Raw genomic sequence first — 69,826 nt, 5'->3', positions numbered from 1 at the left:
GTACTTCTGGAGTCTCCCCAGGGGAGTCAGTCCTCGTCTCGAATGCGGGCATGCACTTGCGCTTTCCTCCAGAGCGGTAGCAGCAGTGTCACGCAGTCCGCCGCGTGGATCAAAGGATCTATGTTTTCCCTCGAGTCTTTCCCACGAGGCTTTCCCACGAGGCTTTCCCACAGGGCTGTCCCACGTGCACACGTGGTGGGAGTCGATCCTCGGTTGAACGTCAAGGCAGTGCAGGGAAAACAGGTTCCTCTGGAATGGACTGACACATCTGGGGGACTCTTGGAATGGTGGCACGACCCTGGAGTTCCTCTCGCCTTTCCTATGGAGAGCGCCACCTCTTGAGATGCGACGGGAACGCCGGGAATTCTTTCCCTACGAAACAGGGAAAGGATCCCTCATCTCGAGCTAGGAGGCGGAAACGGGGCTCCCCTGGATGTCTGCGGGACCCCACGTGCTTCCTCTCGAGTGGAGACGGGTATGTCGGGGAACTTCTTGAGTTGCAGCAAGGGTGTGAAGGACCCTTTGGAAGTTCCAGTGGTTAGACGTGATTAGCCTCGAGAAGCCTCAGCGGAAATGGGCCTCATCTCGCCTGGAGGGCAAAACCTCCTGGATTTTCTCGAGTTGCGGCAGGTGCTCTCGACTTACGACGGGGACCTCAGGGACCCGCTCTGGTGGCCTCAGGAAAGGCCAGTCCCCATGCGAGTTCCTCGGGGGCCTCTCGGCATTCCTCTCCCGTCGATGCCGGGGCCTAAGACCTTGTGTGGAGTCGGGGCCGGAACCTGAGGATTCCTCTCCAGTGCTGACATGGATCTTGGGGTACTTCTGGAGTCTCCCCAGGGGAGTCAGTCCTCGTCTCGAATGCGGGCATGCACTTGCGCTTTCCTCCAGAGCGGTAGCTAGAGTGTCACGCAGTCCGCCGCGTGGATCAAAGGATCTATGGTTTTCCCTCGAGTCTTTCCCACGAGGCTTTCCCACGAGGCTTTCCCACAGGGCTGTCCCACGTGCACACGTGTTGGGAGTCGATTCTCGGCTTGAACGTCAAGGCAGTGCAGGGAAAACAGGTTCCTCTGGAATGGACTGACACATCTGGGGGTCTCTTGGAATGGTGCCACGACCCTGGAGTTCCTCTCGCCTTTCCTGTGGAGAGCGCCACCTCTTGAGATGCGACGGGAACGCCGGGAATTCTTTCCCTACGAAACAGGGAAAGGATCCCTCATCTCGAGCTAGGAGGCGGAAACGGGGCTCCCCTGGATGTGTGCGGGACCCCACGTGCTTCCTCTCGAGTGGAGACGGGTATGTCGGGGAACTTCTTGAGTTGCAGCAAGGGTGTGAAGGACCCTTTGGAAGTTCCAGTGGTTAGACGTGATTAGCCTCGAGAAGCCTCAGCGGAAATGGGCCTCATCTCGCCTGGAGGGCAAAACCTCCTGGATTTTCTCGAGTTGCGGCAGGTGCTATCGACTTACGACGGGGACCTCAGGGACCCACTCTGGTGGCCTCAGGAAAGGCCAGTCCACATGCGAGTTCCTCGGGGGCCTCTCGGCATTCCTCTACCGTCGATGCCGGGGCCTAAGACCTTGTGTGGAGTCGGGGCCGGAACCTGAGGATTCCTCTCCACTGCTGACATGGATCTTGGGGTACTTCTGGAGTCTCCCCAGGGGAGTCAGTCCTCGTCTCGAATGCGGGCATGCACTTGCGCTTTCCTCCAGAGCGGTAGCTGCAGTGTCACGCAGTCCGCCGCGTGGATAAAATGATCTATGGTTTTCCCTCGAGTCTTTCCCACGAGGCTTTCCCACGAGGCTTTCCCACAGGGCTGTCCCACGTGCACACGTGGTGGGAGTCGATCCTCGGCTTGAACGTCAAGGCAGTGCAGGGAAAACAGGTTCCTCTGGAAGGGACTGACACATCTGGGGGTCTCTTGAAATGGTGCCACGACCCTGGAGTTCCTCTCGCTTTTCCTGTGGAGAGCGCCACCTCTTGAGATGCGACGGGAACGCCGGGAATTCTTTCCCTACGAAACAGGGAAAGGATCCCTCATCTCGAGCTAGGAGGCGGAAACGGGGCTCCCATTGATGTGTGCGGGACCCCACGTGCTTCCTCTCGAGTGGAGACGGGTATGTCGCGGAACTGCTTCAGTTGCAGCAAGGGTGTGAAGGACCCTTTGGAAGTTCCAGTGGTTAGATGTGATTAGCCTCGAGAAGCCTCAGCGGAAATGGGCCTCATCTCGCCTGGAGGGCAAAACCTCTTGGATTTTCTCGAGTTGCGGCAGGTGCTCTCGACTTATGACGGGGACCTCAGGGACCCGCTCTGGTGGCCTCAGGAAAGGCCAGTCCCCATGCGAGTTCCTCGGGGGCCTCTCGGGATTCCTCTCCCGTCGATGCCGGGGCCTAAGACCTTGTATGGAGTCGGGGCCGGAACCTGAGGATTCCTCTCCAGTGCTGACATGGATCTTGGGGTACTTCTGGAGTCTCCCCAGGGGAGTCAGTCCTCGTCTCGAATGCGGGCATGCACTTGCGCTTTCCTCCAGAGCGGTAGCTGCAGTGTCACGCAGTCCGCCGCGTGGATAAAAGGATCTATGGTTTTCCCTCGAGTCTTTCCCACGAGGCTTTCCCACGAGGCTTTCCCACAGGGCTGTCCCACGTGCACACGTGGTGGGAGTCGATCCTCGGCTTGAACGTCAAGGCAATGCAGGGAAAACAGGTTCCTCTGGAATGGACTGACACATCTGGGGGTCTCTTGGAATGGTGCCATGACCCTGGAGTTCCTCTCGCCTTTCCTGTGGAGAGCGCCTCCTCTTGAGATGCGACGGGAACGCCGGGAATTCTTTCCCTACGAAACAGGGAAAGGATCCCTCATCTCGAGCTAGGAGGCGGAAACGGGGCTCCCCTGGATGTGTGCGGGACCCCACGTGCTTCCTCTCGAGTGGAGACGGGTATGTCGGGGAACTTCTTGAGTTGCAGCAAGGGTGTGAAGGACCCTTTGGAAGTTCCAGTGGTTAGACGTGATTAGCCTCGAGAAGCCTCAGCGGAAATGGGCCTCATCTCGCCTGGAGGGCAAAACCTCCTGGATTTTCTCGAGTTGCGGCAGGTGCTCTCGACTTACGACGCGGACCTCAGGGACCCGCTCTGGTGGTCTCAGGAAAGGCCAGTCCCCATGCGAGTTCCTCGGGGGCCTCTCGGGATTCCTCTCCCGTCGATGCCGGGGCCTAAGACCTTGTGTGGAGTCGGGGCCGGAACCTGAGGATTCCTCTCCAGTGCTGACATGGATCTTGGGGTACTTCTGGAGTCTCCCCAGGGGAGTCAGTCCTCGTCTCGAATGCGGGCATGCACTTGCGCTTTCCTCCAGAGCGGTAGCAGCAGTGTCACGCAGTCCGCCGCGTGAAACAAAGGATCTATGGTTTTCCCTCGAGTCTTTCCCACCAGGCTTTCCCACGAGGCTTTCCCACAGGGCTGTCCCACGTGCACACGTGGTGGGAGTCGATCCTCGGCTTGAACGTCAAGGCAGTGCAGGGAAAACAGGTTCCTCTGGAATGGACTGACACATCTGGGGGACTCTTGGAATGGTGGCACGACCCTGGAGTTCCTCTCGCCTTTCCTGTGGAGAGCGCCTCCTCTTGAGATGCGACGGGAACGCCGGGAATTCTTTCCCTACGAAACAGGGAAAGGATCCCTCATCTCGAGCTAGGAGGCGGAAACGGGGCTCCCCTGGATGTGTGCGGGACCCCACGTGCTTCCTCTCGAGTGGAGACGGGTATGTCGGGAAACTTCTTGAGTTGCAGCAAGGGTGTGAAGGACCCTTTGGAAGTTCCAGTGGTTAGACGTGATTAGCCTTGAGAAGCCTCAGCGGAAATGGGCCTCATCTCGCCTGGAGGGCAAAACCTCCTGGATTTTCTCGAGTTGCGGCAGGTGCTCTCGACTTACGACGGGGACCTCAGGGACCCGCTCTGGTGGCCTCAGGAAAGGCCAGTCCCCATGCGAGTTCCTCGGGGGCCTCTCGGCATTCCTCTCCCGTCGATGCCGGGGCCTAAGACCTTGTGTGGAGTCGGGGCCGGAACCTGAGGATTCCTCTCCAGTGCTGACATGGATCTTGGGGTACTTCTGGAGTCTCCCCAGGGGAGTCAGTCCTCGTCTCGAATGCGGGCATGCACTTGCGCTTTCCTCCAGAGCGGTAGCAGCAGTGTCACGCAGTCCGCCGCGTGGATCAAAGGATCTATGGTTTTCCCTCGAGTCTTTCCCATGAGGCTTTCCCACGAGGCTTTCCCACAGGGCTGTCCCACGTGCACACGTGGTGGGAGTCGATCCTCGGGTTGAACGTCAAGGCAGTGCAGGGAAAACAGGTTCCTCTGGAATGGACTGACACATCTGGGGGTCTCTTGGAATGGTGGCACTACCCTGGAGTTCCTCTCGCCTTTCCTGTGGAGAGCGCCTCCTCTTGAGATGCGACGGGAACGCCGGGAATTCTTTCCCTACGAAACAGGGAAAGGATCCCTCATCTCGAGCTAGGAGGCGGAAACGGGGCTGCCCTGGATGTGTGCGGGACCCCACGTGCTTCCTCTCGAGTGGAGACGGGTATGTCGCGGAACTGCTTCAGTTGCAGCAAGGGTGTGAAGGACCCTTTATAAGTTCCAGTGGTTAGATGTGATTAGCCTCGAGAAGCCTCAGCGGAAATGGGCCTCATCTCGCCTGGAGGGCAAAACCTCCTGGATTTTCTCGAGTTGCGGCAGGTGCTCTCGACTTACGACGGGGACCTCAGGGACCCGATCTGGTGGCCTCAGGAAAGGCCAGTCCCCATGCGAGTTCCTCGGGGGCCTCTCGGCATTCCTCTCCCGTCGATGCCGGGGCCTAAGACCTTGTGTGGAGTCGGGGCCGGAACCTGAGGATTCCTCTCCAGTGCTGACATGGATCTTGGGGTACTTCTGGAGTCTCCCCAGGGGAGTCAGTCCTCGTCTCGAATGCGGGCATGCACTTGCGCTTTCCTCCAGAGCGGTAGCAGCAGTGTCACGCAGTCCGCCGCGTGGATCAAAGGATCTATGGTTTTCCCTCGAGTCTTTCCCATGAGGCTTTCCCACGAGGCTTTCCCACAGGGCTGTCCCACGTGCACACGTGGTGGGAGTCGATCCTCGGCTTGAACGTCAAGGCAGTGCAGGGAAAACAGGTTCCTCTGGAATGGACTGACACATCTGGGGGACTCTTGGAATGGTGGCACGACCCAGGAGTTCCTCTCGCCTTTCCTGTGGAGAGCGCCTCCTCTTGAGATGCGACGGGAACGCCGGGAATTCTTTCCCTACGAAACAGGGAAAGGATCCCTCATCTCGAGCTAGGAGGCGGAAACGAGGCTCCCCTGGATGTGTGCGGGACCCCACGTGCTTCCTCTCGAGTGGAGACGGGTATGTCGGGGAACTTCTTGAGTTGCAGCAAGGGTGTGAAGGACCCTTTGGAAGTTCCAGTGGTTAGACGTGATTAGCCTCGAGAAGCCTCAGCGGAAATGGGCCTCATCTCGCCTGGAGGGCAAAACCTCCTGGATTTTCTCGAGTTGCGGCAGGTGCTCTCGACTTATGACGCGGACCTCAGGGACCCGCTCTGGTGGCCTCAGGAAAGGCCAGTCCCCATGCGAGTTCCTCGGGGGCCTCTCGGCATTCCTCTCCCGTCGATGCCGGGGCCTAAGACCTTGTGTGGAGTCGGGGCCGGAACCTGAGGATTCCTCTCCAGTGCTGACATGGATCTTGGGGTACTTCTGGAGTCTCCCCAGGGGAGTCAGTCCTCGTCTCGAATGCGGGCATGCACTTGCGCTTTCCTCCAGAGCGGTAGCAGCAGTGTCACGCAGTCCGCCGCGTGGATCAAAGGATCTATGGTTTTCCCTCGAGTCTTTCCCACGAGGCTTTCCCACGAGGCTTTCCCACAGGGCTGTCCCACGTGCACACGTGGTGGGAGTCGATCCTCGGGTTGAACGTCAAGGCAGTACAGGGAAAACAGGTTCCTCAGGAATGGACTGATACATCTGGGGGTCTCTTGGAATGGTGGCACGACCCTGGAGTTCCTCTCGCCTTTCCTGTGGAGAGCGCCTCCTCTTGAGATGCGACGGGAACGCCGGGAATTCTTTCCCTACGAAACAGGGAAAGGATCCCTCATCTCGAGCTAGGAGGCGGAAACGGGGCTGCCCTGGATGTGTGCGGGACCCCACGTGCTTCCTCTCGAGTGGAGACGGGTATGTCGCGGAACTGCTTCAGTTGCAGCAAGGGTGTGAAGGACCCTTTGGAAGTTCCAGTGGTTAGACGTGATTAGCCTCGAGAAGCCTCAGCGGAAATGGGCCTCATCTCGCCTGGAGGGCAAAACCTCCTGGATTTTCTCGAGTTGCGGCAGGTGCTCTCGACTTACGACGGGGACCTCAGGGACCCGATCTGGTGGCCTCAGGAAAGGCCAGTCCCCATGCGAGTTCCTCGGGGGCCTCTCGGCATTCCTCTCCCGTCGATGCCGGGGCCTAAGACCTTGTGTGGAGTCGGGGCCGGAACCTGAGGATTCCTCTCCAGAGCTGACATGGATCTTGGGGTACTTCTGGAGTCTCCCCAGGGGAGTCAGTCCTCGTCTCGAATGTGGGCATGCACTTGCGCTTTCCTCCAGAACGGTAGCAGCAGTGTCACGCAGTCCAGCGCGTGGATCAAAGGATCTATGGTTTTCCCTCGAGTCTTTCCCACGAGGCTTTCCCACGAGGCTTTCCCACAGGGCTGTCCCACGTACACACGTGGTGGGAGTCGATCCTCGGCTTGAACGTCAAGGCAGTGCAGGGAAAACAGGTTCCTCTGGAATGGACTGACACCTCTGGGGGACTCTTGGAATGGTGGCACGACCCTGGAGTTCCTCTCGCCTTTCCTGTGGAGAGCGCCTCCTCTTGAGATGCGACGGGAACGCCGGGAATTCTTTCCCTACGAAACAGGGAAAGGATCCCTCATCTCGAGCTAGGAGGCGGAAACGGGGCTGCCCTGGATGTGTGCGGGACCCCACGTGCTTCCTCTCGAGTGGAGACGGGTATGTCGCGGAACTGCTTCAGTTGCAGCAAGGGTGGGAAGGACCCTTTGGAAGTTCCAGTGGTTAGACGTGATTAGCCTCGAGAAGCCTCAGCGGAAATGGGCCTCATCTCGCCTGGAGGGCAAAACCTCCTGGATTTTCTCGAGTTGCGGCAGGTGCTCTCGACTTATGACGCGGACCTCATGGACCCGCTCTGGTGGCCTCAGGAAAGGCCAGTACCCATGCGAGTTACTCGGGGGCCTCTCGGGATTCCTCTCCCGTCGATGCCGGGGCCTAAGACCTTGTGTGGATTCGGGGCCGGAACCTGAGGATTCCTCTCCAGTGCTGACATGGATCTTGGGGTACTTCTGGAGTCTCCCCAGGGGAGTCAGTCCTCGTCTCGAATGCGGGCATGCACTTGCGCTTTCCTCCAGAGCGGTAGCAGCAGTGTCACGCAGTCCGCCGCGTGGATCAAAGGATCTATGGTTTTCCCTCGAGTCTTTCCCACGAGGCTTTCCCACGAGGCTTTCCCACAGGGCTGTCCCACGTGCACACGTGGTGGGAGTCGATCCTCGGGTTGAACGTCAAGGCAGTGCAGGGAAAACAGGTTCCTCTGGAATGGACTGACACATCTGGGGGTCTCTTGGAATGGTGGCACGACCCTGGAGTTCCTCTCGCCTTTCCTGTGGAGAGCGCCTCCTCTTGAGATGCGACGGGAACGCCGGGAATTCTTTCCCTACGAAACAGGGAAAGGATCCCTCATCTCGAGCTAGGAGGCGGAAACGGGGCTGCCCTGGATGTGTGCGGGACCCCACGTGCTTCCTCTCGAGTGGAGAAGGGTATGTCGCGGAACTGCTTCAGTTGCAGCAAGGGTGTGAAGGACCCTTTGGAAGTTCCAGTGTTTAGACGTGATTAGCCTCGAGAAGCCTCAGCGGAAATGGGCCTCATCTCGCCTGGAGGGCAAAACCTCCTGGATTTTCTCGAGTTGCGGCAGGTGCTCTCGACTTACGACGGGGACCTCAGGGACCCGCTCTGGTGGCCTCAGGAAAGGCCAGTCCCCATGCGAGTTCCTCGGGGGCCTCTCGGCATTCCTCTCCCGTCGATGCCGGGGCCTAAGACCTTGTGTGGAGTCGGGGCCGGAACCTGAGGATTCCTCTCCAGAGCTGACATGGATCTTGGGGTACTTCTGGAGTCTCCCCAGGAGAGTCAGTCCTCGTCTCGAATGTGGGCATGCACTTGCGCTTTCCTCCAGAGCGGTAGCAGCAGTGTCACACAGTCCGCCGCGTGGATCAAAGGATCTATGGTTTTCCCTCGAGTCTTTCCCACGAGGCTTTCCCACGAGGCTTTCCCACAGGGCTGTCCCACGTGCACACGTGGTGGGAGTCGATCCTCGGCTTGAACGTCAAGGCAGTGCAGGGAAAACAGGTTCCTCTGGAATGGACTGACACATCTGGGGGACTCTTGGAATGGTGGCACGACCCTGGAGTTCCTCTCGCCTTTCCTGTGGAGAGCGCCACCTCTTGAGATGCGACGGGAACGCCGGAATTCTTTCCCTATGAAACAGGGAAAGGATCCCTCATATCGAGCTAGGAGGCGGAAACGGGGCTCCCCTGGATGTGTGCGGGACCCCACGTGCTTCCTCTCGAGTATAGACGGGTATGTCGCGGAACTGCTTCCGTTGCAGCAAGGGTGTGAAGGACCCTTTGGAAGTTCCAGTGGTTAGACGTGATTAGGCTCGAGAAGCCTCAGCGGAAATGGGCCTCATCTCGCCTGGAGGGCAAAACCTCCTGGATTTTCTCGAGTTGCGGCAGGTGCTCTCGACTTACGACGGGGACCTCAGGGACCCGCTCTGGTGGCCTCAGGAAAGGCCAGTCCCCATGCGAGTTCCTCGGGGGCCTCTCGGGATTCCTCTCCCGTCGATGCTGGGGCCTAAGACCTTGTGTGGAGTCGGGGCCGGAACCTGAGGATTCCTCTCCAGTGCTGACATGGATCTTGGGGTACTTCTGGAGTCTCCCCAAGGGAGTCAGTCCTCGTCTCGAATGCGGGCATGCACTTGCGCTTTTCTCCAGAGCGGTAGCAGCAGTGTCACCCAGTCCGTCGCGTGGATCAAAGGATCTATGGTTTTCCCTCGAGTCTTTCCCACGAGGCTTTCCCACGAGGCTTTCCCACAGGGCTGTCCCACGTGCACACGTGGTGGGAGTGGATCCTCGGCTTGAACGTCAAGGCAGTGCAGGGAAAACAGGTTCCTCTGGAATGGACTGACACATCTGGGGGACTCTTGGAATGGTGGCACGACCCTGGAGTTCCTCTCGCCTTTCCTGTGGAGAGCGCCTCCTCTTGAGATGCGACGGGAATGCCGGGAATTCTTTCCCTACGAATCAGGGAAAGGATCCCTCATCTCGAGCTAGGAGGCGGAAACGGGGCTCCCCTGGATGTGTGCGGGACCCCATGTGCTTCCTCTCGAGTGGAGACGGGTATGTCGGGGAACTTCTTGAGTTGCAGCAAGGGTGTGAAGGACCCTTTGGAAGTTCCAGTGGTTAGACGTGATTAGCCTCGAGAAGCCTCAGCGGAAATGGGCCTCATCTCGCCTGGAGGGCAAAACCTCCTGGATTTTCTCGAGTTGCGGCAGGTGCTCTCGACTTACGACGGGGACCTCAGGGGCCCGCTCCGGTGGCTTCAGGAAAGGCCAGTCCCCATGCGAGTTCCTCGGGGGCCTCTCGGCATTCCTCTCCCGTCGATGCCGGGGCCTAAGACCTTGTGTGGAGTCGGGGCCGGAACCTGAGGATTCCTCTCCAGTGCTGACATGGATCTTGGGGTACTTCTGGAGTCTCCCCAGGGGAGTCAGTCCTCGTCTCGAATGCGGGCATGCACTTGCGCTTTCCTCCAGAGCGGTAGCAGCAGTGTCACGCAGTCCGCCGCGTGGAACAAAGGATCTTTGGTTTTCCCTCGAGTCTTTCCCACGAGGCTTTCCCACGAGGCTTTCCCACAGGGCTGTCCCACGTGCACACGTGGTGGGAGTCGATCCTCGGCTTGAACGTCAAGGCAGTGCAGGGAAAACATGTTCCTCTGGAATGGACTGACACATCTGGGGGACTCTTGGAATGGTGTCACGACCCTGGAGTTCCTCTCGCCTTTCCTGTGGAGAGCGCCTCCTCTGGAGATGCGACGGGAACGCCGGGATTTCTTTCCCTACGAAACAGGGAAAGGATCCCTCATCTCGAGCTAGGAGGCGGAAACGGGGCTCCCCTGGATGTGTGCGGGACCCCACGTGCTTCCACTCGAGTGGAGACGGGTATGTCGGGGAACTTCTTGAGTTGCAGCAAGGGTGTGAAGGACCCTTTGGAAGTTCCAGTGGTTAGACGTGATTAGCCTCGAGAAGCCTCAGCGGAAATGGGCCTCATCTCGCCTGGAGGGCAAAACCTCCTGGATTTTCTCGAGTTGCGGCAGGTGCTCTCGACTTACGACGGGCACCTCAGGGACCCGCTCTGGTGGCCTCAGGAAATGCTAGTCCCCATGCAAGTTCCTCGGGGGCGTCTCGGGATTCCTCTCCCGTCGATGCCGGGGCCTAAGACCTTGTGTGGAGTCGGGGCCGGAACCTGAGGATTCCTCTCCAGTGCTGACATGGATCTTGGGGTACTTCTGGAGTCTCCCCAGGGGAGTCAGTCCTCGTCTCGAATGCGGGCATGCACTTGCACTTTCCTCCAGAGCGGTAGCAGCAGTGTCACGCAGTCCGCCGCGTGGATCAAAGGATCTATGGTTTTCCCTCGAGTCTTTCCCACGAGGCTTTCCCACGAGGCTTTCCCAAAGGGCTGTCCCACGTGCACACGTGGTGGGAGTCGATCCTCGGCTTGAACGTCAAGGCAGTGCAGGGAAAACAGGTTCCTCTGGAATGGACTGACACATCTGGGGGACACTTGGAATGGTGCCACGACCCTGGAGTTTCTCTCGCCTTTCCTGTTGAGAGCGCCTCCTCTTGAGATGCGACGGGAACGCCGGGAATTCTTTCCCTACGAAACAGGGAAAGGATCCCTCATCTCGAGCTAGGAGGCGGAAACGGGGCTCCCCTGGATGTGTGCGGGACCCCACGTGCTTCCTCTCGAGTGGAGACGGGTATGTCGGGGAACTTCTTGAGTTGCAGCAATGGTGTGAAGGACCCTTTGGAAGTTCCAGTGGTTAGACGTGATTAGCCTCGAGAAGCCTCAGCGGAAATGGGCCTCATCTCGCCTGGAGGGCAAAACCTCCTGGATTTTCTCGAGTTGCGGCAGGTGCTCTCGACTTACGACGGGGACCTCAGGGACCCGCTCTGGTGGCCTCAGGAAAGGCCAGTCCCCATGCGAGTTCCTCGGGGGCCTCTCGGCATTCCTCTCCCGTCGATGCCGGGGCCTAAGACCTTGTGTGGAGTCGGGGCCGGAACCTGAGGATTCCTCTCCAGTGCTGACATGGATCTTGGGGTACTTCTGGAGTCTCCCCAGGGGAGTCAGTCCTCGTCTCGAATGCGGGCATGCACTTGCGCTTTCCTCCAGAGCGGTAGCAGCAGTGTCACGCAGTCCGCCGCGTGGAACAAAGGATCTATGGTTTTCCCTCGAGTCTTTCCCACGAGGCTTTCCCACGAGGCTTTCCCACAGGGCTGTCCCACGTGCACACGTGGTGGGAGTCGATCCTCGGCTTGAACGTCAAGGCAGTGCAGGGAAAACAGGTTCCTCTGGAATGGACTGACACATCTGAGGGACTCTTGGAATGGTGGCACGACCCTGGAGTTCCGCTCGCCTTTCCTGTGGAGAGCGCCTCCTCTTGAGATGCGACGGGAACGCCGGGAATTCTTTCCCTACGAAACAGGGAAAGGATCCCTCATCTCGAGCTAGGAGGCGGAAACGGGGCTCCCCTGGATGTGTGCGCGACACCACGTGCTTCCTCTCGAGTGGAGACGGGTATGTCGGGGAGCTTCTTGAGTTGCAGCAAGGGTGTGAAGGACCCTTTGGAAGTTCCAGTGGTTAGACGTGATTAGCCTCGAGAAGCCTCAGCGGAAATGGGCCTCATCTCGCCTGGAGGGCAAAACCTCCTGGATTTTCTCGAGTTGCGGCAGGTGCTCTCGACTTACGACGGGCACCTCAGGGACCCGCTCTGGTGGCCTCAGGAAAGGCCATTCCCCATGCGAGTTCCTCGGGGGCCTCTCGGCATTCCTCTCCCGTCGATGCCGGGGCCTAAGACCTTGTGTGGAGTCGGGGCCGGAACCTGAGGATTCCTCTCCAGTGCTGACATGGATCTTGGGGTTCTTCTGGAGTCTTCCCAGGGGAGTCAGTCCTCGTCTCGAATGCGGGCATGCACTTGCGCTTTCCTCCAGAGCGGTAGCAGCAGTGTCACGCAGTCCGCCGCGTGGATCAAAGGATCTATGGTTTTCCCTCGAGTCTTTCCCACGAGGCTTTCCCACGAGGCTTTCCCACAGGGCTGTCCCACGTGCACATGTGGTGGGAGTCGATCCTCGGCTTGAACGTCAAGGCAGTGCAGGGAAAACAGGTTCCTCTGGAATGGACTGACACATCTGGGGGACTCTTGGAATGGTGCCACGACCCTGGAGTTCCTCTCGCCTTTCCTGTGGAGAGCGCCTCCTCTTGAGATGCGACGGAAACGCCGGGAATTCTTTCCCTACGAAACAGGGAAAGGATCCCTCATCTCGAGCTAGGAGGCGGAAACGGGGCTCCCCTGGATGTGTGCGGGACCCCACGTGCTTCCTCTCGAGTGGAGACGGGTATGTCGGGGAACTTCTTGAGTTGCAGCAAGGGTGTGAAGGACCCTTTGGAAGTTCCAGTGGTTAGACGTGATTAGCCTCGAGAAGCCTCAGCGGAAATGGGCCTCATCTCGCCTGGAGGGCAAAACCTCCTGGATTTTCTCGAGTTGCGGCAGGTGCTCTCGACTTACGACGGGCACCTCAGGGACCCGCTCTGGTGGCCTCAGGAAAGGCCAGTCCCCATGCGAGTTCCTCGGGGGCCTCTCGGCATTCCTCTCCCGTCGATGCCGGGGCCTAAGACCTTGTGTGGAGTCGGGGCCGGAACCTGAGGATTCCTCTCCAGTGCTGACATGGATCTTCGGGTACTTCTGGAGTCTCCCCAGGGGAGTCAGTCCTCGTCTCGAATGCGGGCATGCACTTGCGCTTTCCTCCAGAGCGGTAGCAGCAGTGTCACGCAGTCCGCCGCGTGGATCAAAGGATCTATGGTTTTCCCTCGAATCTTTCCCACGAGGCTTTCCCAAGAGGCTTTCCCACAGGGCTGTCCCACGTGCACACGTGGTGGGAGTCGATCCTCGGCTTGAACGTCAAGGCAGTGCAGGGAAAACAGGTTCCTTTGGAATGGACTGACACATCTGGGGGACTCTTGGAATGGTGGCACGACCCTGGAGTTCCTCTCGCCTTTCCTGTGGAGAGCGCCTCCTCTGGAGATGCAACGGGAACGCCGGGAATTCTTTCCCTACGAAACAGGGAAAGGATCCCTCATGTCGAGCTAGGAGGCGGAAACGGGGCTCCCCTGGATGTGTGCGGGACCCCACGTGCTTCCTCTCGAGTGGAGACGGGTATGTCGGGGAACTTCTTGAGTTGCAGCAAGGGTGTGAAGGACCCTTTGGAAGTTCCAGTGGTTAGACGTGATTAGCCTCGAGAAGCCTCAGCGGAAATGGGCCTCATCTCGCCTGGAGGGCAAAACCTCCTGGATTTTCTCGAGTTGCGGCAGGTGCTCTCGACTTACGACGGGCACCTCAGGGATCCGCTCTGGTGGCCTCAGGAAAGGCCAGTCCCCATGAGAGTTCCTCGGGGGCCTCTCGGCATTCCCCTCCCGTCGAAGCCGGGGCCTAAGACCTTGTGTGGAGTCGGGGCCGGAACCTGAGGATTCCTCTCCAGTGCTGACATGGATCTTGGGGTACTTCTGGAGTCTCCCCAGGGGAGTCAGTCCTCGTCTCGAATGCGGGCATGCACTTGTGCTTTCCTCCAGAGCGGTAGCAGCAGTGTCACGCAGTCCGCCGCGTGGATCAAAGGATCTATGGTTTTCCCTCGAGTCTTTCCCACGAGGCTTTCCCACGAGGCTTTCCCACAGGGCTGTCCCACATGCACACGTGGTGGGAGTCGATCCTCGGCTTGAACGTCAAGGCAGTGCAGGGAAAACAGGTTCCTCTGGAATGGACTGACACATCTGGGGGTCTCTTGGAATGGTGCCACGACCCTGGAGTTCCTCTCGCCTTTCCTGTGGAGAGCGCCACCTCTTGAGATGCGACGGGAACGCCGGGAATTCTTTCCCTACGAAACAGGGATAGGATCCCTAATCTCGAGCTAGGAGGCGGAAACGGGGCTCCCCTGGATGTGTGCGGGACCCCACGTGCTTCCTCTGGAGTGGAGACGGGTATGTCGCGAAACTGCTTCAGTTGCAGCAAGGGTGTGAAGGACCCTTTGGAAGTTCCAGTGGTTAGACGTGATTAGCCTCGAGAAGCCTCAGCGGAAATGGGCCTCATCTCGCCTGGAGGGCAAAACCTCCTGGATTTTCTCGAGTTGCGGCAGGTGCTCTCGACTTACGACGGGGACCTCAGGGACCCGCTCTGGTGGCCTCAGGAAAGGCCAGTTCCCATGCGAGTTCCTCGGGGGCCTCTCGGCATTCCTCTCCCGTCGATGCCGGGGCCTAAGACCTTGTGTGGAGTCGGGGCCGGAACCTGAGGATTCCTCTCCAGTGCTGACATGGATCTTGGGGTACTTCTGGAGTCTCCCCAGGGGAGTCAGTCCTCGTCTCGAATGCGGGCATGCACTTGCGCTTTCCTCCAGAGCGGTAGCAGCAGTGTCACGCATTCCGCCGCGTGGATCAAAGGATCTATGGTTTTCCCTCGAGTCTTTCCCACGAGGTTTTCCCACGAGGCTTTCCCACAGGGCTGTCCCACGTGCACACGTGTTGGGAGTCGATCCTCGGCTTGAACGTCAAGGCAGTGCAGGGAAAACAGGTTCCTCTGGAATGGACTGACACATCTGGGGGACTCTTGGAATGGTGGCACGACCCTGGAGTTCCTCTCGCCTTTCCTGTGGAGAGCGCCTCCTCTTGAGATGCGACGGGAACGCCGGGAATTCTTTCCCTACGAAACAGGGAAAGGATCCCTCATCTCGAGCTAGGAGGCGGAAACGGGGCTCCCCTGGATGTGTGCGGGACCCCACGTGCTTCCTCTCGAGTGGAGACGGGTATGTCGGGGAACTTCTTGAGTTGCAGAAAGGGTGTGAAGGACCCTTTGGAAGTTCCAGTGGTTAGACGTGATTAGCCTCGAGAAGCCTCAGCGGAAATGGGCCTCATCTCGCCTGGAGGGCAAAACCTCCTGGATTTTCTCGAGTTGCGGCAGGTGCTCTCGACTTACGACGGGGACCTCAGGGACCCGCTCTGGTGGCCTCAGGAAAGGCCAGTCCCCATGCGAGTTCCTCGGGGGCCTCTCGGGATTCCTCTCCCGTCGATGCCGGGGCCTAAGACCTTGTGTGGAGTCGGGGCCGGAACCTGAGGATTCCTCTCCAGTGCTGACATGGATCTTGGGGTACTTCTGGAGTCTCCCCAGGGGAGTCAGTCCTCGTCTCGAATGCGGGCATGCACTTGCGCTTTCCTCCAGAGCGGTAGCAGCAGTGTCACGCAGTCCGCCTCGTGGATCAAAGGATCTATGGTTTTCCCTCGAGTCTTTCCCAGGAGGCTTTCCCACGAGGCTTTCCCACAGGGCTGTCCCACGTGCATACGTGGTGGGAGTCGATCCTCGGGTTGAACGTCAAGGCTGTGCAGGGAAAACAGTTTCCTCTGGAATGGACTGACACATCTGGGGGACTCTTGGAATGGTGGCACGACCCTGGAGTTCCTCTCGCCTTTCCTGTGGAGAGCACCTCCTCTTGAGATGCGACGGGAACGCCGGGAATTCTTTCCCTACGAAACAGGGAAAGGATCCCTCATCTCGAGCTAGGAGGCGGAAACGGGGCTCCCCTGGATGTGTGCGGGACCCCACGTGCTTCCTCTCGAGTGGAGACGGGTATGTCGGGGAACTTCTTGAGTTGCAGCAAGGGTGTGAAAGACCCTTTGGAAGTTCCAGTGGTTAGACGTGATTAGCCTCGAGAAGCCTCAGCGGAAATGGGCCTCATCTCGCCTGGAGGGCAAAACCTCCTGGATTTTCTCGAGTTGCGGCAGGTGCTCTCGACTTACGACGGGCACCTCAGGGACCCGCTCTGGTGGCCTCAGGAAAGGCCAGTCCCCATGCGAGTTCCTCGGGGGCCTCTCGGCATTCCTCTCCCGTCGATGCCGGGGCCTAAGACCTTGTGTGGAGTCGGGGCCGGAACCTGAGGATTCCTCTCCAGTGCTGACATGGATCTTCGGGTACTTCTGGAGTCTCCCCAGGGGAGTCAGTCCTCGTCTCGAATGCGGGCATGCACTTGCGCTTTCCTCCAGAGCGGTAGCAGCAGTGTCACGCAGTCCGCCGCGTGGATCAAAGGATCTATGGTTTTCCCTCGAATCTTTCCCACGAGGCTTTCCCAAGAGGCTTTCCCACAGGGCTGTCCCACGTGCACACGTGGTGGGAGTCGATCCTCGGCTTGAACGTCAAGGCAGTGCAGGGAAAACAGGTTCCTTTGGAATGGACTGACACATCTGGGGGACTCTTGGAATGGTGGCACGACCCTGGAGTTCCTCTCGCCTTTCCTGTGGAGAGCGCCTCCTCTGGAGATGCAACGGGAACGCCGGGAATTCTTTCCCTACGAAACAGGGAAAGGATCCCTCATCTCGAGCTAGGAGGCGGAAACGGGGCTCCCCTGGATGTGTGCGGGACCCCACGTGCTTCCTCTCGAGTGGAGATGGGTATGTCGGGGAACTTCTTGAGTTGCAGCAAGGGTGTGAAGGACCCTTTGGAAGTTCCAGTGGTTAGACGTGATTAGCCTCGAGAAGCCTCAGCGGAAATGGGCCTCATCTCGCCTGGAGGGCAAAACCTCCTGGATTTTAGCGAGTTGCGGCAGGTGCTCTCGACTTACGATGGGGACCTCAGGGATCCGCTCTGGTGGCCTCAGGAAAGGCCAGTCCCCATGAGAGTTCCTCGGGGGCCTCTCGGCATTCCTCTCCCGTCGATGCCGGTGCCTAAGACCTTGTGTGGAGTCGGGGCCGGAACCTGAGGATTCCTCTCCAGTGCTGACATGGATCTTGGGGTACTTCTGGAGTCTCCCCAGGGGAGTCAGTCCTCGTCTCGAATGCGGGCATGCACTTGCGCTTTCCTCCAGAGCGGTAGCAGCAGTGTCATGCAGTCCGCCGCGTGGAACAAAGAATCTATGGTTTTCCCTCGAGTCTTTCCCACGAGGCTTTCCCAGGAGGCTTTCCCACAGGGCTGTCCCACGTGCACACGTGTTGGGAGTCGATCCTCGGCTTGAACGTCAAGGCAGTGCAGGGAAAACAGGTTCCTCTGGAATGGACTGACACATCTGGGGGACTCTTGGAATGGTGTCACGACCCTGGAGTTCCTCTCGCCTTTCCTGTGGAGAGCGCCTCCTCTTGAGATGCGACGGGAACGCCGGGAATTCTTTCCCTACGAAACAGGGAAAGGATCTCTCATCTCGAGCTAGGAGGCGGAAACGGGGCTCCCCTGGATGTGTGCGGGACCCCACGTGCTTCCTCTCGAGTGGAGACGGGTATGTCGGGAAACTTCTTGAGTTGCAACAAGGGTGTGAAGGACCCTTTGGAAGTTCCAGTGGTTAGACGTGATTAGCCTCGAGAAGCCTCAGCGGAAATGGGCCTCATCTCGCCTGGAGGGCAAAACCTCCTGGATTTTCTCGAGTTGCGGCAGGTGCTCTCGACTTATGACGGGGACCTCAGGGACCCGCTCTGGTGGCCTCAGGAAAGGCCAGTCCCCATGCGAGTTCCTCGGGGGCCTCTCGGGATTCCTCTCCCGTCGATGTCGGGGCCTAAGACCTTGTGTGGAGTCGGGGCCGGAACCTGAGGATTCCTCTCCAGTGCTGACATGGATCTTGGGGTACTTCTGGAGTCTCCCCAGGGGAGTCAGTCCTCGTCTCGAATGCTGGCATGCACTTGCGCTTTCCTCCAGAGCGGTAGCAGCAGTGTCACGCAGTCTGCCGCGTGGAACAAAGGATCTATGGTTTTCCCTCGAGTCTTTCCCACGAGGCTTTCCCACGAGGCTTTCCCACAGGGCTGTCCCACGTGCACACGTGGTGTGAGTCGATCCTCGGCTTGAACGTCAAGGCAGTGCAGGGAAAACAGGTTCCTCTGGAATGGACTGACACATCTGGGGTACTCTTGGAATGGTGGCACGACCCTGGAGTTCCTCTCGCCTTTCCTGTGGAGAGCGCCTCCTCTTGAGATGCGACGGGAACGGCGGGAATTCTTTCCTTAAGAAACAGGGAAAGGATCCCTCATCTCGAGCTAGGAGGCGGAAACGGGGCTCCCCTGGATGTGTGCGGGACCCCACGTGCTTCCTCTCGAGTGGAGACGGGTATGTCGGGGAACTTCTTGAGTTGCAGCAAGGGTGTGAAGGACCCTTTGGAAGTTCCAGTGGTTAGACGTGATTAGCCTCGAGAAGCCTCAGCGGAAATGGGCCTCATCTCGCCTGGAGGGCAAAACCTCCTGGATTTTCTCGAGTTGCGGCAGGTGCTCTCGACTTACGACGGGCACCTCAGGGACCCGCTCTGGTGGCCTCAGGAAAGGCCAGTCCCCCTGCGAGTTCCTCGGGGGCCTCTCGGCATTCCTCTCCCGTCGATGCCGGGGCCTAAGACCTTGTGGGGAGTCCGGGCCTTAACCTGAGGATTCCTCTCGAGTACTGACATGGATCTTTGGGTACTTCTGGAGTCTCCCCAGGGGAGTCAGTCCTCGTCGAATGCGGGCATGCACTTGTGCTTTCCTCCAGAGCGGTAGCAGCAGTGTCACGCAGTCCGCCGCGTGGATCAAAGGATCTATGGTTTTCCCTCGAGTCTTTCCCACGAGGCTTTCCCACGAGGCTTTCCCACAGGGCTGTCCCACATGCACACGTGGTGGGAGTCGATCCTCGGCTTGAACGTCAAGGCAGTGCAGGGAAAACAGGTTCCTCTGGAATGGACTGACACATCTGGGGGTCTCTTGGAATGGTGCCACGACCCTGGAGTTCCTCTCGCCTTTCCTGTGGAGAGCGCCACCTCTTGAGATGCGACGGGAACGCCGGGAATTCTTTCCCTACGAAACAGGGATAGGATCCCTCATCTCGAGCTAGGAGGCGGAAACGGGGCTCCCCTGGATGTGTGCGGGACCCCACGTGCTTCCTCTCGAGTGGAGACGGGTATGTCGCGGAACTGCTTCAGTTGCAGCAAGGGTGTGAAGGACCCTTTGGAAGTTCCAGTGGTTAGACGTGATTAGCCTCGAGAAGCCTCAGCGGAAATGGGCCTCATCTCGCCTGGAGGGCAAAACCTCCTGGATTTTCTCGAGTTGCGGCAGGTGCTCTCGACTTACGACGGGGACTTCAGGGACCCGCTCTGGTGGCCTCAGGAAAGGCCAGTCCCCATGCGAGTTCCTCGGGGGCCTCTCGGCATTCCTCTCCCGTCGATGCCGGGGCCTAAGACCTTGTGTGGAGTCGGGGCCGGAACCTGAGGATTCCTCTCCAGTGCTGACATGGATCTTGGGGTACTTCTGGAGTCTCCCCAGGGGAGTCAGTCCTCGTCTCGAATGCGGGCATGCACTTGCGCTTTCCTCCAGAGCGGTAGCAGCAGTGTCACGCAGTCCGCCGCGTGGATCAAAGGATCTATGGTTTTCCCTCGAGTCTTTCCCACGAGGCTTTCCCACGAGGCTTTCCCACAGGGCTGTCCCACGTGCACACGTGGTGGGAGTCGATCCTCGGCTTGAACGTCAAGGCAGTGCAGGGAAAACAGTTTCCTCTGGAATGGACTGACACATCTGGGGGACTCTTGGAATGGTGGCACGACCCTGGAGTTCCTCTCGCCTTTCCTGTGGAGAGCGCCTTCTCTTGAGATGCGACGGGAACGCCGGGAATTCTTTCCCTACGAAACAGGGAAAGGATCCCTCATCTCGAGCTAGGAGGCGGAAACGGGGCTCCCCTGGATGTGTGCGGGACCCCACGTGCTTCCTCTCGAGTGGAGACGGGTATGTCGGGGAACTTCTTGAGTTGCAGCAAGGGTGTGAAGGACCCTTTGGAAGTTCCAGTGGTTAGACGTGATTAGCCTCGAGAAGCCTCAGCGGAAATGGGCCTCATCTCGCCTGGAGGGCAAAACCTCCTGGATTTTCTCGAGTTGCGGCAGGTGCTCTCGACTTACGACGGGGACCTCAGGGACCCGCTCTGGTGGCCTCAGGAAAGGCCAGTCCCCATGCGAGTTCCTCGGGGGCCTCTCGGGATTCCTCTCCCGTCGATGCCGGGGCCTAAGACCTTGTGTGGAGTCGGGGCCGGAACCTGAGGATTCCTCTCCAGTGCTGACATGGATCTTGGGGTACTTCTGGAGTCTCCCCAGGGGAGTCAGTCCTCGTCTCGAATGCGGGCATGCACTTGCGCTTTCTTCCAAAGCGGTAGCAGCAGTGTCACGCAGTCCGCCTCGTGGATCAAAGGATCTATGGTTTTCCCTCGAGTCTTTCCCAGGAGGCTTTCCCACGAGGCTTTCCCACAGGGCTCTCCCACGTGCATACGTGGTGGGAGTCGATCCTCGGGTTGAACGTCAAGGCTGTGCAGGGAAAACAGTTTCCTCTGGAATGGACTGACACATCTGGGGGACTCTTGGAATGGTGGCACGACCCTGGAGTTCCTCTCGCATTTCCTGTGGAGAGCGCCTCCTCTTGAGATGCGACGGGAACGCCGGGAATTCTTTCCCTACGAAACAGGGAAAGGATCCCTCATCTCGAGCTAGGAGGCGGAAACGGGGCTCCCCTGGATGTGTGCGGGACCCCACGTGCTTCCTCTCGAGTGGAGACGGGTATGTCGGGGAACTTCTTGAGTTGCAGCAAGGGTGTGAAGGACCCTTTGGAAGTTCCAGTGGTTAGACGTGATTAGCCTCGAGAAGCCTCAGCGGAAATGGGCCTCATCTCGCCTGGAGGGCAAAACCTCCTGGATTTTCTCAAGTTGCGGCAGGTGCTCTCGACTTACGACGGGGACCTCAGGGACCCGCTCTGTTGGCCTCAGGAAAGGCCAGTCCCCATGCGAGTTCCTCGGGGGCCTCTCGGCATTCCTCTCCCGTCGATGCCGGGGCCTAAGACCTTGTGTGGAGTCGGGGCCGGAACCTGAGGATTCCTCTCCAGTGCTGACATGGATCTTGGGGTACTTCTGGAGTCTCCCCAGGGGAGTCAGTCCTCGTCTCGAATGCGGGCATGCACTTGCGCTTTCCTCCAGAGCGGTAGCAGCAGTGTCACGCAGTCCGCCTCGTGGATCAAAGGATCTATGGTTTTCCCTCGAGTCTTTCCCAGGAGGCTTTCCCACGAGGCTTTCCCACAGGGCTGTCCCACGTGCATACGTGGTGGGAGTCGATCCTCGGGTTGAACGTCAAGGTTGTGCAGGGAAAACAGGTTCCTCTGGAATGGACTGACACATCTGGGGGTCTCTTGGAATGGTGGCACGACCCTGGAGTTCCTCTCTCCTTTCCTGTGGAGAGCACCACCTCTTGAGATGCGACGTCAACGCCGGGAATTCTTTCCCTACGAAACAGGGAAAGGATCCCTCATCTCGAGCTAGGAGGAGGAAACGGGGCTCCTCTGGATGTGTGCGGGACCCCACGTGCTTCCTCTCGAGTGGAGACGGGTATGTCGCGGAACTGCTTCAGTTGCAGCAAGGGTGTGAAGGACCCTTTGGAAGTTCCAGTGGTTAGATGTGATTAGCCTCGAGAAGCCTCAGTGGAAATGGGCCTCATCTCGCCTGGAGGGCAAAACCTCCTGGATTTTCTCGAGTTGCGGCAGGTGCTCTCGACTTACGATGGGGACCTCAGGGACCCGCTCTGGTGGCCTCAGGAAAGGCCAGTCCCCATGTGAGTTCCTCGAGGGCCTCTCGGCATTCCTCTCCCGTCGATGCCGGGGCCTAAGACCTTGTGTGGAGTCTGGGCCGGAATCTGAGGATTCCTCTCCAGTGCTGACATGGATCTTGGGGTACTTCTGGAGTCTCCCCAGGGGAGTCAGTCCTCGTTTCGAATGCGGGCATGCACTTGCGCTTTCCTCCAGAACGGTAGCAGCAGTGTCACGCAGTCCGCCGCGTGGATCAAAGGATCTATGGTTTTCCCTCGAGTCTTTCCCACGAGGCTTTCCCACGAGGCTTTCCCACAGGGCTGTCCCACGTGCACACGTGGTGGGAGTCGATCCTCGGCTTGAACGTCAAGGCAGTGCAGGGAAAACAGGTTCCTCTGGAATGGACTGACACATCTGGGGGACTCTTGGAATGGTGGCACGACCCTGGAGTTCCTCTCGCCTTTCCTGTGGAGAGCGCCTCCTCTTGAGATGCGACGGGAACGCCGGGAATTCTTTCCCTACGAAACAGGGAAAGGATCCCTCATCTCGAGCTAGGAGGCGGAAACGGGGCTCCCCTGGATGTGTGCGGGACCCCACGTGCTTCCTCTCGAGTGGAGACGGGTATGTCGGGGAACTTCTTGAGTTGCAGCAAGGGTGTGAAGGACCCATGGAAGTTCCAGTGGTTAGACGTGATTAGCCTTGAGAAGCCTCAGCGGAAATGGGCCTCATCTCGCCTGGAGGGCAAAACCTCCTGGATTTTCTCGAGTTGCGGCAGGTGCTCTCGACTTACGACGGGGACCTCAGGGACCCGCTCTGGTGGCCTCAGGAAAGGCCAGTCCCCATGCGAGTTCCTCGGGGGCCTCTCGGCATTCCTCTCCCGTCGATGCCGGGGCCTAAGACCTTGTGTGGAGTCGGGGCCGGAACCTGAGGATTCCTCTCCAGTGCTGACATGGATCTTGGGGTACTTCTGGAGTCTCCCCAGGGGAGTCAGTCCTCGTCTCGAATGCGGGCATGCACTTGCGCTTTCCTCCAGAGCGGTAGCAGCAGTGTCACGCAGTCTGCCGCATGTATCAAAGGATCTATGGTTTTCCCTCGAGTCTTTCCCACGAGGCTTTCCCAAGAGGCTTTCCCACAGGGCTGTCCCACGTGCACACGTGGTGGGAGTCTATCCTCGGCTTGAACGTCAAGGCAGTGCAGGGAAAACAGGTTCCTCTGGAATGGACTGACACATCTGGGGGACTCTTGGAATGGTGGCACGACCCTGGAGTTCCTCTCGCCTTTCCTGTTGAGAGCGCCTCCTCTTGAGATGCGACGGGAACGCCGGGAATTCTTTCCCTACGAAACAGGGAAAGGATCCCTCATCTCGAGCTAGGAGGCGGAAACGGGGCTCCCCTGAATGTGTGCGGGACCCCACGTGCTTCCTCTCGAGTGGAGACGGGTATGTCGGGGAACTTCTTGAGTTGCAGCAAGGGTGTGAAGGACCCTTTGGAAGTTCCAGTGGTTAGACGTGATTAGCCTCGAGAAGCCTCAGCGGAAATGGGCCTCATCTCGCCTGGAGGGCAAAACCTCCTGGATTTTCTCGAGTTGCGGCAGGTGCTCTCGACTTACGACGGGGACCTCAGGGACCCGCTCTGGTGGCCTCAGGAAAGGCCAGTCCCCATGCGAGTTCCTCGGGGGCCTCTCGGCATTCCTCTCCCGTCGATGCCGGGGCCTAAGACCTTGTGTGGAGTCGGGGCCGGAACCTGAGGATTCCTCTCCAGTGCTGACATGGATCTTGGGGTACTTCTGGAGTCTCCCCAGGGGAGTCAGTCCTCGTCTCGAATGCGGGCATGCACTTGCGCTTTCCTCCAGAGCGGTAGCAGCAGTGTCACGCAGTCCGCCTCGTGGATCAAAGGATCTATGGTTTTCCCTCGAGTCTTTCCCAGGAGGCTTTCCCACGAGGCTTTCCCACAGGGCTGTCCCACGTGCATACGTGGTGGGAGTCGATCCTCGGGTTGAACGTCAAGGCTGTGCAGGGAAAACAGGTTCCTCTGGAATGGACTGACACATCTGGGGGTCTCTTGGAATGGTGCCACGACCCTGGAGTTCCTCTCTCCTTTCCTGTGGAGAGCACCACCTCTTGAGATGCGACGTCAACGCCGGGAATTCTTTCCCTACGAAACAGGGAAAGGATCCCTCATCTCGAGCTAGGAGGAGGAAACGGGGCTCCTCTGGATGTGTGCGGGACCCCACGTGCTTCCTCTCGAGTGGAGACGGGTATGTCGCGGAACTGCTTCAGTTGCAGCAAGGGTGTGAAGGACCCTTTGGAAGTTCCAGTGGTTAGATGTGATTAGCCTCGAGAAGCCTCAGTGGAAATGGGCCTCATCTCGCCTGGAGGGCAAAACCTCCTGGATTTTCTCGAGTTGCGGCAGGTGCTCTCGACTTACGATGGGGACCTCAGGGACCCGCTCTGGTGGCCTCAGGAAAGGCCAGTCCCCATGTGAGTTCCTCGGGGGCCTCTCGGCATTCCTCTCCCGTCGATGCCGGGGCCTAAGACCTTGTGTGGAGTCTGGGCCGGAATCTGAGGATTCCTCTCCAGTGCTGACATGGATCTTGGGGTACTTCTGGAGTCTCCCCAGGGGAGTCAGTCCTCGTTTCGAATGCGGGCATGCACTTGCGCTTTCCTCCAGAACGGTAGCAGCAGTGTCACGCAGTCCGCCGCGTGGATCAAAGGATCTATGGTTTTCCCTCGAGTCTTTCCCACGAGGCTTTCCCACGAGGCTTTCCCACAGGGCTGTCCCACGTGCACACGTGGTGGGAGTCGATCCTCGGCTTGAACGTCAAGGCAGTGCAGGGAAAACAGGTTCCTCTGGAATGGACTGACACATCTGGGGGACTCTTGGAATGGTGGCACGACCCTGGAGTTCCTCTCGCCTTTCCTGTGGAGAGCGCCTCCTCTTGAGATGCGACGGGAACGCCGGGAATTCTTTCCCTACGAAACAGGGAAAGGATCCCTCATCTCGAGCTAGGAGGCGGAAACGGGGCTCCCCTGGATGTGTGCGGGACCCCACGTGCTTCCTCTCGAGTGGAGTCGGGTATGTCGGGGAACTTCTTGAGTTGCAGCAAGGGTGTGAAGGACCCATGGAAGTTCCAGTGGTTAGACGTGATTAGCCTCGAGAAGCCTCAGCGGAAATGGGCCTCATCTCGCCTGGAGGGCAAAACCTCCTGGATTTTCTCGAGTTGCGGCAGGTGCTCTCGACTTACAACGGGGACCTCAGGGACCCGCTCTGGTGGCCTCAGGAAAGGCCAGTCCCCATGCGAGTTCCTCGGGGGCCTCTCGGCATTCCTCTCCCGTCGATGCCGGGGCCTAAGACCTTGTGTGGAGTCGGGGCCGGAACCTGAGGATTCCTCTCCAGTGCTGACATGGATCTTGGGGTACTTCTGGAGTCTCCCCAGGGGAGTCAGTCCTCGTCTCGAATGCGGGCATGCACTTGCGCTTTCCTCCAGAGCGGTAGCAGCAGTGTCACGCAGTCTGCCGCATGTATCAAAGGATCTATGGTTTTCCCTCGAGTCTTTCCCACGAGGCTTTCCCACGAGGCTTTCCCACAGGGCTGTCCCACGTGCACACGTGGTGGGAGTCTATCCTCGGCTTGAACGTCAAGGCAGTGCAGGGAAAACAGGTTCCTCTGGAATGGACTGACACATCTGGGGGACTCTTGGAATGGTGGCACGACCCTGGAGTTCCTCTCGCCTTTCCTGTGGAGAGCGCCTCCTCTTGAGATGCGACGGGAACGCCGGGAATTCTTTCCCTACGAAACAGGGAAAGGATCCCTCATCTCGAGCTAGGAGGCGGAAACGGGGCTCCCCTGAATGTGTGCGGGACCCCACGTGCTTCCTCTCGAGTGGAGATGGGTATGTCGGGGAACTTCTTGAGTTGCAGCAAGGGTGTGAAGGACCCTTTGGAAGTTCCAGTGGTTAGACGTGATTAGCCTCGAGAAGCCTCAGCGGAAATGGGCCTCATCTCGCCTGGAGGGCAAAACCTCCTGGATTTTCTCGAGTTGCGGCAGGTGCTCTCGACTTACGACGGGGACCTCAGGGACCCGCTCTGGTGGCCTCAGGAAAGGCCAGTCCCCATGCGAGTTCCTCGGGGGCCTCTCGGCATTCCTCTCCCGTCGATGCCGGGGCCTAAGACCTTGTGTGGAGTCGGGGCCGGAACCTGAGGATTCCTCTCCAGTGCTGACATGGATCTTGGGGTACTTCTAGAGTCTCCCCAGGGGAGTCAGTCCTCGTCTCGAATGCGGGCATGCACTTGCGCTTTCCTCCAGAGCGGTAGCAGCAGTGTCACGCAGTCCGCCTCGTGGATCAAAGGATCTATGGTTTTCCCTCGAGTCTTTCCCAGGAGGCTTTCCCACGAGGCTTTCCCACAGGGCTGTCCCACGTGCATACGTGGTGGGAGTCGATCCTCGGGTTGAACGTCAAGGCTGTGCAGGGAAAACAGGTTCCTCTGGAATGGACTGACACATCTGGGGGACTCTTGGAATGGTGGCACGACCCTGGAGTTCCTCTCGCCTTTCCTGTGGAGAGCGCCTCCTCTTGAGATGCGACGGGAACGCCGGGAATTCTTTCCCTACGAAACAGGGAAAGGATCCCTCATCTCGAGCTAGGAGGCGGAAACGGGGCTCCCCTGGATGTGTGCGGGACCCCACGTGCTTCCTCTCGAGTGGAGACGGGTATGTCGGGGAACTTCTTGAGTTGCAGCAAGGGTGTGAAGGACCCTTTGGAAGTTCCAGTGGTTAGACGTGATTAGCCTCGAGAAGCCTCAGCGGAAATGGGCCTCATCTCGCCTGGAGGGCAAAACCTCCTGGATTTTCTCAAGTTGCGGCAGGTGCTCTCGACTTACGACGGGGACCTCAGGGACCCGCTCTGTTGGCCTCAGGAAAGGCCAGTCCCCATGCGAGTTCCTCGGGGGCCTCTCGGCATTCCTCTCCCGTCGATGCCGGGGCCTTAGACCTTGTGTGGAGTCGGGGCCGGAACCTGAGGATTCCTCTCCAGTGCTGACATGGATCTTGGGGTACTTCTGGAGTCTCCCCAGGGGAGTCAGTCCTCGTCTCGAATGCGGGCATGCACTTGCGCTTTCCTCCAGAGCGGTAGCAGCAGTGTCACGCAGTCCGCCGCGTGGATCAAAGGATCTATGGTTTTCCCTCGAGTCTTTCCCACGAGGCTTTCCCACGAGGCTTTCCCACAGGGCTGTCCCACGTGCACACGTGGTGGGAGTCGATCCTCGGCTTGAACGTCAAGGCAGTGCAGGGAAAACATGTTCCTCTGGAATGGACTGGCACATCTGGGGGACTCTTGGAATGGTGGCACGACCCTGGAGTTCCTCTCGCCTTTCCTGTGGAGAGCGCCTCCTCTTGAGATGCGACGGGTACGCCGGGAATTCATTCCCTACGAAACACGGAAAGGATCCCTCATCTCGAACTAGGAGGCGGAAACGGGGCTCCCCTGGATGTGTGCGGGACCCCACGTGCTTCCTCTCGAGTGGAGACGGGTATGTCGGGGAACTTCTTGAGTTGCAGCAAGGGTTTGAAGGACCCTTTGGAAGTTCCAGTGGTTAGACGTGATTAGCCTCGAGAAGCCTCAGCGGAAATCGGCCTCATCTCGCCTGGAGGGCAAAACCTCCTGGATTTTCTCGAGTTGCGGCAGGTGCCCTCGACTTACGACGGGGACCTCAGGGACCCGCTCTGGTGGCCTCAGGAAAGGCCAGTCCCCATGCGAGTTCCTCGGGGGCCTCTCGGCATTCCTCTCCCGTCGATGCCAGGGCCTAAGACCTTGTGTGGAGTCGGGGCCGGAACCTGAGGATTCCTCTCCAGTGCTGACATGGATCTTGGGGTACTTCTGGAGTCTCCCCAGGGGAGTCAGTCCTCGTCTCGAATGCGGGCATGCACTTGCGCTTTCCTCCAGAGCGGTAGCAGCAGTGTCACGCAGTCCGCCGCGTGGATCAAAGGATCTATGTTTTCCCTCGAGTCTTTCCCACGAGGCTTTCCCACGAGGCTTTCCCACAGGGCTGTCCCACGTGCACACGTGGTGGGAGTCGATCCTCGGTTGAACGTCAAGGCAGTGCAGGGAAAACAGGTTCCTCTGGAATGGACTGACACATCTGGGGGACTCTTGGAATGGTGGCACGACCCTGGAGTTCCTCTCGCCTTTCCTGTGGAGAACGCCACCTCTTGAGATGCGACGGGAACGCCGGGAATTCTTTCCCTACGAAACAGGGAAAGGATCCCTCATCTCGAGCTAGGAGGCGGAAACGGGGCTCCCCTGGATGTGTGCGGGACCCCACGTGCTTCCTCTCGAGTGGAGACGGGTATGTCGCGGAACTGCTTCCGTTGCAGCAAGGGTGTGAAGGACCCTTTGGAAGTTCCAGTGGTTAGATGTGATTAGCCTCGAGAAGCCTCAGCGGAAATGGGCCTCATCTCGCCTGGAGGGCAAAACCTCCTGGATTTTCTCGAGTTGCGGCAGGTGCTCTCGACTTACGACGGGGACCTCAGGGACCCGCTCTGGTGGCCTCAGGAAAGGCCAGTCCCCATGCGAGTTCCTCGGGGGCCTCTCGGCATTCCTCTCCCGTCGATGCCGGCGCCTAAGACCTTGTGTGGAGTCGGGGCCGGAACCTGAGGATTCCTCTCCAGTGCTGACATGGATCTTGGGGTACGTCTGGAGTCTCCCCAGGGGAGTCAGTCCTCATCTCGAATGCGGGCATGCACTTGCGCTTTCCTCCAGAGCGGTAGCTGCAGTGTCACGCAGTCCGCCGCGTGGATCAAAGGATCTATGGTTTTCCCTCGAGTCTTTCCCACGAGGCTTTCCCACGAGGCTTTCCCACAGGGCTGTCCCACGTGTACACGTGGTGGGAGTCGATCCTCGGCTTGAACGTCAAGGCAGTGCAGGGAAAACAGGTTCCTCTGGAATGGACTGACACATCTGGGGGACTCTTGGAATGGTGGCACGACCCTGGAGTTCCTCTCGCCTTTCCTGTGGAGAGCGCCTCCTCTTGAGATGCGACGGGAACGCCGGGAATTCTTTCCCTACGAAACAGGGAAAGGATCCCTCATCTCGAGCTAGGAGGCGGAAACGGGGCTCCCCTGGATGTGTGCGGGACCCCACGTGCTTCCTCTCGAGTGGAGACGGGTATCTCGGGGAACTTCTTGAGTTGCAGCAAGGGTGTGAAGGACCCTTTGGAAGTTCCAGTGGTTAGACGTGATTAGCCTCGAGAAGCCTCAGCGGAAATGGGCCTCATCTCGCCTGGAGGGCAAAACCTCCTGGATTTTCTCGAGTTGCGGCAGGTGCTATCGACTTACGACGGGGACCTCAGGGACCCGCTCTGGTGGCCTCAGGAAAGGCCAGTCCCCATGCGAGTTCCTCGGGGGCCTCTGGGGATTCCTCTCCCGTCGATGCCGGGGCCTAAGACCTTGTGTGGAGTCGGGGCCGGAACCTGAGGATTCCTCTCCACTGCTGACATGGATCTTGGGGTACTTCTGGAGTCTCCCCAGGGGAGTCAGTCCTCGTCTCGAATGCGGGCATGCACTTGCGCTTTCCTCCAGAGCGGTAGCAGCAGTGTCACGCAGTCCGCCTCGTGGATCAAAGGATCTATGGTTTTCCCTCGAGTCTTTCCCAGGAGGCTTTCCCACGAGGCTTTCCCACAGGGCTGTCCCACGTGCATACGTGGTGGGAGTCGATCCTCGGGTTGAACGTCAAGGCTGTGCAGGGAAAACAGGTTCCTCTGGAATGGACTGACACATCTGGGGGTCTCTTGGAATGGTGGCACGACCCTGGAGTTCCTCTCTCCTTTCCTGTGGAGAGCACCACCTCTTGAGATGCGACGTCAACGCCGGGAATTCTTTCCCTACGAAACAGGGAAAGGATCCCTCATCTCGAGCTAGGAGGAGGAAACGGGGCTCCTCTGGATGTGTGCGGGACCCCACGTGCTTCCTCTCGAGTGGAGACGGGTATGTCGCGGAACTGCTTCAGTTGCAGCAAGGGTGTGAAGGACCCTTTGGAAGTTCCAGTGGTTAGATGTGATTAGCCTCGAGAAGCCTCAGTGGAAATGGGCCTCATCTCGCCTGGAGGGCAAAACCTCCTGGATTTTCTCGAGTTGCGGCAGGTGCTCTCGACTTACGATGGGGACCTCAGGGACCCGCTCTGGTGGCCTCAGGAAAGGCCAGTCCCCATGTGAGTTCCTCGGGGGCCTCTCGGCATTCCTCTCCCGTCGATGCCGGGGCCTAAGACCTTGTGTGGAGTCTGGGCCGGAATCTGAGGATTCCTCTCCAGTGCTGACATGGATCTTGGGGTACTTCTGGAGTCTCCCCAGGGGAGTCAGTCCTCGTTTCGAATGCGGGCATGCACTTGCGCTTTCCTCCAGAACGGTAGCAGCAGTGTCACGCAGTCCGCCGCGTGGATCAAAGGATCTATGGTTTTCCCTCGAGTCTTTCCCACGAGGCTTTCCCACGAGGCTTTCCCACAGGGCTGTCCCACGTGCACACGTGGTGGGAGTCGATCCTCGGCTTGAACGTCAAGGCAGTGCAGGGAAAACAGGTTCCTCTGGAATGGACTGACACATCTGGGGGACTCTTGGAATGGTGGCACGACCCTGGAGTTCCTCTCGCCTTTCCTGTGGAGAGCGCCTCCTCTTGAGATGCGACGGGAACGCCGGGAATTCTTTCCCTACGAAACAGGGAAAGGATCCCTCATCTCGAGCTAGGAGGCGGAAACGGGGCTCCCCTGGATGTGTGCGGGACCCCACGTGCTTCCTCTCGAGTGGAGACGGGTATGTCGGGGAACTTCTTGAGTTGCAGCAAGGGTGTGAAGGACCCATGGAAGTTCCAGTGGTTAGACGTGATTAGCCTTGAGAAGCCTCAGCGGAAATGGGCCTCATCTCGCCTGGAGGGCAAAACCTCCTGGATTTTCTCGAGTTGCGGCAGGTGCTCTCGACTTACGACGGGGACCTCAGGGACCCGCTCTGGTGGCCTCAGGAAAGGCCAGTCCCCATGCGAGTTCCTCGGGGGCCTCTCGGCATTCCTCTCCCGTCGATGCCGGGGCCTAAGACCTTGTGTGGAGTCGGGGCCGGAACCTGAGGATTCCTCTCCAGTGCTGACATGGATCTTGGGGTACTTCTGGAGTCTCCCCAGGGGAGTCAGTCCTCGTCTCGAATGCGGGCATGCACTTGCGCTTTCCTCCAGAACGGTAGCAGCAGTGTCACGCAGTCCGCCGCGTGGATCAAAGGATCTATGGTTTTCCCTCGAGTCTTTCCCACGAGGCTTTCCCACGAGGCTTTCCCACAGGGCTGTCCCACGTGCACACGTGGTGGGAGTCGATCCTCGGCTTGAACGTCAAGGCAGTGCAGGGAAAACAGGTTCCTCTGGAATGGACTGACACATCTGGGGGACTCTTGGAATGGTGGCACGACCCTGGAGTTCCTCTCGCCTTTCCTGTGGAGAGCGCCTCCTCTTGAGATGCGACGGGAACGCCGGGAATTCTTTCCCTACGAAACAGGGAAAGGATCCCTCATCTCGAGCTAGGAGGCGGAAACGGGGCTCCCCTGGATGTGTGCGGGACCCCACGTGCTTCCTCTCGAGTGGAGACGGGTATGTCGGGGAACTTCTTGAGTTGCAGCAAGGGTGTGAAGGACCCATGGACGTTCCAGTGGTTAGACGTGATTAGCCTCGAGAAGCCTCAGCGGAAATGGGCCTCATCTCGCCTGGAGGGCAAAACCTCCTGGATTTTCTCGAGTTGCGGCAGGTGCTCTCGACTTACAACGGGGACCTCAGGGACCCGCTCTGGTGGCCTCAGGAAAGGCCAGTCCCCATGCGAGTTCCTCGGGGGCCTCTCGGCATTCCTCTCCCGTCGATGCCGGGGCCTAAGACCTTGTGTGGAGTCGGGGCCGGAACCTGAGGATTCCTCTCCAGTGCTGACATGGATCTTGGGGTACTTCTGGAGTCTCCCCAGGGGAGTCAGTCCTCGTCTCGAATGCGGGCATGCACTTGCGCTTTCCTCCAGAGCGGTAGCAGCAGTGTCACGCAGTCTGCCGCATGTATCAAAGGATCTATGGTTTTCCCTCGAGTCTTTCCCACGAGGCTTTCCCACGAGGCTTTCCCACAGGGCTGTCCCACGTGCACACGTGGTGGGAGTCTATCCTCGGCTTGAACGTCAAGGCAGTGCAGGGAAAACAGGTTCCTCTGGAATGGACTGACACATCTGGGGGACTCTTGGAATGGTGGCACGACCCTGGAGTTCCTCTCGCCTTTCCTGTGGAGAGCGCCTCCTCTTGAGATGCGACGGGAACGCCGGGAATTCTTTCCCTACGAAACAGGGAAAGGATCCCTCATCTCGAGCTAGGAGGCGGAAACGGGGCTCCCCTGAATGTGTGCGGGACCCCACGTGCTTCCTCTCGAGTGGAGATGGGTATGTCGGGGAACTTCTTGAGTTGCAGCAAGGGTGTGAAGGACCCTTTGGAAGTTCCAGTGGTTAGACGTGATTAGCCTCGAGAAGCCTCAGCGGAAATGGGCCTCATCTCGCCTGGAGGGCAAAACCTCCTGGATTTTCTCGAGTTGCGGCAGGTGCTCTCGACTTACGACGGGGACCTCAGGGACCCGCTCTGGTGGCCTCAGGAAAGGCCAGTCCCCATGCGAGTTCCTCGGGGGCCTCTCGGCATTCCTCTCCCGTCGATGCCGGGGCCTAAGACCTTGTGTGGAGTCGGGGCCGGAACCTGAGGATTCCTCTCCAGTGCTGACATGGATCTTGGGGTACTTCTGGAGTCTCCCCAGGGGAGTCAGTCCTCGTCTCGAATGCGGGCATGCACTTGCGCTTTCCTCCAGAGCGGTAGCAGCAGTGTCACGCAGTCCGCCTCGTGGATCAAAGGATCTATGGTTTTCCCTCGAGTCTTTCCCAGGAGGCTTTCCCACGAGGCTTTCCCACAGGGCTGTCCCACGTGCATACGTGGTGGGAGTCGATCCTCGGGTTGAACGTCAAGGCTGTGCAGGGAAAACAGGTTCCTCTGGAATGGACTGACACATCTGGGGGACTCTTGGAATGGTGGCACGACCCTGGAGTTCCTCTCGCCTTTCCTGTGGAGAGCGCCTCCTCTTGAGATGCGACGGGAACGCCGGGAATTCTTTCCCTACGAAACAGGGAAAGGATCCCTCATCTCGAGCTAGGAGGCGGAAACGGGGCTCCCCTGGATGTGTGCGGGACCCCACGTGCTTCCTCTCGAGTGGAGACGGGTATGTCGGGGAACTTCTTGAGTTGCAGCAAGGGTGTGAAGGACCCTTTGGAAGTTCCAGTGGTTAGACGTGATTAGCCTCGAGAAGCCTCAGCGGAAATGGGCCTCATCTCGCCTGGAGGGCAAAACCTCCTGGATTTTCTCAAGTTGCGGCAGGTGCTCTCGACTTACGACGGGGACCTCAGGGACCCGCTCTGTTGGCCTCAGGAAAGGCCAGTCCCCATGCGAGTTCCTCGGGGGCCTCTCGGCATTCCTCTCCCGTCGATGCCGGGGCCTAAGACCGTGTGTGGAGTCGGGGCCGGAACCTGAGGATTCCTCTCCAGTGCTGACATGGATCTTGGGGTACTTCTGGAGTCTCCCCAGGGGAGTCAGTCCTCGTCTCGAATGCGGGCATGCACTTGCGCTTTCCTCCAGAGCGGTAGCAGCAGTGTCACGCAGTCCGCCGCGTGGATCAAAGGATCTATGGTTTTCCCTCGAGTCTTTCCCACGAGGCTTTCCCACGAGGCTTTCCCACAGGGCTGTCCCACGTGCACACGTGGTGGGAGTCGATCCTCGGCTTGAACGTCAAGGCAGTGCAGGGAAAACATGTTCCTCTGGAATGGACTGGCACATCTGGGGGACTCTTGGAATGGTGGCACGACCCTGGAGTTCCTCTCGCCTTTCCTGTGGAGAGCGCCTCCTCTTGAGATGCGACGGGTACGCCGGGAATTCTTTCCCTACGAAACACGGAAAGGATCCCTCATCTCGAGCTAGGAGGCGGAAACGGGGCTCCCCTGGATGTGTGCGGGACCCCACGTGCTTCCTCTCGAGTGGAGACGGGTATGTCGGGGAACTTCTTGAGTTGCAGCAAGGGTGTGAAGGACCCTTTGGAAGTTCCAGTGGTTAGACGTGATTAGCCTCGAGAAGCCTCAGCGGAAATCGGCCTCATCTCGCCTGGAGGGCAAAACCTCCTGGATTTTCTCGAGTTGCGGCAGGTGCCCTCGACTTACGACGGGGACCTCAGGGACCCGCTCTGGTGGCCTCAGGAAAGGCCAGTCCCCATGCGAGTTCCTCGGGGGCCTCTCGGCATTCCTCTCCCGTCGATGCCGGGGCCTAAGACCTTGTGTGGAGTCGGGGCCGGAACCTGAGGATTCCTCTCCAGTGCTGACATGGATCTTGGGGTACTTCTGGAGTCTCCCCAGGGGAGTCAGTCCTCGTCTCGAATGCGGGCATGCACTTGCGCTTTCCTCCAGAGCGGTAGCAGCAGTGTCACGCAGTCCGCCGCGTGGATCAAAGGATCTATGTTTTCCCTCGAGTCTTTCCCACGAGGCTTTCCCACGAGGCTTTCCCACAGGGCTGTCCCACGTGCACACGTGGTGGGAGTCGATCCTCGGTTGAACGTCAAGGCAGTGCAGGGAAAACAGGTTCCTCTGGAATGGACTGACACATCTGGGGGACTCTTGGAATGGTGGCACGACCCTGGAGTTCCTCTCGCCTTTCCTGTGGAGAACGCCACCTCTTGAGATGCGACGGGAACGCCGGGAATTCTTTCCCTACGAAACAGGGAAAGGATCCCTCATCTCGAGCTAGGAGGCGGAAACGGGGCTCCCCTGGATGTGTGCGGGACCCCACGTGCTTCCTCTCGAGTGGAGACGGGTATGTCGCGGAACTGCTTCCGTTGCAGCAAGGGTGTGAAGGACCCTTTGGAAGTTCCAGTGGTTAGATGTGATTAGCCTCGAGAAGCCTCAGCGGAAATGGGCCTCATCTCGCCTGGAGGGCAAAACCTCCTGGATTTTCTCGAGTTGCGGCAGGTGCTCTCGACTTACGACGGGGACCTCAGGGACCCGCTCTGGTGGCCTCAGGAAAGGCCAGTCCCCATGCGAGTTCCTCGGGGGCCTCTCGGCATTCCTCTCCCGTCGATGCCGGCGCCTAAGACCTTGTGTGAAGTCGGGGCCGGAACCTGAGGATTCCTCTCCAGTGCTGACATGGATCTTGGGGTACGTCTGGAGTCTCCCCAGGGGAGTCAGTCCTCATCTCGAATGCGGGCATGCACTTGCGCTTTCCTCCAGAGCGGTAGCTGCAGTGTCACGCAGTCCGCCGCGTGGATCAAAGGATCTATGGTTTTCCCTCGAGTCTTTCCCACGAGGCTTTCCCACGAGGCTTTCCCACAGGGCTGTCCCACGTGTACACGTGGTGGGAGTCGATCCTCGGCTTGAACGTCAAGGCAGTGCAGGGAAAACAGGTTCCTCTGGAATGGACTGACACATCTGGGGGACTCTTGGAATGGTGGCACGACCCTGGAGTTCCTCTCGCCTTTCCTGTGGAGAGCGCCTCCTCTTGAGATGCGACGGGAACGCCGGGAATTCTTTCCCTACGAAACAGGGAAAGGATCCCTCATCTCGAGCTAGGAGGCGGAAACGGGGCTCCCCTGGATGTGTGCGGGACCCCACGTGCTTCCTCTCGAGTGGAGACGGGTATCTCGGGGAACTTCTTGAGTTGCAGCAAGGGTGTGAAGGACCCTTTGGAAGTTCCAGTGGTTAGACGTGATTAGCCTCGAGAAGCCTCAGCGGAAATGGGCCTCATCTCGCCTGGAGGGCAAAACCTCCTGGATTTTCTCGAGTTGCGGCAGGTGCTCTCGACTTACGACGGGGACCTCAGGGACCCGCTCTGGTGGCCTCAGGAAAGGCCAGTCCCCATGCGAGTTCCTCGGGGGCCTCTGGGGATTCCTCTCCCGTCGATGCCGGGGCCTAAGACCTTGTGTGGAGTCGGGGCCGGAACCTGAGGATTCCTCTCCACTGCTGACATGGATCTTGGGGTACTTCTGGAGTCTCCCCAGGGGAGTCAGTCCTCGTCTCGAATGCGGGCATGCACTTGCGCTTTCCTCCAGAGCGGTAGCAGCAGTGTCACGCAGTCCGCCTCGTGGATCAAAGGATCTATGGTTTTCCCTCGAGTCTTTCCCAGGAGGCTTTCCCACGAGGCTTTCCCACAGGGCTGTCCCACGTGCATACGTGGTGGGAGTCGATCCTCGGGTTGAACGTCAAGGCTGTGCAGGGAAAACAGGTTCCTCTGGAATGGACTGACACATCTGGGGGTCTCTTGGAATGGTGGCACGACCCTGGAGTTCCTCTCTCCTTTCCTGTGGAGAGCACCACCTCTTGAGATGCGACGTCAACGCCGGGAATTCTTTCCCTACGAAACAGGGAAAGGATCCCTCATCTCCAGCTAGGAGGAGGAAACGGGGCTCCTCTGGATGTGTGCGGGACCCCACGTGCTTCCTCTCGAGTGGAGACGGGTATGTCGCGGAACTGCTTCAGTTGCAGCAAGGGTGTGAAGGACCCTTTGGAAGTTCCAGTGGTTAGATGTGATTAGCCTCGAGAAGCCTCAGTGGAAATGGGCCTCATCTCGCCTGGAGGGCAAAACCTCCTGGATTTTCTCGAGTTGCGGCAGGTGCTCTCGACTTACGATGGGGACCTCAGGGACCCGCTCTGGTGGCCTCAGGAAAGGCCAGTCCCCATGTGAGTTCCTCGGGGGCCTCTCGGCATTCCTCTCCCGTCGATGCCGGGGCCTAAGACCTTGTGTGGAGTCTGGGCCGGAATCTGAGGATTCCTCTCCAGTGCTGACATGGATCTTGGGGTACTTCTGGAGTCTCCCCAGGGGAGTCAGTCCTCGTTTCGAATGCGGGCATGCACTTGCGCTTTCCTCCAGAACGGTAGCAGCAGTGTCACGCAGTCCGCCGCGTGGATCAAAGGATCTATGGTTTTCCCTCGAGTCTTTCCCACGAGGCTTTCCCACGAGGCTTTCCCACAGGGCTGTCCCACGTGCACACGTGGTGGGAGTCGATCCTCGGCTTGAACGTCAAGGCAGTGCAGGGAAAACAGGTTCCTCTGGAATGGACTGACACATCTGGGGGACTCTTGGAATGGTGGCACGACCCTGGAGTTCCTCTCGCCTTTCCTGTGGAGAGCGCCTCCTCTTGAGATGCGACGGGAACGCCGGGAATTCTTTCCCTACGAAACAGGGAAAGGATCCCTCATCTCGAGCTAGGAGGCGGAAACGGGGCTCCCCTGGATGTGTGCGGGACCCCACGTGCTTCCTCTCGAGTGGAGACGGGTATGTCGGGGAACTTCTTGAGTTGCAGCAAGGGTGTGAAGGACCCATGGAAGTTCCAGTGGTTAGACGTGATTAGCCTTGAGAAGCCTCAGCGGAAATGGGCCTCATCTCGCCTGGAGGGCAAAACCTCCTGGATTTTCTCGAGTTGCGGCAGGTGCTCTCGACTTACGACGGGGACCTCAGGGACCCGCTCTGGTGGCCTCAGGAAAGGCCAGTCCCCATGCGAGTTCCTCGGGGGCCTCTCGGCATTCCTCTCCCGTCGATGCCGGGGCCTAAGACCTTGTGTGGAGTCGGGGCCGGAACCTGAGGATTCCTCTCCAGTGCTGACATGGATCTTGGGGTACTTCTGGAGTCTCCCCAGGGGAGTCAGTCCTCGTCTCGAATGCGGGCATGCACTTGCGCTTTCCTCCAGAGCGGTAGCAGCAGTGTCACGCAGTCTGCCGCATGTATCAAAGGATCTATGGTTTTCCCTCGAGTCTTTCCCACGAGGCTTTCCCACGAGGCTTTCCCACAGGGCTGTCCCACGTGCACACGTGGTGGGAGTCTATCCTCGGCTTGAACGTCAAGGCAGTGCAGGGAAAACAGGTTCCTCTGGAATGGACTGACACATCTGGGGGACTCTTGGAATGGTGGCACGACCCTGGAGTTCCTCTCGCCTTTCCTGTTGAGAGCGCCTCCTCTTGAGATGCGACGGGAACGCCGGGAATTCTTTCCCTACGAAACAGGGAAAGGATCCCTCATCTCGAGCTAGGAGGCGGAAACGGGGCTCCCCTGAATGTGTGCGGGACCCCACGTGCTTCCTCTCGAGTGGAGACGGGTATGTCGGGGAACTTCTTGAGTTGCAGCAAGGGTGTGAAGGACCCTTTGGAAGTTCCAGTGGTTAGACGTGATTAGCCTCGAGAAGCCTCAGCGGAAATGGGCCTCATCTCGCCTGGAGGGCAAAACCTCCTGGATTTTCTCGAGTTGCGGCAGGTGCTCTCGACTTACGACGGGGACCTCAGGGACCCGCTCTGGTGGCCTCAGGAAAGGCCAGTCCCCATGCGAGTTCCTCGGGGGCCTCTCGGCATTCCTCTCCCGTCGATGCCGGGGCCTAAGACCTTGTGTGGAGTCGGGGCCGGAACCTGAGGATTCCTCTCCAGTGCTGACATGGATCTTGGGGTACTTCTGGAGTCTCCCCAGGGGAGTCAGTCCTCGTCTCGAATGCGGGCATGCACTTGCGCTTTCCTCCAGAGCGGTAGCAGCAGTGTCACGCAGTCCGCCTCGTGGATCAAAGGATCTATGGTTTTCCCTCGAGTCTTTCCCAGGAGGCTTTCCCACGAGGCTTTCCCACAGGGCTGTCCCACGTGCATACGTGGTGGGAGTCGATCTTCGGGTTGAACGTCAAGGCTGTGCAGGGAAAACAGGTTCCTCTGGAATGGACTGACACATCTGGGGGTCTCTTGGAATGGTGCCACTACCCTGGAGTTCCTCTCTCCTTTCCTGTGGAGAGCACCACCTCTTGAGATGCGACGTCAACGCCGGGAATTCTTTCCCTACGAAACAGGGAAAGGATCCCTCATCTCGAGCTAGGAGGAGGAAACGGGGCTCCTCTGGATGTGTGCGGGACCCCACGTGCTTCCTCTCGAGTGGAGACGGGTATGTCGCGGAACTGCTTCAGTTGCAGCAAGGGTGTGAAGGACCCTTTGGAAGTTCCAGTGGTTAGATGTGATTAGCCTCGAGAAGCCTCAGTGGAAATGGGCCTCATCTCGCCTGGAGGGCAAAACCTCCTGGATTTTCTCGAGTTGCGGCAGGTGCTCTCGACTTACGATGGGGACCTCAGGGACCCGCTCTGGTGGCCTCAGGAAAGGCCAGTCCCCATGTGAGTTCCTCGGGGGCCTCTCGGCATTCCTCTCCCGTCGATGCCGGGGCCTAAGACCTTGTGTGGAGTCTGGGCCGGAATCTGAGGATTCCTCTCCAGTGCTGACATGGATCTTGGGGTACTTCTGGAGTCTCCCCAGGGGAGTCAGTCCTCGTTTCGAATGCGGGCATGCACTTGCGCTTTCCTCCAGAACGGTAGCAGCAGTGTCACGCAGTCCGCCGCGTGGATCAAAGGATCTATGGTTTTCCCTCGAGTCTTTCCCACGAGGCTTTCCCACGAGGCTTTCCCACAGGGCTGTCCCACGTGCACACGTGGTGGGAGTCGATCCTCGGCTTGAACGTCAAGGCAGTGCAGGGAAAACAGGTTCCTCTGGAATGGACTGACACATCTGGGGGACTCTTGGAATGGTGGCACGACCCTGGAGTTCCTCTCGCCTTTCCTGTGGAGAGCGCCTCCTCTTGAGATGCGACGGGAACGCCGGGAATTCTTTCCCTACGAAACAGGGAAAGGATCCCTCATCTCGAGCTAGGAGGCGGAAACGGGGCTCCCCTGGATGTGTGCGGGACCCCACGTGCTTCCTCTCGAGTGGAGACGGGTATGTCGGGGAACTTCTTGAGTTGCAGCAAGGGTGTGAAGGACCCATGGAAGTTCCAGTGGTTAGACGTGATTAGCCTCGAGAAGCCTCAGCGGAAATGGGCCTCATCTCGCCTGGAGGGCAAAACCTCCTGGATTTTCTCGAGTTGCGGCAGGTGCTCTCGACTTACAACGGGGACCTCAGGGACCCGCTCTGGTGGCCTCAGGAAAGGCCAGTCCCCATGCGAGTTCCTCGGGGGCCTCTCGGCATTCCTCTCCCGTCGATGCCGGGGCCTAAGACCTTGTGTGGAGTCGGGGCCGGAACCTGAGGATTCCTCTCCAGTGCTGACATGGATCTTGGGGTACTTCTGGAGTCTCCCCAGGGGAGTCAGTCCTCGTCTCGAATGCGGGCATGCACTTGCGCTTTCCTCCAGAGCGGTAGCAGCAGTGTCACGCAGTCCGCCTCGTGGATCAAAGGATCTATGGTTTTCCCTCGAGTCTTTCCCAGGAGGCTTTCCCACGAGGCTTTCCCACAGGGCTGTCCCACGTGCATACGTGGTGGGAGTCGATCCTCGGGTTGAACGTCAAGGCTGTGCAGGGAAAACAGGTTCCTCTGGAATGGACTGACACATCTGGGGGACTCTTGGAATGGTGGCACGACCCTGGAGTTCCTCTCGCCTTTCCTGTGGAGAGCGCCTCCTCTTGAGATGCGACGGGAACGCCGGGAATTCTTTCCCTACGAAACAGGGAAAGGATCCCTCATCTCGAGCTAGGAGGCGGAAACGGGGCTCCCCTGGATGTGTGCGGGACCCCACGTGCTTCCTCTCGAGTGGAGACGGGTATGTCGGGGAACTTCTTGAGTTGCAGCAAGGGTGTGAAGGACCCTTTGGAAGTTCCAGTGGTTAGACGTGATTAGCCTCGAGAAGCCTCAGCGGAAATGGGCCTCATCTCGCCTGGAGGGCAAAACCTCCTGGATTTTCTCAAGTTGCGGCAGGTGCTCTCGACTTACGACGGGGACCTCAGGGACCCGCTCTGTTGGCCTCAGGAAAGGCCAGTCCCCATGCGAGTTCCTCGGGGGCCTCTCGGCATTCCTCTCCCGTCGATGCCGGGGCCTAAGACCTTGTGTGGAGTCGGGGCCGGAACCTGAGGATTCCTCTCCAGTGCTGACATGGATCTTGGGGTACTTCTGGAGTCTCCCCAGGGGAGTCAGTCCTCGTCTCGAATGCGGGCATGCACTTGCGCTTTCCTCCAGAGCGGTAGCAGCAGTGTCACGCAGTCCGCCGCGTGGATCAAAGGATCTATGGTTTTCCCTCGAGTCTTTCCCACGAGGCTTTCCCACGAGGCTTTCCCACAGGGCTGTCCCACGTGCACACGTGGTGGGAGTCGATCCTCGGCTTGAACGTCAAGGCAGTGCAGGGAAAACATGTTCCTCTGGAATGGACTGGCACATCTGGGGGACTCTTGGAATGGTGGCACGACCCTGGAGTTCCTCTCGCCTTTCCTGTGGAGAGCGCCTCCTCTTGAGATGCGACGGGTACGCCGGGAATTCTTTCCCTACGAAACAGGGAAAGGATCCCTCATCTCGAGCTAGGAGGTGGAAACGGGGCTCCCCTGGATGTGTGCGGGACCCCACGTGTTTCCTCTCGAGTGGAGACGGGTATGTCGGGGAACTTCTTGAGTTGCAGCAAGGGTGTGAAGGACCCTTTGGAAGTTCCAGTGGTTAGACGTGATTAGCCTCGAGAAGCCTCAGCGGAAATCGGCCTCATCTCGCCTGGAGGGCAAAACCTCCTGGATTTTCTCGAGTTGCGGCAGGTGCCCTCGACTTACGACGGGGACCTCAGGGACCCGCTCTGGTGGCCTCAGGAAAGGCCAGTCCCCATGCGAGTTCCTCGGGGGCCTCTCGGCATTCCTCTCCCGTCGATGCCGGGGCCTAAGACCTTGTGTGGAGTCGGGGCCGGAACCTGAGGATTCCTCTCCAGTGCTGACATGGATCTTGGGGTACTTCTGGAGTCTCCCCAGGGGAGTCAGTCCTCGTCTCGAATGCGGGCATGCACTTGCGCTTTCCTCCAGAGCGGTAGCAGCAGTGTCACGCAGTCCGCCGGGTGGATCAAAGGATCTATGTTTTCCCTCGAGTCTTTCCCACGAGGCTTTCCCACGAGGCTTTCCCACAGGGCTGTCCCACGTGCACACGTGGTGGGAGTCGATCCTCGGTTGAACGTCAAGGCAGTGCAGGGAAAACAGGTTCCTCTGGAATGGACTGACACATCTGGGGGACTCTTGGAATGGTGGCACGACACTGGAGTTCCTCTCGCCTTTCCTGTGGAGAGCGCCACCTCTTGAGATGCGACGGGAACGCCGGGAATTCTTTCCCTACGAAACAGGGAAAGGATCCCTCATCTCGAGCTAGGAGGCGGAAACGGGGCTCCCATTGATGTGTGCGGGACCCCACGTGCTTCCTCTCGAGTGGAGACGGGTATGTCGCGGAACTGCTTCAGTTGCAGCAAGGGTGTGAAGGACCCTTTGGAAGTTCCAGTGGTTAGATGTGATTAGCCTCGAGAAGCCTCAGCGGAAATGGGCCTCATCTCGCCTGGAGGGCAAAACCTCCTGTATTTTCTCGAGTTGCGGCAGGTGCTCTCGACTTACGACGGGGACCTCAGGGACCCGCTCTGGTGGCCTCAGGAAAGGCCAGTCCCCATGCGAGTTCCTCGAGGGCCTCTCGGCATTCCTCTCCCGTCGATGCCGGGGCCTAAGACCTTGTGTGGAGTCGGGGCCGGAACCTGAGGATTCCTCTCCAGTGCTGACATGGATCTTGGGGTACTTCTGGAGTCTCCCCAGGGGAGTCAGTCCTCGTCTCGAATGCGGGCATGCACTTGCGCTTTCCTCCAGAGCGGTAGCAGCAGTGTCACGCAGTCCGCCGCGTGGATCAAAGGATCTATGGTTTTCCCTCGAGTCTTTCCCACGAGGCTTTCCCACGAGGCTTTCCCACAGGGCTGTCCCACGTGCACACGTGGTGGGAGTCGATCCTCGGGTTGAACGTCAAGGCAGTGTAGGGAAAACAGGTTCCTCTGGAATGGACTGACACATCTGGGGTCTCTTGGAATGGTGACACGACCCTGGAGTTCCTCTCGCCTTTCCTGTGGAGAGCGCCTCCTCTTGAGATCCGACGGGAACGCCGGGAATTCTTTCCCTACGAAACAGGGAAAGGATATCTCATTTCGAGCTAGGAGGCGGAAACGGGGCTGCCCTGGATGTGTGCGGGACCCCACGTGCTTCCTCTCGAGTGGAGACGGGTATGTCGCGGAACTGCTTCAGTTGCAGCAAGGGTGTGAAGGACTCTTTGGAAGTTCCAGTGTTTAGACGTGATTAGCCTCGAGAAGCCTCAGCGGAAATGGGCCTCATCTCGCCTGGAGGGCAAAACCTCCTGGATTTTCTCGAGTTGCGGCAGGTGCTCTCGACTTACGACGGGGACCTCAGGGTCCCGCTCTGGTGGCCTCAGGAAAGGGCAGTCCCCATGCGAGTTCCTCGGGGGCCTCTCGGCATTCCTCTCCCGTCGATGCCGGGGCCTAAGACCTTGTGTGGAGTCGGGGCCGGAACCTGAGGATTCCTCTCCAGAGATGACATGGATCTTGGGGTACTTCTGGAGTCTCCCCAGGAGAGTCAGTCCTCGTCTCGAATGCGGGCATGCACTTGCGCTTTCCTCCAGAGCGGTAGCTGCAGTGTCACGCAGTCCGCCGCGTGGATCAAAGGATCTATGGTTTTCCCTCGAGTCTTTCCCACGAGGCTTTCCCACAGGGCTGTCCCACGTGCACACGTGGTGGGAGTCGATCCTCGGCTTGAACGTCAAGGCAGTGCAGGGAAAACAGGTTCCTCTGGAATGGACTGACACATCTGGGGGTCTCTTGGAATGGTGGCACGACCCTGGAGTTCCTCTCGCCTTTCCTGTGGAGAGCGCCTCCTCTTGAGATGCGACGGGAACGCCGGGAATTCTTTCCCTACGAAACAGGGAAAGGATCCCTCATCTCGAGCTAGGAGGCGGAAACGGGGCTCCCATTGATGTGTGCGGGACCCCACATGCTTCCTCTCGAGTGGAGACGGGTATGTCGCGGAACTGCTTCAGTTGCAGCAAGGGTGTGAAGGTCCCTTTGGAAGTTCCAGTGTTTAGACGTGATTAGCCTCGAGAAGCCTCAGCGGAAATGGGCCTCATCTCGCCTGGAGGGCAAAACCTCCTGGATTTTCTCGAGTTGCGGCAGGTGCTCTCGACTTACGACGGGGACCTCAGGGACCCGCTCTGGTGGCCTCAGGAAAGGCCAGTCCCCATGCGAGTTCCTCGGGGGCCTCTCGGCATTCCTCTCCCGTCGATGCGGGGGCCTAAGACCTTGTGTGGAGTCGGGGCCGGAACCTGAGGATTCCTCTCCAGAGCTGACATGGATCTTGGGGTACTTCTGGAGTCTCCCCAGGAGAGTCAGTCCTCGTCTCGAATGCGGGCATGCACTTGCGCTTTCCTCCAGAGCGGTAGCAGCAGTGTCACGCAGTCCGCCGCGTGGATCAAAGGATCTATGGTTTTCCCTCGAGTCTTTCCCACGAGGCTTTCCCACGAGGCTTTCCAACAGGGCTGTCCCACGTGCACACGTGGTGGGAGTCGATCCTCGGCTTGAACGTCAAGGCAGTGCAGGGAAAACAGGTTCCTCTGGAATGGACTGACACATCTGGGGGCCTCTTGGAATGGTGGCACGACCCTGGAGTTCCTCTCGCCTTTCCTGTTGAGAGCGCCTCCTCTTGAGATGCGACGGGAACGCCGGGAATTCTTTCCCTACGAAACAGGGAAAGGATCCCTCATCTCGAGCTAGGAGGCGGAAACGGGGCTCCCCTGGATGTGTGCGGGACACCACGTGCTTCCTCTCGAGTGGAGACGGGTATGTCGGGGAACTTCTTGAGTTGCAGCAAGGGTGTGAAGGACCCTTTGGAAGTTCCAGTGGTTAGACGTGATTAGCCTCGAGAAGCCTCAGCGGAAATGGGCCTCATCTCGCCTGGAGGGCAAAACCTCCTGGATTTTCTCGAGTTGCGGCAGGTGCTCTCGACTTACGACGGGGACCTCAGGGACCCGCTCTGGTGGCCTCAGGAAAGGCCAGTCCCCATGCGAGTTCCTCGGGGGCCTCTCGGCATTCCTCTCCCGTCGATGCCGGGACCTAAGACCTTGTGTGGAGTCGGGGCCGGAACCTGAGGATTCCTCTCCAGTGCTGACATGGATCTTGGGGTACTTCTGGAGTCTCCCCAGGGGAGCCAGTCCTCGTCTCGAATGCGGGCATGCACTTGCGCTTTCCTCCAGAGCGGTAGCAGCAGTGTCACGCAGTCCGCCGCGTGGATCAAAGGATCTATGGTTTTCCCTCGAGTCTTTCCCACGAGGCTTTCCCACAGGGCTGTCCCACGTGCATATGTGGTGGGAGTCGATCCTCGGCTTGAACGTCAAGGCAGTGCAGGGAAAACAGGTTCCTCTGGAATGGACTGACACATCTGGGGGACTCTTGGAATGGTGCCACGACCCTGGAGTTCCTCTCGCCTTTCCTGTGGAGAGCGCCTCCTCTTGAGATGCGACGGAAACACCGGGAATTCTTTCCCTACGAAACAGGGAAAGGATCCCTCATCTCGAGCTAGGAGGCGGAAACGGGGCTCCCCTGGATGTGTGCGGGACCCCACGTGCTTCCTCTCGAGTGGAGACGGGTATGTCGTGGAACTTCTTGAGTTGCAGCAAGGGTGTGAAGGACCCTTTGGAAGTTCCAGTGGTTAGACGTGATTAGCCTCGAGAAGCCTCAGCGGAAATGGGCCTCATCTCGCCTGGAGGGCAAAACCTCCTGGATTTTCTCGAGTTGCGGCAGGTGCTCTCGACTTACGACGGGGACCTCAGGGACCCGCTCTGGTGGCCTCAGGAAAGGCCAGTCCCCATGCGAGTTCCTCGGGGGCCTCTCGGGATTCCTCTCCCGTCGATGTCGGGGCCTAAGACCTTGTGTGGAGTCGGGGCCGGAACCTGAGGATTCCTCTCCAGTGCTGACATGGATCTTGGGGTACTTCTGAAGTCTCCCCAGGGGAGTCAGTCCTCGTCTCGAATGCTGGCATGCACTTGCGCTTTCCTCCAGAGCGGTAGCAGCAGTGTCACGCAGTCTGCCGCGTGGAACAAAGGATCTATGGTTTTCCCTCGAGTCTTTCCCACGAGGCTTTCCCACGAGGCTTTCCCACAGGGCTGTCCCACGTGCACACGTGGTGGGAGTCGATCCTCGGCTTGAACGTCAAGGCAGTGCAGGGAAAACAGGTTCCTCTGGAATGGACTGATACATCTGGGGGACTCTTGGAATGGTGGCACGACCCTGGAGTTCCTCTCGCCTTTCCTGTGGAGAGCGCCTCCTCTTGAGATGCGACGGGAACGCCGGGAATTCTTTCCTTACGAAACAGGGAAAGGATCCCTCATCTCGAGCTAGGAGGCGGAAACGGGGCTCCCCTGGATGTGTGCGGGACCCCACGTGCTTCCTCTCGAGTGGAGACGGGTATGTCGGGGAACTTCTTGAGTTGCAGCAAGGGTGTGAAGGACCCTTTGGAAGTTCCAGTGGTTAGACGTGATTAGCCTCGAGAAGCCTCAGCGGAAATGGGCCTCATCTCGCCTGGAGGGCAAAACCTCCTGGATTTTCTCGAGTTGCGGCAGGTGCTCTCGACTTACGACGGGGACCTCAGGGACCCGCTCTGGTGGCCTCAGGAAAGGCCAGTCCCCATGCGAGTTCCTCGAGGGCCTCTCGGCATTCCTCTCCCATCGATGCCGGGGCCTAAGACCTTGTGTGGAGTCGGGGCCGGAACCTGAGGATTCCTCTCCAGTGCTGACATGGATCTTGGGGTACTTCTGGAGTCTCCCCAGGGGAGTCAGTCCTCGTCTCGAATGCGGGCATGCACTTGCGCTTTCCTCCAGAGCGGTAGCAGCAGTGTCACGCAGTCCGCCGCGTGGATCAAAGGATCTATGGTTTTCCCTCGAGTCTTTCCCACGAGGCTTTCCCACGAGGCTTTCCCACAGGGCTGTCCCACGTGCACACGTGGTGGGAGTCGATCCTCGGGTTGAACGTCAAGGCAGTGTAGGGAAAACAGGTTCCTCTGGAATGGACTGACACATCTGGGGGTCTCTTGGAATGGTGACACGACCCTGGAGTTCCTCTCGCCTTTCCTGTGGAGAGCGCCTCCTCTTGAGATCCGACGGGAACGCCGGGAATTCTTTCCCTACGAAACAGGGAAAGGATCCCTCATTTCGAGCTAGGAGGCGGAAACGGGGCTGCCCTGGATGTGTGCGGGACCCCACGTGCTTCCTCTCGAGTGGAGACGGGTATGTCGCGGAACTGCTTCAGTTGCAGCAAGGGTGTGAAGGACTCTTTGGAAGTTCCAGTGTTTAGACGTGATTAGCCTCGAGAAGCCTCAGCGGAAATGGGCCTCATCTCGCCTGGAGGGCAAAACCTCCTGGATTTTCTCGAGTTGCGGCAGGTGCTCTCGACTTACGACGGGGACCTCAGGGTCCCGCTCTGGTGGCCTCAGGAAAGGCCAGTCCCCATGCGAGTTCCTCGGGGGCCTCTCGGCATTCCTCTCCCGTCGATGCCGGGGCCTAAGACCTTGTGTGGAGTCGGGGCCGGAACCTGAGGATTCCTCTCCAGTGCTGACATGGATCTTGGGGTACTTCTGGAGTCTCCCCAGGAGAGTCAGTCCTCGTCTCGAATGCGGGCATGCACTTGCGCTTTCCTCCAGAGCGGTAGCTGCAGTGTCACGCAGTCCGCCGCGTGGATCAAAGGATCTATGGTTTTCCCTCGAGTCTTTCCCACGAGGCTTTCCCACAGGGCTGTCCCACGTGCACACGTGGTGGGAGTCGATCCTCGGCTTGAACGTCAAGGCAGTGCAGGGAAAACAGGTTCCTCTGGAATGGACTGACACATCTGGGGGTCTCTTGGAATGGTGGCACGACCCTGGAGTTCCTCTCGCCTTTCCTGTGGAGAGCGCCTCCTCTTGAGATGCGACGGGAACGCCGGGAATTCTTTCCCTACGAAACAGAGAAAGGATCCCTCATCTCGAGCTAGGAGGCGGAAACGGGGCTGCCATGGATGTGTGCGGGACCCCACGTGCTTCCTCTCGAGTGGAGACGGGTATGTCGCGGAACTGCTTCAGTTGCAGCAAGGGTGTGAAGGACCCTTTGGAAGTTCCAGTGTTTAGACGTGATTAGCCTCGAGAAGCCTCAGCGGAAATGGGCCTCATCTCGCCTGGAGGGCAAAACCTCCTGGATTTTCTCGAGTTGCGGCAGGTGCTCTCGACTTACGACGGGGACCTCAGGGACCCGCTCTGGTGGCCTCAGGAAAGGCCAGTCCCCATGCGAGTTCCTCGGGGGCCTCTCGGCATTCCTCTCCCGTCGATGCGGGGGCCTAAGACCTTGTGTGGAGTCGGGGCCGGAACCTGAGGATTCCTCTCCAGAGCTGACATGGATCTTGGGGTACTTCTGGAGTCTCCCCAGGAGAGTCAGTCCTCGTCTCGAATGCGGGCATGCACTTGCGCTTTCCTCCAGAGCGGTAGCAGCAGTGTCACGCAGTCCGCCGCGTGGATCAAAGGATCTATGGTTTTCCCTCGAGTCTTTCCCACGAGGCTTTCCCACGAGGCTTTCCAACAGGGCTGTCCCACGTGCACACGTGGTGGGAGTCGATCCTCGGCTTGAACGTCAAGGCAGTGCAGGGAAAACAGGTTCCTCTGGAATGGACTGACACATCTGGGGGACTCTTGGAATGGTGGCACGACCCTGGAGTTCCTCTCGCCTTTCCTGTTGAGAGCGCCTCCTCTTGAGATGCGACGGGAACGCCGGGAATTCTTTCCCTACGAAACAGGGAAAGGATCCCTCATCTCGAGCTAGGAGGCGGAAACGGGGCTCCCCTGGATGTGTGCGGGACCCCACGTGCTTCCTCTCGAGTGGAGACGGGTATGTCGGGGAACTTCTTGAGTTGCAGCAAGGGTGTGAAGGACCCTTTGGAAGTTCCAGTGGTTAGACGTGATTAGCCTCGAGAAGCCTCAGCGGAAATGGGCCTCATCTCGCCTGGAGGGCAAAACCTCCTGGATTTTCTCGAGTTGCGGCAGGTGCTCTCGACTTACGACGGGGACCTCAGGGACCCGCTCTGGTGGCCTCAGGAAAGGCCAGTCCCCATGCGAGTTCCTCGGGGGCCTCTCGGCATTCCTCTCCCGTCGATGCCGGGGCCTAAGACCTTGTGTGGAGTCGGGGCCGGAACCTGAGGATTCCTCTCCAGTGCTGACATGGATCTTGGGGTACTTCTGGAGTCTCCCCAGGGGAGCCAGTCCTCGTCTCGAATGCGGGCATGCACTTGCGCTTTCCTCCAGAGCGGTAGCAGCAGTGTCACGCAGTCCGCCGCGTGGAACAAAGGATCTATGGTTTTCCCTCGAGTCTTTCCCACGAGGCTTTCCCACGAGGCTTTCCCACAGGGCTGTCCCACGTGCACACGTGGTGGGAGTCGATCTTCGGCTTGAACGTCAAGGCAGTGCAGGGAAAACAGGTTCCTCTGGAATGGACTGACACATCTGAGGGACTCTTGGAATGGTGGCACGACCCTGGAGTTCCGCTCGCCTTTCCTGTGGAGAGCGCCTCCTCTTGAGATGCGACGGGAACGCCGGGAATTCTTTCCCTACGAAACAGGGAAAGGATCCCTCATCTCGAGATAGGAGGCGGAAACGGGGCTCCCCTGGATGTGTGCGGGACACCACGTGCTTCCTCTCGAGTGGAGACGGGTATGTCGGGGTACTTCTTGAGTTGCAGCAAGGGTGTGAAGACCCTTTGGAAGTTCCAGTGGTTAGACGTGATTAGCCTCGAGAAGCCTCAGCGGAAATGGGCCTCATCTCGCCTGGAGGGCAAAACCTCCTGGATTTTCTCGAGTTGCGGCAGGTGCTCTCGACTTACGACGGGCACCGCAGGGACCCGCTCTGGTGGCCTCAGGAAAGGCCATTCCCCATGCGAGTTCCTCGGGGGCCTCTCGGCATTCCTCTCCCGTCGATGCCGGGGCCTAAGACCTTGTGTGGAGTCGGGGCCGGAACCTGAGGATTCCTCTCCAGTGCTGACATGGATCTTGGGGTACTTCTGGAGTCTTCCCAGGGGAGTCAGTCCTCGTCTCGAATGCGGGCATGCACTTGCGCTTTCCTCCAGAGCGGTAGCAGCAGTGTCACGCAGTCCGCCGCGTGGATCAAAGGATCTATGGTTTTCCCTCGAGTCTTTCCCACGAGGCTTTCCCACGAGGCTTTCCCACAGGGCTGTCCCACGTGCACATGTGGTGGGAGTCGATCCTCGGCTTGAACGTCAAGGCAGTGCAGGGAAAACAGGTTCCTCTGGAATGGACTGACACATCTGGGGGACTCTTGGAATGGTGCCACGACCCTGGAGTTCCTCTCGCCTTTCCTGTGGAGAGCGCCTCCTCTTGAGATGCGACGGAAACGCCGGGAATTCTTTCCCTACGAAACAGGGAAAGGATCCCTCATCTCGAGCTGGGAGGCGGAAACGGGGCTCCCCTGGATGTGTGCGGGACCCCACGTGCTTCCTCTCGAGTGGAGACGGGTATGTCGGGGAACTTCTTGAGTTGCAGCAAGGGTGTGAAGGACCCTTTGGAAGTTCCAGTGGTTAGACGTGATTAGCCTCGAGAAGCCTCAGCGGAAATGGGCCTCATCTCGCCTGGAGGGCAAAACCTCCTGGATTTTCTCGAGTTGCGGCAGGTGCTCTCGACTTACGACGGGGACCTCAGGGACCCGCTCTGGTGGCCTCAGGAAAGGCCAGTCCCCATGCGAGTTCCTCGGGGGCCTCTCGGCATTCCTCTCCCGTCGATGCCGGGGCCTAAGACCTTGTGTGGAGTCGGGGCCGGAACCTGAGGATTCCTCTCCAGTGCTGACATGGATCTTGGAGTACTTCTGGAGTCTCCCCAGGGGAGTCAGTCCTCGTCTCGAATGCGGGCATGCACTTGCGCTTTCCTCCAGAGCGGTAGCAGCAGTGTCACGCAGTCCGCCGCGTGGATCAAAGGATCTATGGTTTTCCCTCGAATCTTTCCCACGAGGCTTTCCCAAGAGGCTTTCCCACAGGGCTGTCCCACGTGCACACGTGGTGGGAGTCGATCCTCGGCTTGAACGTCAAGGCAGTGCAGGGAAAACAGGTTCCTTTGGAATGGACTGACACATCTGGGGGACTCTTGGAATGGTGGCACGACCCTGGAGTTCCTCTCGCCTTTCCTGTGGAGAGCGCCTCCTCTGGAGATGCAACGGGAACGCCGGGAATTCTTTCCCTACGAAACAGGGAAAGGATCCCTCATCTCGAGCTAGGAGGCGGAAACGGGGCTCCCCTGGATGTGTGCGGGACCCCACGTGCTTCCTCTCGAGTGGAGACGGGTATGTCGGGGAACTTCTTGAGTTGCATCAAGGGTGTGAAGGACCCTTTGGAAGTTCCAGTGGTTAGACGTGATTAGCCTCGAGAAGCCTCAGCGGAAATGGGCCTCATCTCGCCTGGAGGGCAAAACCTCCTGGATTTTCTCGAGTTGCGGCAGGTGCTCTCGACTTACGATGGGGACCTCAGGGATCCGCTCTGGTGGCCTCAGGAAAGGCCAGTCCCCATGAGAGTTCCTCGGGGGCCTCTCGGCATTCCTCTCCCGTCGATGCCGGTGCCTAAGACCTTGTGTGGAGTCGGGGCCGGAACCTGAGGATTCCTCTCCAGTGCTGACATGGATCTTGGGGTACTTCTGGAGTCTCCCCAGGGGAGTCAGTCCTCGTCTCGAATGCGGGCATGCACTTCCGCTTTCCTCCAGAGCGGTAGCAGCAGTGTCACGCACTCCGCCGCGTGGAACAAAGAATCTATGGTTTTCCCTCGAGTCTTTCCCACGAGGCTTTCCCAGGAGGCTTTCCCACAGGGCTGTCCCACGTGCACACGTGGTGGGAGTCGATCCTCGGCTTGAACGTCAAGGCAGTGCAGGGAAAACAGGTTCCTCTGGAATGGACTGACACATCTGGGGGACTCTTGGAATGGTGTCACGACCCTGGAGTTCCTCTCGCCTTTCCTGTGGAGAGCGCCTCCTCTTGAGATGCGACGGGAACGCCGGGAATTCTTTCCCTACGAAACAGGGAAAGGATCCCTCATCTCGAGCTAGGAGGCGGAAACGGGGCTCCCCTGGATGTGTGCGGGACCCCACGTGCTTCCTCTCGAGTGGAGACGGGTATGTCGGGAAACTTCTTGAGTTGCAGCAAGGGTGTGAAGGACCCTTTGGAAGTTCCAGTGGTTAGACGTGATTAGCCTCGAGAAGCCTCAGCGGAAATGGGCCTCATCTCGCCTGGAGGGCAAAACCTCCTGGATTTTCTCGAGTTGCGGCAGGTGCTCTCGACTTATGACGGGGACCTCAGGGACCCGCTCTGGTGGCCTCAGGAAAGGCCAGTCCACATGCGAGTTCCTCGGGGGCCTCTCGGGATTCCTCTCCCGTCGATGTCGGGGCCTAAGACCTTGTGTGGAGTCGGGGCCGGAACCTGAGGATTCCTCTCCAGTGCTGACATGGATCTTGGGGTACTTCTGGAGTCTCCCCAGGGGAGTCAGTCCTCGTCTCGAATGCTGGCATGCACTTGCGCTTTCCTCCAGAGCGGTAGCAGCAGTGTCACGCAGTCTGCCGCGTGGAACAAAGGATCTATGGTTTTCCCTCGAGTCTTTCCCACGAGGCTTTCCCACGAGGCTTTCCCACAGGGCTGTCCCACGTGCACACGTGGTGGGAGTCGATCCTCGGCTTGAACGTCAAGGCAGTGCAGGGAAAACAGGTTCCTCTGGAATGGACTGACACATCTGGGGGACTCTTGGAATGGTGGCACGACCCTGGAGTTCCTCTCGCCTTTCCTGTTGAGAGCGCCTCCTCTTGAGATGCGACGGGAACGCCGGGAATTCTTTCCCTACGAAACAGGGAAAGGATCCCTCATCTCGAGCTAGGAGGCGGAAACGGGGCTCCCCTGGATGTGTGCGGGACCCCACGTGCTTCCTCTCGAGTGGAGACGGGTATGTCGGGGAACTTCTTGAGTTGCAGCAAGGGTGTGAAGGACCCTTTGGAAGTTCCAGTGGTTAGACGTGATTAGCCTCGAGAAGCCTCAGCGGAAATGGGCCTCATCTCGCCTGGAGGGCAAAACCTCCTGGATTTTCTCGAGTTGCGGCAGGTGCTCTCGACTTACGACGGGGACCTCAGGGACCCGCTCTGGTGGCCTCAGGAAAGGCCAGTCCCCATGCGAGTTCCTCGGGGGCCTCTCGGCATTCCTCTCCCGTCGATGCCGGGGCCTAAGACCTTGTGTGGAGTCGGGGTCGGAACCTGAGGATTCCTCTCCAGTGCTGACATGGATCTTGGGGTACTTCTGGAGTCTCCCCAGGGGAGCCAGTCCTCGTCTCGAATGCGGGCATGCACTTGCGCTTTCCTCCAGAGCGGTAGCAGCAGTGTCACGCAGTCCGCCGCGTGGAACAAAGGATCTATGGTTTTCCCTCGAGTCTTTCCCACGAGGCTTTCCCACGAGGCTTTCCCACAGGGCTGTCCCACGTGCACACGTGGTGGGAGTCGATCTTCGGCTTGAACGTCAAGGCAGTGCAGGGAAAACAGGTTCCTCTGGAATGGACTGACACATCTGAGGGACTCTTGGAATGGTGGCACGACCCTGGAGTTCCGCTCGCCTTTCCTGTGGAGAGCGCCTCCTCTTGAGATGCGACGGGAACGCCGGGAATTCTTTCCCTACGAAACAGGGAAAGGATCCCTCATCTCGAGATAGGAGGCGGAAACGGGGCTCCCCTGGATGTGTGCGGGACACCACGTGCTTCCTCTCGAGTGGAGACGGGTATGTCGGGGTACTTCTTGAGTTGCAGCAAGGGTGTGAAGACCCTTTGGAAGTTCCAGTGGTTAGACGTGATTAGCCTCGAGAAGCCTCAGCGGAAATGGGCCTCATCTCGCCTGGAGGGCAAAACCTCCTGGATTTTCTCGAGTTGCGGCAGGTGCTCTCGACTTACGACGGGCACCGCAGGGACCCGCTCTGGTGGCCTCAGGAAAGGCCATTCCCCATGCGAGTTCCTCGGGGGCCTCTCGGCATTCCTCTCCCGTCGATGCCGGGGCCTAAGACCTTGTGTGGAGTCGGGGCCGGAACCTGAGGATTCCTCTCCAGTGCTGACATGGATCTTGGGGTACTTCTGGAGTCTTCCCAGGGGAGTCAGTCCTCGTCTCGAATGCGGGCATGCACTTGCGCTTTCCTCCAGAGCGGTAGCAGCAGTGTCACGCAGTCCGCCGCGTGGATCAAAGGATCTATGGTTTTCCCTCGAGTCTTTCCCACGAGGCTTTCCCACGAGGCTTTCCCACAGGGCTGTCCCACGTGCACATGTGGTGGGAGTCGATCCTCGGCTTGAACGTCAAGGCAGTGCAGGGAAAACAGGTTCCTCTGGAATGGACTGACACATCTGGGGGACTCTTGGAATGGTGCCACGACCCTGGAGTTCCTCTCGCCTTTCCTGTGGAGAGCGCCTCCTCTTGAGATGCGACGGAAACGCCGGGAATTCTTTCCCTACGAAACAGGGAAAGGATCCCTCATCTCGAGCTGGGAGGCGGAAACGGGGCTCCCCTGGATGTGTGCGGGACCCCACGTGCTTCCTCTCGAGTGGAGACGGGTATGTCGGGGAACTTCTTGAGTTGCAGCAAGGGTGTGAAGGACCCTTTGGAAGTTCCAGTGGTTAGACGTGATTAGCCTCGAGAAGCCTCAGCGGAAATGGGCCTCATCTCGCCTGGAGGGCAAAACCTCCTGGATTTTCTCGAGTTGCGGCAGGTGCTCTCGACTTACGACGGGGACCTCAGGGACCCGCTCTGGTGGCCTCAGGAAAGGCCAGTCCCCATGCGAGTTCCTCGGGGGCCTCTCGGCATTCCTCTCCCGTCGATGCCGGGGCCTAAGACCTTGTGTGGAGTCGGGGCCGGAACCTGAGGATTCCTCTCCAGTGCTGACATGGATCTTGGAGTACTTCTGGAGTCTCCCCAGGGGAGTCAGTCCTCGTCTCGAATGCGGGCATGCACTTGCGCTTTCCTCCAGAGCGGTAGCAGCAGTGTCACGCAGTCCGCCGCGTGGATCAAAGGATCTATGGTTTTCCCTCGAATCTTTCCCACGAGGCTTTCCCAAGAGGCTTTCCCACAGGGCTGTCCCACGTGCACACGTGGTGGGAGTCGATCCTCGGCTTGAACGTCAAGGCAGTGCAGGGAAAACAGGTTCCTTTGGAATGGACTGACACATCTGGGGGACTCTTGGAATGGTGGCACGACCCTGGAGTTCCTCTCGCCTTTCCTGTGGAGAGCGCCTCCTCTGGAGATGCAACGGGAACGCCGGGAATTCTTTCCCTACGAAACAGGGAAAGGATCCCTCATCTCGAGCTAGGAGGCGGAAACGGGGCTCCCCTGGATGTGTGCGGGACCGCACGTGCTTCCTCTCGAGTGGAGACGGGTATGTCGGGGAACTTCTTGAGTTGCATCAAGGGTGTGAAGGACCCTTTGGAAGTTCCAGTGGTTAGACGTGATTAGCCTCGAGAAGCCTCAGCGGAAATGGGCCTCATCTCGCCTGGAGGGCAAAACCTCCTGGATTTTCTCGAGTTGCGGCAGGTGCTCTCGACTTACGATGGGGACCTCAGGGATCCGCTCTGGTGGCCTCAGGAAAGGCCAGTCCCCATGAGAGTTCCTCGGGGGCCTCTCGGCATTCCTCTCCCGTCGATGCCGGTGCCTAAGACCTTGTGTGGAGTCGGGGCCGGAACCTGAGGATTCCTCTCCAGTGCTGACATGGATCTTGGGGTACTTCTGGAGTCTCCCCAGGGGAGTCAGTCCTCGTCTCGAATGCGGGCATGCACTTGCGCTTTCCTCCAGAGCGGTAGCAGCAGTGTCACGCACTCCGCCGCGTGGAACAAAGAATCTATGGTTTTCCCTCGAGTCTTTCCCACGAGGCTTTCCCAGGAGGCTTTCCCACAGGGCTGTCCCACGTGCACACGTGGTGGGAGTCGATCCTCGGCTTGAACGTCAAGGCAGTGCAGGGAAAACAGGTTCCTCTGGAATGGACTGACACATCTGGGGGACTCTTGGAATGGTGTCACGACCCTGGAGTTCCTCTCGCCTTTCCTGTGGAGAGCGCCTCCTCTTGAGATGCGACGGGAACGCCGGGAATTCTTTCCCTACGAAACAGGGAAAGGATCCCTCATCTCGAGCTAGGAGGCGGAAACGGGGCTCCCCTGGATGTGTGCGGGACCCCACGTGCTTCCTCTCGAGTGGAGACGGGTATGTCGGGAAACTTCTTGAGTTGCAGCAAGGGTGTGAAGGACCCTTTGGAAGTTCCAGTGGTTAGACGTGATTAGCCTCGAGAAGCCTCAGCGGAAATGGGCGTCATCTCGCCTGGAGGGCAAAACCTCCTGGATTTTCTCGAGTTGCGGCAGGTGCTCTCGACTTATGACGGGGACCTCAGGGACCCGCTCTGGTGGCCTCAGGAAAGGCCAGTCCACATGCGAGTTCCTCGGGGGCCTCTCGGGATTCCTCTCCCGTCGATGTCGGGGCCTAAGACCTTGTGTGGAGTCGGGGCCGGAACCTGAGGATTCCTCTCCAGTGCTGACATGGATCTTGGGGTACTTCTGGAGTCTCCCCAGGGGAGTCAGTCCTCGTCTCGAATGCTGGCATGCACTTGCGCTTTCCTCCAGAGCGGTAGCAGCAGTGTCACGCAGTCTGCCGCGTGGAACAAAGGATCTATGGTTTTCCCTCGAGTCTTTCCCACGAGGCTTTCCCACGAGGCTTTCCCACAGGGCTGTCCCACGTGCACACGTGGTGGGAGTCGATCCTCGGCTTGAACGTCAAGGCAGTGCAGGGAAAACAGGTTCCTCTGGAATGGACTGATACATCTGGGGGACTCTTGGAATGGTGGCACGACCCTGGAGTTCCTCTCGCCTTTCCTGTGGAGAGCGCCTCCTCTTGAGATGCGACGGGAACGCCGGGAATTCTTTCCCTACGAAACAGGGAAAGGATCCCTCATCTCGAGCTAGGAGGCGGAAACGGGGCTCCCCTGGATGTGTGCGGGACCCCACGTGCTTCCTCTCGAGTGGAGACGGGTATGTCGGGGAACTTCTTGAGTTGCAGCAAGGGTGTGAAGGACCCTTTGGAAGTTCCAGTGGTTAGACGTGATTAGCCTCGAGAAGCCTCAGCGGAAATGGGCCTCATCTCGCCTGGAGGGCAAAACCTCCTGGATTTTCTCGAGTTGCGGCAGGTGCTCTCGACTTACGACGGGGACCTCAGGGACCCGCTCTGGTGGCCTCAGGAAAGGCCAGTCCCCCTGCGAGTTCCTCGGGGGCCTCTCGGCATTCCTCTCCCGTCGATGCCGGGGCCTAAGACCTTGTGGGGAGTCCGGGCCTTAACCTGAGGCTTCCTCTCGTGTACTGACATGGATCTTGGGGTACTTCTGGAGTCTCCCCAGGGGAGTCAGTCCTCGTCTCGAATGCGGGCATGCACTTGCGCTTTCCTCCAGAACGGTAGCAGCAATGTCACGCAGTCCGCCATGTGGATCAAAGGATCTATGGTTTTCCCTCGAGTCTTTCCCACGAGGCTTTCCCACGAGGCTTTCCCACAGGGCTGTCCCACGTGCACACGTGGTGGGAGTCGATCCTCGGCTTGAACGTCAAGGCAGTTCAGGGAAAACAGGTTCCTCTGGAATGGACTGACACATCTGGGGGACTCTTGGAATGGTGTCACGACCCTGGAGTTCCTCTCGCCTTTCCTGTGGAGAGTGCCTCCTCTTGAGATGCGACGGGAACGCCGGGAATTCTTTCCCTACGAAACAGGGAAAGGATCCCTCATCTCGAGCTAGGAGGCGGAAACGGGGCTCCCCTGGATGTGTGCGGGACCCCACGTGCTTCCTCTCGAGTGGAGACGGGTATGTCGCGGAACTGCTTCAGTTGCAGCAAGGGTGTGAAGGACCCTTTGGAAGTTCCAGTGTTTAGACGTGATTAGCCTCGAGAAGCCTCAGCGGAAATGGGCCTCATCTCGCCTGGAGGGCAAAACCTCCTGGATTTTCTCGAGTTGCGGCAGGTGCTCTCGACTTACGACGGGGACCTCAGGGACCCGCTCTGGTGGCCTCAGGAAAGGCCAGTCCCCATGCGAGTTCCTCGGGGGCCTCTCGGCATTCCTCTCCCGTCGATGCCGGTGCCTAAGACCTTGTGTGGAGTCGGGGCCGGAACCTGAGGATTCCTCTCCAGTGCTGACATGGATCTTGGGGTACTTCTGGAGTCTCCCCAGGGGAGTCAGTCCTCGTCTCGAATGCGGGCATGCACTTGCGCTTTCCTCCAGAGCGGTAGCAGCAGTGTCACGCAGTCCGCCGCGTGGATCAAAGGATCTATGGTTTTCCCTCGAGTCTTTCCCACGAGGCTTTCCCACGAGGCTTTCCCACAGGGCTGTCCCACGTGCACACGTGTTGGGAGTCGATCCTCGGCTTGAACGTCAAGGCAGTTCAGGGAAAACATGTTCCTCTGGAATGGACTGACACATCTGAGGGACTCTTGGAATGGTGGCACGACCCTGGAGTTCCTCTCGCCTTTCCTGTGGAGAGCGCCTCCTCTTGAGATGCGACGGGAACGCCGGGAATTCTTTCCCTACGAAACAGGGAAAGGATCCCTCATCTCGAGCTAGGAGGCGGAAACGGGGCTCCCCTGGATGTGTGCGGGACCCCACGTGCTTCCTCTCGAGTGGAGACGGGTATGTCGCGGAACTGCTTCAGTTGCAGCAAGGGTGTGAAGGACCCTTTGGAAGTTCCAGTGGTTAGATGTGATTAGCCTCGAGAAGCCTCAGCGGAAATGGGCCTCATCTCGCCTGGAGGGCAAAACCTCCTGGATTTTCTCGAGTTGCGGCAGGTGCTCTCGACTTACGATGGGGACCTCAGGGACCCGCTCTGGTGGCCTCAGGAAAGGCCAGTCCCCATGCGAGTTCCTCGGGGGCCTCTCGGCATTCCTCTCCCGTCGATGCCGGGGCCTAAGACCTTGTGTGGAGTCTGGGCCGGAATCTGAGGATTCCTCTCCAGTGCTGACATGGATCTTGGGGTACTTCTGGAGTCTCCCCAGGGGAGTCAGTCCTCGTTTCGAATGCGGGCATGCACTTGCGCTTTCCTCCAGAGCGGTAGCAGCAGTGTCACGCAGTCCGCCGCGTGGATTAAAGGATCTATGGTTTTCCCTCGAGTCTTTCCCACGAGGCTTTCCCACGAGGCTTTCCCACAGGGCTGTCCCACGTGCACACGTGGTGGGAGTCGATCCTCGGCTTGAACGTCAAGGCAGTGCAGGGAAAACAGGTTCCTCTGGAATGGACTGACACATCTGGGGGACTCTTGGAATGGTGGCACGACCCTTGAGTTCCTCTCGGCTTTCCTGTGGAGAGCGCCTCCTCTTGAGATGCGACGGGAACGCCGGGAATTCTTTCCCTACGAAACAGGGAAAGGATCCCTCATCTCGAGCTAGGAGGCGGAAACGGGGCTCCCCTGGATGTGTGCGGGACCCCACGTGCTTCCTCTCGAGTGGAGACGGGTATGTCGGGAAACTTCTTGAGTTGCAGCAAGGGTGTGAAGGACCCTTTGGAAGTTCCAGTGGTTAGACGTGATTAGCCTCGAGAAGCCTCAGCGGAAATGGGCCTCATCTCGCCTGGAGGGCAAAACCTCCTGGATTTTCTCGAGTTGCGGCAGGTGCTCTCGACTTATGACGGGGACCTCAGGGACCCGCTCTGGTGGCCTCAGGAAAGGCCAGTCCACATGCGAGTTCCTCGGGGGCCTCTCGGGATTCCTCTCCCGTCGATGCCGGGGCCTAAGACCTTGTGTGGAGTCGGGGCCGGAACCTGAGGATTCCTCTCCAGTGCTGACATGGATCTTGGGGTACTTCTGGAGTCTCCCCAGGGGAGTCAGTCCTCGTCTCGAATGCTGGCATGCACTTGCGCTTTCCTCCAGAGCGGTAGCAGCAGTGTCACGCAGTCTGCCGCGTGAAACAAAGGATCTATGGTTTTCCCTCGAGTCTTTCCCACGAGGCTTTCCCACGAGGCTTTCCCACAGGGCTGTCCCACGTGCACACGTGGTGGGAGTCGATCCTCGGCTTGAACGTCAAGGCAGTGCAGGGAAAACAGGTTCCTCTGGAATGGACTGATACATCTGGGGGACTCTTGGAATGGTGGCACGACCCTGGAGTTCCTCTCGCCTTTACTGTGGAGAGCGCCTCCTCTTGAGATGCGACGGGAACGCCGGGAATTCTTTCCCTACGAAACAGGGAAAGGATCCCTCATCTCGAGCTAGGAGGCGGAAACGGGGCTCCCCTGGATGTGTGCGGGACCCCACGTGCTTCCTCTCGAGTGGAGACGGGTATGTCGGGGAACTTCTTGAGTTGCAGCAAGGGTGTGAAGGACCCTTTGGAAGTTCCAGTGGTTAGACGTGATTAGCCTCGAGAAGCCTCAGCGGAAATGGGCCTCATCTCGCCTGGAGGGCAAAACCTCCTGGATTTTCTCGAGTTGCGGCAGGTGCTCTCGACTTACGACGGGGACCTCAGGGACCCGCTCTGGTGGCCTCAGGAAAGGCCAGTCCCCCTGCGAGTTCCTCGGGGGCCTCTCGGCATTCCTCTCCCGTCGATGCCGGGGCCTAAGACCTTGTGGGGAGTCCGGGCCTTAACCTGAGGATTCCTCTCGTGTACTGACATGGATCTTGGGGTACTTCTGGAGTCTCCCCAGGGGAGTCAGTCCTCGTCTCGAATGCGGGCATGCACTTGCGCTTTCCTCCAGAACGGTAGCAGCAATGTCACGCAGTCCTCCATGTGGATCAAAGGATCTATGGTTTTCCCTCGAGTCTTTCCCACGAGGCTTTCCCACGAGGCTTTCCCACAGGGCTGTCCCACGTACACACGTGGTGGGAGTCGATCCTCGGCTTGAACGTCAAGGCAGTTCAGGGAAAACAGGTTCCTCTGGAATGGACTGACACATCTGGGGGACTCTTGGAATGGTGTCACGACCCTGGAGTTCCTCTCGCCTTTCCTGTGGAGAGCGCCTCCTCTTGAGATGCGACGGGAACGCCGGGAATTCTTTCCCTACGAAACAGGGAAAGGATCCCTCATCTCGAGCTAGGAGGCGGAAACGGGGCTCCCCTGGATGTGTGCGGGACCCCACGTGCTTCCTCTCGAGTGGAGACGGGTATGTCGGGAAACTTCTTGAGTTGCAGCAAGGGTGTGAAGGACCCTTTGGAAGTTCCAGTGGTTAGATGTGATTAGCCTCGAGAAGCCTCAGCGGAAATGGGCCTCATCTCGCCTGGAGGGCAAAACCTCCTGGATTTTCTCGAGTTGCGGCAGGTGCTCTCGTCTTACGACGGGCACATCAGGGACCCGCTCTGGTGGCCTCAGGAAAGGCCAGTCCCCATGCGAGTTCCTCGAGGGCCTCTCGGCATTCCCCTCCCGTCGATGCCGGGGCCTAAGACCTTGTGTGGAGTCGGGGCCGGAACCTGAGGATTCCTCTCCAGTGCTGACATGGATCTTGGGGTACTTCTGGAGTCTCCCCAGGGGAGTCAGTCCTCGTCTCGAATGCGGGAATGCACTTGTGCTTTCCTCCAGAGCGGTAGCAGCAGTGTCACGCAGTCCGCCGCGTGGATCAAAGGATCTATGGTTTTCCCTCGAGTCTTTCCCACGAGGCTTTCCCACGAGGCTTTCCCACAGGGCTGTCCCACATGCACACGTGGTGGGAGTCGATCCTCGGCTTGAACGTCAAGGCAGTGCAGGGAAAACAGGTTCCTCTGGAATGGACTGACACATCTGGGGGTCTCTTGGAATGGTGCCACGACCCTGGAGTTCCTCTCGCCTTTCCTGTGGAGAGCGCCACCTCTTGAGATGCGACGGGAACGCCGGGAATTCTTTCCCTACGAAACAGGGAAAGGATCCCTCATCTCGAGCTAGGAGGCGGAAACGGGGCTCCCCTGGATGTGTGCGGGACCCCACGTGCTTCCTCTCGAGTGGAGACGGGTATGTCGCGGAACTGCTTCAGTTGCAGCAAGGGTGTGAAGGACCCTTTGGAAGTTCCAGTGGTTAGACGTGATTAGCCTCGAGAAGCCTCAGCGGAAATGGGCCTCATCTCGCCTGGAGGGCAAAACCTCCTGGATTTTCTCGAGTTGCGGCAGGTGCTCTCGACTTACGACGGGGACCTCAGGGACCCGCTCTGGTGGCCTCAGGAAAGGCCAGTCCCCATGCGAGTTCCTCGGGGGCCTCTCGGCATTCCTCTCCCGTCGATGCCGGTGCCTAAGACCTTGTGTAGAGTCGGGGCCGGAACCTGAGGATTCCTCTCCAGTGCTGACATGGATCTTGGGGTACTTCTGGAGTCTCCCCAGGGGAGTCAGTCCTCGTCTCGAATGCGGGCATGCACTTGCGCTTTCCTCCAGGGCGGTAGCAGCAGTGTCACTCAGTCCGCCGCGTGGATCAAAGGATCTATGGTTTTCCCTCGAGTCTTTCCCACGAGGCTTTCCCACGAGGCTTTCCCACAGGGCTGTCCCACGTGCACACGTGTTGGGAGTCGATCCTCGGCTTGAACGTCAAGGCAGTTCAGGGAAAACATGTTCCTCTGGAATGGACTGACACATCTGGGGGACTCTTGGAATGGTGGCACGACCCTGGAGTTCCTCTCGCCTTTCCTGTGGAGAGCGCCTCCTCTTGAGATGCGACGGGAACGCCGGGAATTCTTTCCCTACGAAACAGGGAAAGGATCCCTCATCTCGAGCTAGGAGGCGGAAACGGGGCTCCCCTGGATGTGTGCGGGACCCCACGTGCTTCCTCTCGAGTGGAGACGGGTATGTCGGGGAACTTCTTGAGTTGCAGCAAGGGTGTGAAGGACCCTTTGGAAGTTCCAGTGGTTAGACGTGATTAGCCTCGAGAAGCCTCAGCGGAAATGGGCCTCATCTCGCCTGGAGGGCAAAACCTCCTGGATTTTCTCAAGTTGCGGCAGGTGCTCTCGACTTACGACGGGGACCTCAGGGACCCGCTCTGTTGGCCTCAGGAAAGGCCAGTCCCCATGCGAGTTCCTCGGGGGCCTCTCGGCATTCCTCTCCCGTCGATGCCGGGGCCTAAGACCTTGTGTGGAGTCGGGGCCGGAACCTGAGGATTCCTCTCCAGTGCTGACATGGATCTTGGGGTACTTCTGGAGTCTCCCCAGGGGAGTCAGTCCTCGTCTCGAATGCGGGCATGCACTTGAGCTTTCCTCCAGAGCGGTAGCAGCAGTGTCACGCAGTCCGCCTCCTGGATCAAAGGATCTATGGTTTTCCCTCGAGTCTTTCCCAGGAGGCTTTCCCACGAGGCTTTCCCACAGGGCTGTCCCACGTGCATACGTGGTGGGAGTGGATCCTCGGGTTGAACGTCAAGGCTGTGCAGGGAAAACAGGTTCCTCTGGAATGGACTGACACATCTGGGGGTCTCTTGGAATGGTGCCACGACCCTGGAGTTCCTCTCTCCTTTCCTGTGGAGAGCACCACCTCTTGAGATGCGACGTGAACGCCGGGAATTCTTTCCCTACGAAACAGGGAAAGGATCCCTCATCTCGAGCTAGGAGGAGGAAACGGGGCTCCTCTGGATGTGTGCGGGACCCCACGTGCTTCCTCTCGAGTGGAGACGGGTATGTCGCGGAACTGCTTCAGTTGCAGCAAGGGTGTGAAGGACCCTTTGGAAGTTCCAGTGGTTAGATGTGATTAGCCTCGAGAAGCCTCAGCGGAAATGGGCCTCATCTCGCCTGGAGGGCAAAACCTCCTGGATTTTCTCGAGTTGCGGCAGGTGCTCTCGACTTACGATGGGGACCTCAGGGACCCGCTCTGGTGGACTCAGGAAAGGCCAGTCCCCATGCGAGTTCCTCGGGGGCCTCTCGGCATTCCTCTCCCGTCGATGCCGGGGCCTAAGACCTTGTGTGGAGTCTGGGCCGGAATCTGAGGATTCCTCTCCAGTGCTGACATGGATCTTGGGGTACTTCTGGAGTCTCCCCAGGGGAGTCAGTCCTCGTCTCGAATGCGGGCATGCACTTGCGCTTTCCTCCAGAGCGGTAGCAGCAGTGTCACGCAGTCCGCCGCGTGGATCAAAGGATCTATGTTTTCCCTCGAGTCTTTCCCACGAGGCTTTCCCACGAGGCTTTCCCACAGGGCTGTCCCACGTGCACACGTGGTGGGAGTCGATCATCGGCTTGAACGTCAAGGCAGTGCAGGGAAAACAGGTTCCTCTGGAATGGACTGACACATCTGGGGGTCTCTTGGAATGGTGGCACGACCCTGGAGTTCCTCTCGCCTTTCCTGTGGAGAGCGCCTCCTCTTGAGATGCGACGGGAACGCCGGGAATTCTTTCCCTACGAAACAGGGAAAGGATCCCTCATCTCGAGCTAGGAGGCGGAAACGGGGCTGCCCTGGATGTGTGCGGGACCCCACGTGCTTCCTCTCGAGTGGAGACGGGTATGTCGCGGAACTGCTTCAGTTGCAGCAAGGGTGTGAAGGACCCTTTGGAAGTTCCAGTTTTTAGACGTGATTAGCCTCGAGAAGCCTCATCGGAAATGGGCCTCATCTCGCCTGGAGGGCAAAACCTCCTGGATTTTCTCGAGTTGCGGCAGGTGCTCTCGACTTACGACGGGGACCTCAGGGACCCGCTCTGGTGGCCTCAGGAAAGGCCAGTCCCCATGCGAGTTCCTCGGGGGCCTCTCGGCATTCCTCTCCCGTCGATGCCGGGGCCTAAGACCTTGTGTGGAGTCGGGGCCGGAACCTGAGGATTCCTCTCCAGTGCTGACATGGATCTTGGGGTACTTCTGGAGTCTCCCCAGGAGAGTCAGTCCTCGTCTCGAATGCGGGCATGCACTTGCGCTTTCCTCCAGAGCGGTAGCAGCAGTGTCACGCAGTCCGCCGCGTGGATCAAAGGATCTATGGTTTTCCCTCGAGTCTTTCCCACGAGGCTTTCCCACAGGGCTGTCCCACGTGCACACGTGGTGGGAGTCGATCCTCGGCTTGAACGTCAAGGCAGTGCAGGGAAAACAGGTTCCTCTGGAATGGACTGACACATCTGGGGGTCTCTTGGAATGGTGGCACGACCCTGGAGTTCCTCTCGCCTTTCCTGTGGAGAGCGCCTCCTCTTGAGATGCGACGGGAACGCCGGGAATTCTTTCCCTACGAAACAGGGAAAGGATCCCTCATCTCGAGCTAGGAGGCGGAAACGGGGCTGCCATGGATGTGTGCGGGACCCCACGTGCTTCCTCTCGAGTGGAGACGGGTATGTCGCGGAACTGCTTCAGTTGCAGCAAGGGTGTGAAGGACCCTTTGGAAGTTACAGTGTTTAGACGTGATTAGCCTCGAGAAGCCTCAGCGGAAATGGGCCTCATCTCGCCTGGAGGGCAAAACCTCCTGGATTTTCTCGAGTTGCGGCAGGTGCTCTCGACTTATGACGGGGACCTCAGGGACCCGCTCTGGTGGCCTCAGGAAAGGCCAGTCCCCATGCGAGTTCCTCGGGGGCCTCTCGGCATTCCTCTCCCTTCGATGCCGGGGCCTAAGACCTTGTGTGGAGTCGGGGCCGGAACCTGAGGATTCCTCTCCAGAGCTGACATGGATCTTGGGGTACTTCTGGAGTCTCCCCAGGAGAGTCAGTCCTCGTCTCGAATGCGGGCATGCACTTGCGCTTTCCTCCAGAGCGGTAGCAGCAGTGTCACGCAGTCCGCCGCGTGGATCAAAGGATCTATGATTTTCCCTCGAGTCTTTCCCACGAGGCTTTCCCACGAGGCTTTCCAACAGGGCTGTCCCACGTGCACACGTGGTGGGAGTCGATCCTCGGCTTGAACGTCAAGGCAGTGCAGGGAAAACAGGTTCCTCTGGAATGGACTGACACATCTGGGGGACTCTTGGAATGGTGGCACGACCCTGGAGTTCCTCTCGCCTTTCCTGTGGAGAGCGCCACCTCTTGAGATGCGACGGGAACGCCGGAATTCTTTCCCTACGAAACAGGGAAAGGATCCCTCATCTCGAGCTAGGAGGCGGAAACGGGGCTCCCCTGGATGTGTGCGGGACCCCACGTGCTTCCTCTCGAGTGGAGACGGGTATGTCGCGGAACTGCTTCCGTTGTAGCAAGGGTGTGAAGGACCCTTTGGAAGTTCCAGTGGTTAGATGTGATTAGCCTCGAGAAGCCTCAGCGGAAATGGGCCTCATCTCGCCTGGAGGGCAAAACCTCCTGGATTTTCTCGAGTTGCGGCAGGTGCTCTCGACTTACGACGGGGACCTCAGGGACCCGCTCTGGTGGCCTCAGGAAAGGCCAGTCCCCATGCGAGTTCCTCGGGGGCCTCTCGGCATTCCTCTCCCGTCGATGCCGGGGCCTAAGACCTTGTGTGGAGTCGGGGCCGGAACCTGAGGATTCCTCTCCAGTGCTGACATGGATCTTGGGGTACTTCTGGAGTCTCCCCAGGGGAGTCAGTCCTCGTCTCGAATGCGGGCATGCACTTGCGCTTTCCTCCAGAGCGGTAGCAGCAGTGTCACGCAGTCAGCCGCGTGGATCAAAGGATCTATGATTTTCCCTCGAGTCTTTCCCACGAGGCTTTCCCACGAGGCTTTCCCACAGGGCTGTCCCACGTGCACACGTGTTGGGAGTCGATCCTCGGCTTGAACGTCAAGGCAGTGCAGGGAAAACAGGTTCCTCTGGAATGGACTGACACATCTGGGGTTCTCTTGAAATGGTGGCACGACCCTGGAGTTCCTCTCGCCTTTCCTGCGGAGAGCGCCTCCTCTTGAGATGCGACGGGAACGCCGGGAATTCTTTCCCTACGAAACAGGGAAAGGATCCCTCATCTCGAGCTAGGAGGCGGAAACGGGGCTGCCCTGGATGTGTGCGGGACCCCACGGGCTTCCTCTCGAGTGGAGACGGGTATGTCGGGGAACTTCTTGAGTTGCAACAAGGGTGTGAAGGACCCTTTGGAAGTTCCAGTGGTTAGACGTGATTAGCCTCGAGAAGCCTCAGCGGAAATGGGCCTCATCTCGCCTGGAGGGCAAAACCTCCTGGATTTTCTCGACTGGCGGCAGGTGCTCTCGACTTACGACGGGGACCTCAGGGACCCGCTCTGGTGGCCTCAGGAAAGGCCAGTCCCCATGCGAGTTCCTCGGGGGCCTCTCGGCATTCCTCTCCCGTCGATGCCGGGGCCTAAGACCTTGTGTGGAGTCGGGGCCGGAACCTGAGGATTCCTCTCCAGTGCTGACATGGATCTTGGGGTACTTCTGGAGTCTCCCCAGGGGAGTCAGTCCTCGTCTCGAATGCGGGCATGCACTTGCGCTTTCCTCCAGAGCGGTAGCAGCAGTGTCACGCAGTCCGCCGCGTGGATCAAAGGATCTATGGTTTTCCCTCGAGTCTTTCCCACGAAGCTTTCCCACGAGGCTTTCCCACAGGGCTGTCCCACGTGCACACGTGGTGGGAGTCGATCCTCGGCTTGAACGTCAAGGCAGTGCAGGGAAAACAGGTTCCTCTGGAATGGATTGACACATCTGGGGGTCTCTTGGAATGGTGGCACGACCCTGGAGTTCCTCTCGCCTTTCCTGTGGAGAGCGCCACCTCTTGAGATGCGACGGGAACGCCGGGAATTCTTTCCCTACGAAATAGGGAAAGGATCCCTCATCTCGAGCTAGGAGGCGGAAACGGGGCTGCCCTGGATGTGTGCGGGACCCCACGTGCTTCCTCTCGAGTGGAGACGGGTATGTCGCGGAACTGCTTCAGTTGCAGCAAGGGTGTGAAGGACCCTTTGGAAGTTCCAGTGGTTAGACGTGATTAGCCTCGAGAAGCCTCAGCGGAAATGGGCCTCATCTCGCCTGGAGGGCAAAACCTCCTGGATTTTCTCGAGTTGCGGCATGTGCTCTCGACTTACGACGGGGACCTCAGGGACCCGCTCTGGTGGCCTCAGGAAAGGCCAGTCCCCATGCGAGTTCCTCGGGGGCCTCTCGGGATTCCTCTCCCGTCGATGCCGGGGCCTAAGACCTTGTGTGGAGTCGGGGCCGGAACCTGAGGATTCCTCTCCAGTGCTGACATGGATCTTGGGGTACTTCTGGAGTCTCCCCAGGGGAGTCAGTCCTCGTCTCGAATGCGGGCATGCACTTGCGCTTTCCTCCAGAGCGGTAGCAGCAGTGTCACGCAGTCCGCCGCGTGGATCAAAGGATCTATGGTTTTCCCTCGAGTCTTTCCCACGAGGCTTTCCCACGAGGCTTTCCCACAGGGCTGTCCCACGTGCACACGTGTTGGGAGTCGATCCTCGGCTTGAACGTCAAGGCAGTGCAGGGAAAACAGGTTCCTCTGGAATGGACTGACACATCTGGGGGTCTCTTGAAATGGTGGGACGACCCTGGAGTTCCTCTCGCCTTTCCTGCGGAGAGCGCCTCCTCTTGAGATGCGACGGGAACGCCGGGAATTCTTTCCCTACGAAACAGGGAAAGGATCCCTCATCTCGAGCTAGGAGGCGGAAACGGGGCTCCGCTGGATGTGTGCAGGACCCCACGGGCTTCCTCTCGAGTGGAGACGGGTATGTCGGGGAACTTCTTGAGTTGCAACAAGGGTGTGAAGGACCCTTTGGAAGTTCCAGTGGTTAGACGTGATTAGCCTCGAGAAGCCTCAGCGGAAATGGGCCTCATCTCGCCTGGAGGGCAAAACCTCCTGGATTTTCTCGAGTTGCGGCAGGTGCTCTCGACTTATGACGGGGACCTCAGGGACCCGCTCTGGTGGCCTCAGGAAAGGCCAGTCCCCATGCGAGTTCCTCGGGGGCCTCTGGGGATTCCTCTCCCGTCGATGCCGGGGCCTAAGACCTTGTGTGGAGTCGGGGCCGGAACCTGAGGATTCCTCTCCAGTGCTGACATGGATCTTGGGGTACTTCTGGAGTCTCCCCAGGGGAGTCAGTCCTCGTCTCGAATGCGGGCATGCACTTGGGCTTTCCTCCAGAGCGGTAGGAGCAGTGTCACGCAGTCCGCCGCGTGGATCAAAGGATCTATGGTTTTCCCTCGAGTCTTTCCCACGAGGCTTTCCCACGAGGCTTTCCCACAGGGCTGTCCCACGTGCACACGTGGTGGGAGTCGATCCTCGGCTTGAACGTCAAGGCAGTGCAGGGAATACAGGTTCCTCTGGAATGGACTGACACATCTGGGGGACTCTTGGAATGGTGGCACGACCCTGGAGTTCCTCTCGCCTTTCCTGTGGAGAGCGCCTCCTCTTGAGATGCGACGGGAACGCCGGGAATTCTTTCCCTACGAAACAGGGAAAGGATCCCTCATCTCGAGCTAGGAGGCGGAAACGGGGCTCCGCTGGATGTGTGCAGGACCCCACGGGCTTCCTCTCGAGTGGAGACGGGTATGTCGGGGAACTTCTTGAGTTGCAACAAGGGTGTGAAGGACCCTTTGGAAGTTCCAGTGGTTAGACGTGATTAGCCTCGAGAAGCCTCAGCGGAAATGGGCCTCATCTCGCCTGGAGGGCAAAACCTCCTGGATTTTCTCGAGTTGCGGCAGGTGCTCTCGACTGATGACGGGGACCTCAGGGACCCGCTCTGGTGGCCTCAGGAAAGGCCAGTCCCCATGCGAGTTCCTCGGGGGCCTCTGGGGATTTCTCTCCCGTCGATGCCGGGGCCTAAGACCTTGTGTGGAGTCGGGGCCGGAACCTGAGGATTCCTCTCCAGTGCTGACATGGATCTTGGGGTACTTCTGGAGTCTCCCCAGGGGAGTCAGTCCTCGACTCGAATGCGGGCATGCACTTGCGCTTTCCTCCAGAGCGGTAGCAGCAGTGTCACGCAGTCCGCCGCGTGGATCAAAGGATCTATGGTTTTCCCTCGAGTCTTTCCCACGAGGCTTTCCCACGAGGCTTTCCCACAGGGCTGTCCCACGTGCACAAGTGGTGGGAATCGATCCTCGGCTTGAACGTCAAGGCAGTGCAGGGAAAACAGGTTCCTCTGGAATGGACTGACACATCTGGGGGTCTTTTGGAATGGTGGCACGACCCTGGAGTTCCTCTCGCCTGTCCTGTGGAGAGCGCCTCCTCTTGAGATGCGACGGGAACGCCGGGAATTCT

Source organism: Ovis canadensis, chromosome 17 (assembly GCF_042477335.2).
Source record: "Ovis canadensis isolate MfBH-ARS-UI-01 breed Bighorn chromosome 17, ARS-UI_OviCan_v2, whole genome shotgun sequence".
NCBI lineage: Eukaryota > Metazoa > Chordata > Mammalia > Artiodactyla > Bovidae > Ovis > Ovis canadensis.
This window is presented reverse-complemented; position numbering follows the sequence as displayed.